The sequence below is a fragment of the Macrosteles quadrilineatus genome, unplaced genomic scaffold, assembly GCF_028750875.1.
Source record: "Macrosteles quadrilineatus isolate MER2022 unplaced genomic scaffold, UCM_ALF_1.0 Scaffold_11__1_contigs__length_5352618, whole genome shotgun sequence".
NCBI classification, from domain to species: Eukaryota; Metazoa; Arthropoda; class Insecta; order Hemiptera; family Cicadellidae; genus Macrosteles; species Macrosteles quadrilineatus.
Genome location: NW_026542604.1, coordinates 2,421,305 through 2,483,329, shown reverse-complemented (window position 1 = coordinate 2,483,329; position 62,025 = coordinate 2,421,305). Strand labels below are relative to the sequence as shown.

At 36.0% G+C, this 62,025-nt stretch overlaps 2 protein-coding genes across 2 annotated transcripts; both read right to left on the bottom strand.

Annotated features, from left to right (window-relative positions):
* Positions 1 to 2,921: 2,921 nt before the first annotated feature.
* Positions 2,922 to 7,112, bottom strand: LOC129004769 (uncharacterized protein K02A2.6-like). Its single transcript, XM_054433396.1, has one exon. It carries the CDS (start codon positions 7,110 to 7,112, stop codon positions 2,922 to 2,924), a length of 4,191 nt encoding a protein of 1,396 aa, XP_054289371.1.
* Positions 7,113 to 11,562: 4,450 nt separating this feature from the next.
* Positions 11,563 to 55,666, bottom strand: LOC129004743 (non-canonical poly(A) RNA polymerase protein Trf4-1-like). The gene is made up of 10 exons (XM_054433350.1): positions 55,205 to 55,666; positions 48,443 to 48,613; positions 41,113 to 41,233; positions 38,561 to 38,797; positions 31,435 to 31,581; positions 30,815 to 31,008; positions 19,550 to 19,709; positions 17,276 to 17,369; positions 16,155 to 16,425; positions 11,563 to 12,681 (listed from the first exon to the last, which is right to left on the bottom strand). The coding sequence occupies exons 1-10, from the start codon at positions 55,543 to 55,545 to the stop codon at positions 12,561 to 12,563; spliced, it is 1,857 nt and encodes a 618-aa protein (XP_054289325.1). The 5' UTR covers positions 55,546 to 55,666; the 3' UTR covers positions 11,563 to 12,560.
* Between the last annotated feature and the right edge of the window lie 6,359 nt (positions 55,667 to 62,025).

Below are 62,025 nucleotides of genomic sequence, written 5' to 3'. Positions count from 1 at the left end.
TGATTTTAAGGAATCTATAAATTCTTTGGAATTTTGACAGGTGTTATCAGATGTCATATCAAGTTTGGATTTAATCATATTTGCTAGGTATCGTAAGATGGAGCTGGGATGCAGTTGATGACAGGCCTGATAGGCATTCCGTCTTTATGGGTTTTAACTATAGGGCTAAGTTAAAAAGGGCTGCATAAGAAGCCTGCACGCGCTGTCTTTACCGACGCCCACACCTCATTAGTTTGTTTGGATGACTAACCAAATATATATTTATAAGCCTTAAGAAACATACTAAAATTTTCTTTTTGAAACATTTTGCGTATTTTATTTGGAAAAAGTATATAATGGGTAAAACAAAATTGTTTGCTCTAAAACATAAACATTATCAAAGTTAAAATGTTATATCTCTTTGAAAATAATTTTTAGAAAAATGCCTTTTGTACAAAAGATGTAGATAAACTAACTAATCCTATAATCTAATATGAGCAATGTTTGCTTGTATGCATGTACAAGCTGCTATACCCGTGCTTTGCAACGGGAAGAAAATGTGACCTAGAGAGCTATTAAAGTGGTGCTGATGTTTGTTTTAAAATACAGCAACTCTATGATTTAGTTTGAAAATATAAACTGATTTAAAGGCGTAAACAGCGTAAACCTACTTACTTTCAAACCCCTACTTTTGATGTTAAAAGATCCCTAAGAATATGGCAACATACCTTGTAGCAATACCATCAATTGCTTCATATTGATGCTTCATGAATAACATGTTTAACCATAATTCTTCAATTTTAGTCAAGCCTCTTGACATGTAGCTTACTCTTAAATTAAAAAATGAAACTTTGAGCAATACTTTACAAAACGTATACAACCTCACTTTAAAACCAAACATAACCCTCCTCAATCTACATAGCTCACAACACAAACATCTTTTTCGAGTAAATAAACAAACGCCAGTTAATTGTACTGGCCAGCTGTTTCATTAACTAAATTAAATTAAATCATTTAAACATTGAAAGCATGCCAGGCGTAGCTCTTTGGAAATCAGCCTGTGGGGCAGAGCCCTTAGGAAATTCGTCCATTTCAATACTTTTCGGCAAATCTACACACTCTAAGCTTCATTTTGATGTGCCATATGCCTATATTTTCATTTGGTAAATGACCTTAACCGTTTACATAAAATTGTATTGTATCACTTTAATAATATTATAGATGCTTGCTTGCTTGCAAAAAATCCTATAATCTAATATGAGCAATGTTTGCTTGCATGTATGTATGCTTTCTTGCTTGCAAAAAATATCTCAAAAACGGCTCCGATGATTTTCTTCAAATGTTGTAAATAGTTTATTTCTGGTCTAAAAACGAGTTTACTGCAGTTAGAACTGCCAACAAACGTAGAAAAATGAAACTGAAAATCACATTTTTTTAACATTAGTCTTATGGGTTGCTAAGTAACCATGTTGGTTGAATTAAATAACAAGGAAAAAGTAAACAAAAGGCTTAAAGTTGTATACTAGCAAATTACAAAATACAGTACAAAAGGAAAAACATCACTTGTTACTATTGATCAAAGATTATACTGAAGATTACTCGATACATTGTAATCCTAGTAAAGGCTAGCAGTGCGAAGTGTGGGATCTGTTTATGACGATTAGATTAAGGTATCTGGAATCCTAAAATGCTATGGGAAGGGAAGGAAACAGGTCCGCAACGTAGGAAGTGGTGAAGGAAGTAGTAAAGGCAATCATAAAATGCTAAGGGAAGGGAGGGAAACAGGTCCGTGACGTAGGAAGTGATGAAGGAAGTAGTAAAGGCGAGCAGTCCGTAGTGTGGGGACTGTTTATGACGATAAAATTAGAGTATCTGCAATCCTAAAATGCTATGGGAAGGGAGGGAGACAGGTCCGTGACGTAGGAAGTGGTGAAGGAAGTAGTCAATGCGAGTAGTCTGGAGTGTGGGAACTGTTTATGACGATTAGATTAAGGTATCTGCAATCCTAAAATGCTATGGGAAGGAAGAAAAACAGGTCCGCGACGTAGGAAGTGGTGAAGGAAGTAGTCAAGGCGAGTAGTCCGGAGTGTGGGAACTGTTTATGACGATTAGGTTAAGGTATTTGCAATCCTTAAATGCTATGGGCAGGGCCGGATTTCCTAATCCGCAATTTGTATGGGCGCAAGGTCCCAGAGGGCGCACGGCCGAGAGGAAATTTTTTATACCTACCTAGGCCGTCTAAAAATAAAAATAAATAGTCAAAGTTGATAAAAAAACTCCAAAGCATTGTGATTCTGAAGTTAATAAGAAGAAATAATATGTGAGGAAATTTAAACTATTTTTTCAGAATTACGCATAATTTTTTAAACAAAATTGGTCATACGGGAGTATAGGCTATAGGGATGTTGACGCCCAAGGGGTACGCATCGTATTGCCACTATGTTGGCTCGGACTCGGCACTACTGATCAGAGTGATTATGGGCGCATGAGTGCTAGACATTGTTACCACCCTAACCGCACAAAACAAAAGTTATTAACTAATATTTTGATTAGTTTACACCAATCTGCAGGATCAAGTTAAAATATATAATACGTTGTGTTGGATATTAAAACAACGATAAATTTACCTTTAAATTTAACAAAAAATATTAATTTCAGTTTGCATTAGATTTTAGAAAAATTCAATACCTTCCAAAACACCATTAATGCTGTCATTTTCTCCTCAGACCTAAGGATCGGTATGGTAAAATGACTCTTATTAATTACAAAATAATTAATAAATGCACGCATATTAACTCAACACAAAATCTATTTCATGAATGTTTACAAAACAAAAACAATAGAAAAACATATGATAGTAAAAAATATGTATAAATGAATTATAAACAGTCTTAGAGAAGACATAACAGTCTCCCCCACTATTTTGAACTTGCAGTGTATTATTATGAAAGCACAAAGTCCTTGTATCGGCCCGGCATTTGCCTTTGTCGCCTTGATCTTTCTTGATTCTCAGGAATATGGCTATTGTTCGTTTCTGTTCCCTGAACTACTGGAACCTCTGCATTGTTTGCTTTGGGAGTTGGTGGTCTTTCGGAAATTGACGGTCCTTCGGAAGTTGATGGTCCTTCGGAAGTTGATGGTCTTACGGAAGTTGATGGTCTTTCAGGAGTTGATGGTCTTAAGGGAGTTGATGGTCTTTCAGGAATTGACAGTCTTTCAGGATTAGAACAAGTAACAGCCTTAGAATTTTCTTTTGTGCTGTGTTTAGAAGCCCGTGGAACATCAAATATGTGGATTGGTCCCGTGGTAACAATTTTTGGTTTTGGTATCAAAGTAGACCGCAATTGATCAATGTGTCGTTTAACAAGTCGGCCTGACTTGTCAAGGGAAACTAGATAGTGTCGAGTTCCCAACTTTTTGCTTACTTCTCCAAACTCCCAAACGTTCTTGTTGTTTATGAAGAGACGAACCTGAACTCTCTCCCCCTCGTTGAATGAACGTGCAGATGGAGCATTTCTAGTTGAAGCTTTTTGTACGTTGGGAAAAATGGCATCCATTCGTATTCTTAACTTCCTGTGGAGGTAAAGTTCAGCCGGTGATTTGCCACATGCTAGAGGAGTTGCCCGGTACCGCATTAAGATCTTCTGGACCTTTATTGCCATTGGTATGTTTTCCGAAGCTGTGGACTTCAGGCGGTTCTTCAATGTTTGAACAGAGCGTTCTGCTAAGCCGTTTGTTGCTGGATGTCCTGGAGATATGAATTTCTGGAAAATGCCGTGCAATTTGCAATAAGCTTGGAATGTATCACTTTGAAAAATTGAGGCGTTGTCAGATACCATAACATTCGGGTAGCCGTGTGTTGCAAAAATCTGTTCAAGCAGATGTATGGTATTGGAGCTGGATGGTGCATCTTTGATTACTTTTATCTCCGCCCATTTTGATCTAGCATCAATACACACGAGGAAGTTGAAGCCTTGAAACGGTCCTGCGTAGTCAATGTGTATTCTTTCCCAGTTCTCTTTTGGGATTTCCCACGGGTGATTGGGAGCTTTGGGCGGATTTGACCGTGTTAGTGCACAATTTTCACATCCTTTCACAAGATGCTCAATGTCCTTGTCAATATTTGGCCAGTAAACATAGCGCCGTGCTAGCTGTTTCATTTTTGTGATTCCAAGATGACTTTCGTGAAGTTCATTTAGAATCTTGTTTCTAAGTAGTGATGGAATGTAAACTCTTTCTCCCCGGAAAATAATGTTTTCGACCAACGTAAAATCAGAATCAGTTGAATTGGTGAGTAGGTCTTTCAAAATCTTAGAGAGCACTGGATCTTTGGCTGTCTCGTTCTTAATGATTTCAGCTGTGATTTCATGGCTTGAAATTTGAAAAATAACTTGGCTGCAGATTTGGTGTACCTCTTTTCCGATTTTCTTGTCTTTAGTAGAGTGAGTCTGTGTAAGAGGAGCTCTTGAAAGACAATCCACGTTTTTATTTTCCATGCCCTTTTTGAACACCAACTTGTAATTGAAACCTGACAGATATGATGCATATCTGAGTAAACGAGCTGAAGTCATTTGTGGTAGAGCCTTGTCATGTCTGAAGATCCTAGATATTGGCTGATTATCTGTTACAAGTTGAAATTGAGTCCCGAATAGGTAATAATAGAAGTGGGAGACACCAAAAACTATGGCTAATGCTTCCCGGTCTAGTTGACTATAGTTACATTCGGCATCAGTGAGTGAACGTGAGGCGTAAGCAATTGGCCTCTCAGTACCATCTATTAAGTGGCTAAGAACTGCAGCTAGTCCAGTAGGTGAAGTGTCTGTGGTGAGGACCAACGGTAGTTTTGGATCGAAAGGTACGAGTATCCTGTTACTGCAGAGCTCAGTTTTGATTCGTTGAAAAGCCTTTTCACATTCTGGTGTCCATTCCCATTCCTTATTTTTGCGTAACAAACGTCGCAAAGGAAAAGTGACAGTTGAAGCATCTGGAAAGAAACAAGAGTAGTAAGAAACCATTCCTAAGAATCGTCGTAATTCTTCAACTTTTGATGGACGTGACATTTCTTTAACAGCTTGAACTTTGGTAGGAGATTTCTTTATTTTGTTTAACTCCACCACTCGTCCTAGATATTCTATTTGTTCTTGAAAAAATGAACACTTCTGTTTGTTTATGTGTAAGTCAAAATCTGAGAGTCGTTGAAGACAGGCCTGTAGATTTCTTTTGCACTCATCCATTGTTGAGCCATGGCAAATTATGTCATCAAAGTAGGCCTCGGTTTTAGGCAACCCCTTCAAAATTTGTGTAAGAATTCGGTTGAATTCAGAAGGTGCTGTCTTTATTCCGAAACTTAGACGATTGACACGATATGTTCCACGGTGTGTTGACATTGTCTGGATAATACTGGACTCTTCGTCGACCTTGAGGTGCAGATAAGCTTTGTACAGATCAAGTTTACAAAAGTAACGAGATCCTCTCAAACTATCGAGTACATCGTCAATTTTTCGAATAGGATGGTTTGCCTGGACTATTCGTTCATTCACACCACACTTGTAGTCGACACAGAGACGAACACTTCCATCTGCCTTAGGTATCACGACTAGTGGTGACCCCCAATCACTTGACGTAACAGGCGAAATGATTCCTTCATTTTCAAGTAAATCTAGTTCCTTGTTGACCTGATCAATAAGAGCATGAGGTACGTTCCGTTCACGATTGAAAATAGGCTTTGCTCCTGATCGAAGATGTAATGATACTGTAAAGTTTGGAACGCATCCAATTTTTGGCTCGAAAATTGGCGCAAATTTTTCAAACAGTTCCTCAACTGAATTTACTGGTTGTAATTGAAGGGTAGTAGCTGGTCGGTTCATTTCAGCGTCAATTTCACACAGTTCAATACCCAGTCCTCGGATCCATTGGCGCCCTAGAAGTGCATCATGACCTGAAGGGACGATGTGAAGGTCACCTTTGAACTGTTTACCCTTGTATGATACAGAAACTGATACCTTTCCCTCTGGTTTGATTATGTCTCCAGAGTAAGAACGGAAAGCTAGCCTTGATGGTTCTACAGGTACGTTCAGATGTAGACGTTCAAAGTCATTCTTTGCAAGGAGAGAAAATTTAGCCCCACTGTCAACTTCAAAACATTGCAATTTTCCATTTATAGTGACAGAAACAATGTACTTGTCTGAATCATATCCAACTTCAAATAAATCTACAACATCAAAGTTCTGGTAGATCGAATCAATTTTGTGCACTCCGTAATCAGAAGAGTCGTCACTAGAATAATCGTCATCATTTGATCCTGAATGTAGGTTGTTGGTTGAATTTAACTTTGATGTTGATTTCTTAGTCCTTGACATCAGTGTAGTTATGCAGACCGCAGAGACATGTCCTCGTTTTAAACACTCCCCATATTGGAGTTTATACTTGTGTCTGTTACAATTTGCAGCAATGTGTTTGTTACTTCCACATCTAAGACAGAGGCCTTCTATTCCGAGGGCATTGAAGTCAGGTCTTTTGTTATTTGAACGTTGTTTCCAGTTGAGAGATGTCTTGTTGGATGAGCAATTGTTAGAGAACTGGTGGGATCGTCTGGAAGACCTTGTAATTTTGTGCACTCCAGCCGAATCCATATTAAAGTTGTTAGAACATGCATGTTGGTGAAATTCTTTGCTTTCAACCTTTGATGCTTCAAGAGCAATAGCTTTCTCTAGAATGTCATCAAACTTTGTGTAAACGGATTGTAAAAGGTGTTCCCTAAGCCAATTGTCCTTCAATCCTCGTATGAACTGTGCCCGCAAGAAAACATCAGCAATTGACACAGATGTTCCACATTCATCGTTGGAGCATTCTACTGCAAATTCACATTCTTGAAGATCACGTCTGAGGTCGGCCACAAACTCTGAAATTGACTGGTTTTCTTTTTGAAAGATATTTAAGAAATAATGTTGAGCAACAACAACACTTTTCTTTGGAGTCAATAGTTTCTTGAAGTCATTCAACAGAGTTTCATAATCTAATGATTTGAGTGGCTTGTCTGGGCCCAAAAATGCAGATAGGTTGTTATAATGTTCACTACCTATAGAATTACACAAGAGCTGAGCAATTTTCTTCTTATCAGTCAAACCTTTCATTGTATAATAGTTTTCGAAACGTTCTAAATAGCTGGTAAACTTTTCTTGTTTGGCATTGAAGTTTTCGAATGTAGCAACATTTGACATTGTAGATTGACAGCTTTCTTCTCTGGGTTTTCCAATTGATGTAACAATTGTTTGAATTTGAGCTTGAAACATGTTTGACATCTCACGTACAAGTGCTTTTTGTTGTTCATTGAATGTGTTTAGAAGTAAGGTAAACAGTTGTGCATCCATTATAGTTTGAACTGTATAAAATATTAATGTATCTTGAAACTAGAAATTGAATGTAATTTTTAAAAGTAAATGTGTTGAATTTTTCAGTGGCTAGTTGATTTTCACACTCGTCGCCAATTAAAATGACTCTTATTAATTACAAAATAATTAATAAATGCACGCATATTAACTCAACACAAAATCTATTTCATGAATGTTTACAAAACAAAAACAATAGAAAAACATATGATAGTAAAAAATATGTATAAATGAATTATAAACAGTCTTAGAGAAGACATAACATATGGTTGGCCGGAATATTGCTCTGTTTTGCTTTGGAAATAACCTAGATGCAGTACGACCATAGATTAAATATAACTCCATGTCGACTTCTTATGACATTGTTAATTCAAACTTGTTTCATGTTTTGTTCATGTTGGTGACACTAGACATTAGTTTTGACGTAATTTTGTTTTATATTATTTTAGGGTTGGTTCTATTTCTATAATGTGTGTTTTAATTTCTTATAGTATAAACAGTAGGTAGACGAAATATTGTTGATGATTAGATCGTTTTATTTTGGAAAACTAGGTTTAAACATAGATAAAACCTATAAAACATGCTCCTTAAATAAAAAGAATTGTTTTCAGCTAATCCAAAATGATGACAAATCTACTTAAGGAGTATGTTTAATCTATGGTATCAGGTACTGTATGGAGTTCATGTTTTTTGACCAGGAATTAGAATCATTGGCCATGTTTTTTTTTTTTTTTTTGCAGGAATGCTTGGTGGGTTGAATTATTTTGTTTCAGTCCCACGGCCACAAACGTGAGCATTTATTAAAAGCATAAAATTGCTAAAGGTGTTTAAGACGGCATATTGTTAAGGCTAAACAAGTCAATTCTAAAAAAAACTTGCAATGATTCCAACGTGGAGTGGTATTCAAGCAATTAAATTAGGCCTTTGGGCATGATCATAGTTTTTAAAGAAGGAAAGTAACTGTGTAAGGGACGGAAAATTATTTGGGCCTAGGGGCGCAAAAATGCTAAATCCGGCCCTGGCTATGGGAAGGGAGGGAAACAGGTCCGTGATGTAGAAAGTGGTGAAGGAAGCAAAGGCGAGCTGTCCGGAGTGTGGGGACTGTTTATGATGATTAGATTAAGGTATCTGCAATCTTTAAATGCAATGGGAAGGGAGGGAAACAGGTTTGCGACGTAGGAAGTGGTGAAGGAAGTAGTAAAGGCGAGTAGTCTGGAGTGTGGTACTGTTTATGACGATTGGATTAAGGTGTCTGCAATCCTGAAATGCTATGGGAAGGGAGGAAAACAGGTCCTACGGAGGAAGTGGTGAAGGAAGTGGTCAGCAAGGCGAGCTGTCCGGAGTGTGGGAACTGTTAATAACGATTAGATTAAGGTATCTACATCTACAATCCTAAAGTGCCATGGGAAGGGAGGGAAACAGGTCCATGATGTAGAAAGTGGTGAAGGAAGCAAAGGCGAGCTGTCCGGAGTGTGGGAACTGTTTATGATGATTAGATTAAGGTATCTGCAATCTTTAAATGCAATGGGAAGGGAGGGAAACAGGTTTAAGACGTAGGAAGTGGTGAAGGAAGTAGTAAAGGCGAGTAGTCTGGAGTGTGGTACTGTTTATGACGATTGGATTAAGGTGTCTGCAATCCTGAAATGCTATGGGAAGGGAGGAAAACAGGTCCTACGTAGGAAGTGGTGAAGGAAGTGGTCAGCAAGGCGAGCTGTCCGGAGTGTGGGAACTGTTAATAACGATTAGATTAAGGTATCTACATCTACAATCCTAAAGTGCCATGGGAAGGGAGGGAAACAGGTCCATGACGTATGAAATGGTGTGGGACGTGAGTAAAGCTAGCAGTGCAGTGTGTGTAACTGTTCGTGGCAATTACATTAATGTCTGCAATCCTAACATGCAATGGGAAGGGAGAGAAACAGGTCCACGACGTAGGGAGTGGTGAAGGAAGTAGTAAAGGCGAGCAGTGTGGAGTTTGGGAATGGATTTATGTATCTGTAATACTAAGACTGCTTTCAGAGTAAAATAATGATTTTCCCGAGCAAAGCTCGGTCCCCAGGTACTTATAAATATAACAAATACAATTTCAATACGATAGCATGTGTATAATATGAACTACATCCAATAAAGTTAACGTCTGCAATTTCCAAGTTTGGTGGGGGGGCCCGGGGGAAGCTCAAGGTGGAAAATAGATTTTTCAAAAATATGTGTCTTAAGTGGTTATTTCACATATAACAATTCCAGCTTTCCATTATTTAGCTACGAAAAAAAGGCAGTGTGTGCGTTTATTTACTGGGCTAGATGCGACGACGCAGCGCAAAGGTATTCAACTAGCGCGCATGCGCTCACTTTGCCGACGCCCAGCCCTTCACCAGTTCACCTAGATGACTAACCGGTAATACGTTTGTAAACCTTGAAAGACGTACTAAAACATTTGTTTGAACCATATTTGCGTATTATTTCTATTTTAAAAAATATATAGAGGAAATACAAATTTTGTGCTCTGAAACAAAGACTTTAAGGAAGTTTAAATTTTATATCTCCTTAAGTATTGGTTTTAGAAAAATATTATATATATATACGTTGTAGGAAAACTAATCAGAAATAAAACAAAACGAATTTCAGCTTGATAGCTTACAAAGTATTCGACTTATGATCAATTAAGTAAAACACTGCAATTTATAGGTTTGGAGGGGGGTGGGGGGAAAGCTCAAGGGGTAGAAGTGGGGACTTTTGGGAAAATACACCTCTCATGTGGTTCTATCACATATAAAAAATCCAGCTTTCCACCATTTAGTTGTGAAAAAGGGTGTTTTATTGCATTCATTTACTGGACTATAGCAGGGGTGCCCACAGGAGGCAAATTTTTTTGGGGGGATTCAAGCCAGTGGTTGGTTAGAAACACATTAAAGAATATTCAGATAGTTTTTATGACCTCATTAATTTATTACTGGGGTAATTATGCAATCAAAATCCCCATTTGACATTTTATCTTGATAAATAAATCATTTTATAATGACTATAATTTCCACATTCTAAATCCTATCATGTTTGACAATAAGAACAACTCCCTGCCAATGGCTGTCAAAGGATTATGGTTGCCTTATTAAATTTTTCTGAAGTATGAGTTTGTTTTTATAGTCCAGTCATTAGTCAACCTGTGTTTTTAGGAGAAAAAAATTAGTAAAAACTGATTTTTTGCCCATCAACTACTACCATTTTGACTTATATAAAAAAAATATAAATCTTTACATTTTTATACATATAATGAACAAACAGTAACAGCTACAACAAAAGTTTACTAAACAGGATTGAAGAAAATGTTATAACAAGACAATAAAACTAATTTCAATTCAATATGTTGTTTAACAATTGAGAAAAACATGATTTACGAAATGTTTAGGGGGAAAGCAAGGGGGGTAGGGGCGGGGACTTTTGGCTGAACACTTGTCTAAATGGTAGTAGTCAATGGGCAAAAATTCAGCTTTTTTCTAATTTTTTCCTTCAAGCCGTGTTTTACGACATAGGTTGACTGGGCTATTACCGTTCATTATGAACTCATTCTCAAATAATCTTATTGCCTTTTACGACCTATTGATGGTTGTTTATTTTTATTATGATTCATAGGCTACTTAATTTGTACTATGACAATCATTTTGCGAATTTTACAACATGAACAACGAGCCTGTGATGTCCCTCAAGAGTATATTGGCTCTCATAAATAAGTATGCCTGGGTCATTTGATTCATTGGAAGAAATAGACATACTGTGACAATTTAATTAAGCTTTTTTATAGGGCCAGCAAAATGGTATAACCCTTATTGCTGCAAAAATTACAGTTCAAAAGTTATTGCAACGTTTGTGATTATCCCTTTTAAAAACCTATTAATTCGTGGAAAATCGGATCTTCAAAAAAAGACTTGGCCAATTTTGATTCAAATTGTCTGTATGTTTTCTTTTTTAACTAAAAAAAATTACACAAGCTCTATTGCTGTAAAAATTACGGTTTAAAAGTTATTGCATTTTTTGTGATCTTCCATCCAATCCAACCATTTCTGATCAACAAGGTTTCGGCATTCTTAATTGGGTTTGCCTTTTTCATTTTTTCTTCTGTTGTGCTTCAAGTTCAACACAAAATTCTATACGCATAAAGGTAAGCAATAAACTGCACATCAGCTTTATTTACAAAGGTTGTTGTATTTTTTTGTTGAGTTTTTCATTTTTTACCTTTTTTTAATATTATAAATAACAGTTATTTACAAGAAGAAACCAATTTTACAAAATAGTTAAGATTATTGACAATATGAAATACCGTGTGAAATTCATTGTAATAATAGAGTAATAAAGCCGTATTTTACATAGATATATAAAAGTAAAATCCATTATTGTACAATACCATGAGGATGAGACAAAATCAAAAGGTATTTAAATAATAGTTTCATAAATACCCCAATAACATGAATTTTTACATAATTCCTTTTGCGGTTGAAAATGAGCAAAAACAAATTAAAAGGAATTATTAAAATAAATTAGTATTTACAAACTTTAACACATATTTACATTTATTTACAAGTTATTTTCTTCCAGATGAATTGAATAAATGCAACTTAAAAGGTTTTAAGTACAGTAATATTGATTTGTGTGCCTACTCAGATGCGGTCAGATTTATTTCAACACCAAACAAAAAACTTACTTTGAAGTCTTTAAACTTTTGTTTATACTGAATTTACTATAAGCATCAATACCACAAATACAGATAAACAGACCAATGGACCAGTGATACAAAAATGTTGTATTTTCAGTATAATATATAAGAGAATGTATAAGTATACATTTGTCTGAAAGTCATAATACACTTATAGTAAAAATTTTGACTTAACCAGTTTAAAAAACAAAAATGCAGGTATAAAAATGAAACTATTCCCTACTCCGGAACAAAGAAAATAACAAAATAATTTGTACACAAGAAATTCTAATTACAATACAATAATTTGTACATAAATTCTCAAAATATGACTAGTTACATTTTTAACATCTATTTTGGAACATTTTCACTTGGCGTTGAAAATTGCAAGTTTATTGCCAAAGTCTATGAGTTCATATCACAATTTAATGTTTGTGAATATTGTGAAGAATAAAAATATTGTGTAAGAGATAGTGTAGAATAAAAAGAAACAAATAAATTTATGTTAGTCACCAAGCAGTGACCAAGAAGTCGTTAAAAAAATGGTTATTGGAAGGAATCGGCTTGAATGTAACAGGTCCTGCCAAGATAAACGGAGGAACTCTTGGATAGGGTAAGTGTGGAAAATATCTGAAATCAGAATAACTTAACTATTAAACCAAACATATTACAAACATCCGACATAAATAACTAACAGAGATTGCATCCATAAGCAAGCTGCAACTAATGTATAGGCCTATAGGCTACTCTTCCCGAGATACAGTACAACATTTGGGTTGTTATAATTGTGACTTGTGTGAAAAATTTAAGTACTGTTAACATTTCCATCTTAGGCTGCCATTCCAGATATATTTTTTTGCACATAATTTTTCAATTGGTTTCTATTTAGATGTGTTCATTAGTCCATAGAAAATGGCACTATCAAAAATTGTATTTTTATTTATTTATTTATTTTTTGTCAAAGGCAAGAAAATTTTCTGTAACTGTTGATGATTTCATCAGTTGCTGCCGAGGGATTTAATGTTTTCTCTTACCACATAACACTTACTTAACTATAAAATTAAATAACTTTGGTATGGTATGGGTATATCACAATCTGTACGGCCTGGGGTAACATATGAACCAGGAACTAAGCTTAGAAGTTAGTTTATAAATCCCATACACCAGTAAAGTATCTCTTCACACAATGTGATTTTTGTTTTTAAGTGCTACCAATAGAAATTTTACACTAAAAATTGATTCCCCTAAGCAAGGAGTAAACTTAAAAGATATATAAACTATTTTCACCTGATTAAAAAGCGTTAATAGGGGCTTCTAATTTTGAAAAATGTATACTAACTTGTTTTATTAAATATTTGAGAAGTTTATAGCCTACTTAAAAGGTAATACTATATTGAAAAGATGAAAATGTGAGATGGTGGTTACACCAAGATCGTATTACACAAAACTCTACGATAAAACAAGGTTAGGAATTTTGGTTGATTTATTTAATTCGACTCAGCATTACAGCGAGTATTTTCAACATGAAATTTCTATTTGTCAATATTGAAATTAGTTAAATCTATAATCTTTCTAAAAGTTAATCAGAGGATAATTAAGTCAAACAAAAATATTCCTGAATCTAGACTAATTATTTATAAATAGCATACCGTTTAATCTTGACTAGCTGGATTTAAAACGCAATTGTTGTATAAAATTTCAAATAAAATCCTACTGATTCCCATCATTATTTAAAGAGTGTGGATACAGTACTGAAAATAGTTTGAAGGTTTATTTTAACGTTTTTTTTTTTCCTTTTAAGATACTGAGGATTATTTAAAGCAGAATAATGTACACTTATGACTTAATTACATATCTTACTTTAACATTAACAAAGTTATTGGTACTTAAAATATAACTAATAGCAAACATACTAACGTTAACTACATCATTGACTATCTTAGTAATGGGTTGTCTTCAACAAGAATGATATAGACATAGGTTAGTAATAAAAACAACCTGGTTAGATTCAGATAGAATAAATTCAAACAGACATTGGTATTGTTTTTTCTCAATACAGATTGTTTTGCTTTTATTTTAAATTAACTAAAAGGTTATAAACAAGAAAACTATTATTTTACTGGATATTTAGTAGACATAAAATACATTACAAACATTGATAAGCCTCAAAAGTATAAGTAAATCATTTAAGAACAATACAATAATTAATTTATATTTTGGAATGGAAGAGAAGTCTTCATTTTTTGTATTTTGAAAAAAAAATATTCCTTAAAACTATATTGATAAAATTTCTGGTGGGGAGCTTAACTGAAGTTACTTAAGCTTACATAACATTTTCACTACCTGTTATTGTTTTACCACTTTCAAAATTGTACAAAATAATTCACACATAATTTAGTAAAATGTTTAACAAATTATATATTTAGAATTTCTTTAAACATACCGTTCATTATTACCCAAAGAAATGTATTAAAAATTAAATTCCAGTAGTTTGTAACTAGAAGTATGCTCTTAAAGAGTATCATGATAAACTTCTCATTATAAAACTATTTATCTCACACACTATAAGTAGTTAGTTAAGCTATATGTACAAGTCATTATCATTATAAAAAAAACTTTGCTAACAAAGATTCCAAGTTTAATCAACACATCTTTAAAACTTATTTTTTGTTTTTTTTTGTCTGTCTCCACTTTTGTGTATGGTGAATTTGGCATGATGAAAAATTTATGTTTCAGACACAGTTCATGTCACGTGTTAGTAAAAGTAAAGTATATCAATGCAAAGATTCTAATTTTTTACTTAACACATAACTTTTTTTGTAGGCCTATTAATAAAATTATACTTTTTGAAAATGTAACAAGATATTTAAATTTGAAAATTTAAGGTAACCTATCATATTACTCAAAAGATGCAATATCAAATATATAAAATAGTACTGTGGGAAAGAACTTTTCTTTGATACACAAAGGTTTTATCGGAAAAGAATGGTTTGTGTCCTCCATGATTCTAAAAAGTTGGTTTTATTGACTAGGCTATATGTCAAGTTATAGGCCTAAGCTTGAAATAAATTTGAATTAATACAAAGCATAACATGTTTTTGTATAAAAAAAAATATATTTTACTCTTGGAATCAACAAAACTTAAGTGCACATAGAAAAGAGGCGTTGTTTCTAGATTAAATCTCATGTAGGTCTACCCTACTTTTTTGCTTAGAACTACTGCAAGTTTAAGTACCCTACGGTGTCAAGTTTCAAAACTTTAAAAAAAAACTATTAGTTTTTGGGTCAAAATTATAACAGCAACATGGTTATTTTAATAATTACTTTGCAAAAATATAGTGTTTAAAATAGATTATTGTTTCAACAATATAACTATCCATATATCGCCATATTGCTATTTATTGTACATAAGTAGTTGTACCTGCAATAAAAAGGTTTAACTATACCTAAACAATGCAGACAAACGTGTTATTCAGGTTCAAATATCAGATGGAAAAGGGAAAAGAACAGACACATTAAAATTGCAATCAAATTTAAAACAAGAATTGAAAGACAGTAAAGTTTTGTTCTCAATTAACAAGGATAAAAATGTATGGGGAATACACACTTCTTTCTGATTTCAAACTTATTTAGATTAGCACACTTTCACAATAATAGTGGTATGACAACCAAATCGAAAGGCACTGACTTCTGCAAGGCGCTAATATGGTTTCATATTTGTGAGATTTTCCAAAAATAATAACATCAATATACAAACAACTGGGAACAGATTAATAAAACCATTTACACAAGTATAACCAGATATTATGACTGATATGTTCACTACCCGGGGATTCAGAGACGGAATGCATAACCAATAGCTGCAAAGTTTTTAGTTTCCCACCTACAATAAATTCACCATTATCAAAAGAACACGGTCAGTTAAATGCTGTAAGAAATCAGGAGTGACCAGATCTACAAACTACCTATATTAAGTAAAGTAACTAAATTAATACGTTATGGCACCAAAAATATATTCATTGGCATCTTCTAAACGCAGGGATGTCTGTAAAACTTGTGGATTTAAATAAAAACGTCTAAACCACTACAAAATCTAAGATTACCGTTGTTGGCTGATGATTTCGTTTTTGAGCCTCTGTTTGCTAAGGGTCCGTTTACGGTTGTTACTAAATGTCCGATGGAACCCATTTTGATTCGTAAAATGTTTACTGTTATTGTTGGTCTTTGACTGAGGCAAAGGTTGATGGGCTGGAGTGGTCGGGGTGGTGGGTGGCTGCGGTGGCGGTGGCACTTGGTTGCGCCGCTGCGGAGGGAAGTTGTGGTGGTGGTGGTTGTGGTGGTGGTGGTGTTGATGATGTTGATTCCGGTTGTGACCTAAACAAATTTTTACTTTTTATCAATGAAAGACAAATTCTAAAAATATAGACCGATAACTAAATTACTAAATACATAAATTATTAACAAACTCTGAGAACAACGACAACAAATTATTAACAAACACAAGACGTTGAACTGTAACAGTTTGTATTTCCACTACCAGTTGAATATTTGAATAAATGAATGAATGCTATTGGTCGATCGGGTCAAGCCATACCCCCAACCCATGAGTCCATGCTAACCGTCACCTTGAGACCTCAGTTATAGCCAGCTCCCAACTTGAGTAACTCTGTCCATTTGGTCGTTAGCAATTTTACAGTCAATCGTAGTTCTTATTAACTTCCTGATTCCCATATAGTGTAAGATGTCAGGGTGACGTAGAGCATTTAGTGACAACAATGATATCACAGTACCATTATTGTAATTTCCTTCATTCAAACTTACAACTTTTGACCAATGTTATGTCGATGGTTTTAGCAGGGTTCCTAATTTCCCCTTTAAGTGACGTATTTTACAAAAGTTGAAAGAGGAGTAAATGAGTATAAAAACAATTGAATCCAATTGTTGGAAACGGCCCCAGTTAGGGAAAATTTTCAGTCAAGATAATTTAACAGTGCCACATTTCTATTTACGATTTCCTTATCTATACCAAAATATGGTTTGTTTTAAAAGGGGCAAAACAAAATCAGTTGTGATTGTTGTTATGAGTTTTGTGTCTGTCAAAGTAAGTTGAATTTTGTTTACTTAACATTAGAAAAAACAGAGACAGCTAGCACATTCCATGTTAGTGGAACCAACTTGATATTTGCAATTATATGAAAGAGATTAGCAAGCTTGGCCTACTTACCCAATTGAGGAGACGTGTTTCGAGGTTGTTGTCTCCATGAGTTGGTCACCTGGTAGTTGACCATTTTCTGTTTTGCATCACCACATTCTGAGTCCTGTAAAATAAGCATACAACTCAAAATGTTGCTCCAACTAAACTTCTAGCAAAAGAAATAATAAGTTACTTGCGTATAAATTGTATTAGAAATGTTTACATTCCGAGAAAATTTACAACTACAATGGTAGGTAGACTCTTTGGGAATTCAATATGAAACCTGATTAATGGTGATGACCAGTAAGAAATATTCCACATACAGTAGTGTGCAAAAGTAGCAGACTGGATTTGAATATGAGATATGCAAGTACAGTATCAATAATGGAGACAAGAAATACCACAAGAAACGTTTAAACTTTAATTTCCATTTCAACAGCCGAAATCAATAATACTTCATGATGTATACTACAAATGAGTCAACACCACTGATAATTTTGACAATTTTGCTTCAAGATTTGATTGGCAAGTTTGAACACTAAAATGCCAACATTGTTTCTTTCACTACCATTTTTTTAAATATAAACACCTGTGTATCTTTTCAAAATGCAAAGGCCGCAACTCTTCTATCATCGGTCTTCTATATACTAGTGACATCTTTTACATACACTTCATTCATCTCCTTTTCCTTTCCCTCCTCCAAATAATTGGGTATTATTCATTAATCAAGACCCAACTAGTTAATTTTGCTTAATATTTTATATCTCTCAAACTATATAGATAAACTAACTTTTCTATATTTGAACCTGAGATAGATCTGAATAATTTATATTATATTTATAAATATAATATTATTAATATATATTATTTATAAATTATATTTATAATAATTTGATAATCCTGAGAGTAATTTAAAACATGCTAAATTTCTGTAAGGATAAAAAACATAGAAATCATATTATAATTAAAATTTTGATTAATGATGGGCCGATTCCTGAATTGGTCGATTCCAATACCAATTCCGATTCTAAAATTTTAAGTTTTGATTCTCAATTCCGCACTCGATACCGATATATGATAAAAATTAATTTAATAACACATACAACTTATGTGTGCTTCTCGCTATCTCTATAAATAAAGGAGCATGTTATTTTTTTTATTTAACCTTTACACAATAATACAACTTACATTGCTATTGATTAAGGTTACATAGATTAGGTTAGCCTATGAGGAAAATAAGATAGGCTTCAAGACATGCATTTTAGCATATTTTATTAAATTAAATTGAGACAACAATCACCGGTTTAGGTAGGCCTAAAATGTTAACTGTTTTTGTTTGTATACGAATTTGTACATCTAGGCCTACGATGACTGTTCCATATTGCTTGAGTTATAAACTCTCAAAGTCATCTTCAATATTGTCATCATCAATATCACTTAAATTACTTTAAAGTCATGTAGTTCATGGGGATCATAATCTATTTTGAACAACTCATGACGCACGCACAGCAAACAAACAACAAAAGAACAAACCAAAACATAAACATAGGTTAAACCATCAATTTCCCTTTTGCAAACTCACGACAGCTGTTTCAGTTCAGTCAGAGAGAAACAACATATAACGATAAAATACATCGCTAAACGGCATCTCCAATAGTCACCATAAAGCCCTGAATTAGAACCTGCCCAATATGAGGTGGGCGATACTTATCAAGCTCTTAAGCTCTTAATGAAATGTACATAAACCCATCACGAGTTAGAAAACGCGAGTTATACTGGTACCAATGACTATACACACTTTATGTGTATTATATTTATATTCAATGCTTGTACCATCTGGCAACATTGCCCTCGATCTGACAACATGGTGGCAACTAGAGTTCTGTTGTTCTGTTATACTAGTTGTCACTGTTGTCAGTCTCAGTCAATTGAACACAACACGTCATTCATTGTGAAATGCAATGGCACTCATGAAATGCAAAGGCAAGCTATTTTGGATTATAAAACTATTACGAATGTGAGATAATGAACTTGGAATCTATATATATTAGCTGACTTCAGAGTATTCCAAATAAACTATGATGTGCCACTCTACAACCTTCAATGTCAGTTGAGTTTAGTATCTAAATTAATCTCACTTTTCAGAATCGGTATCGAGTATCAGTGATTCTTCAATCGGCCCATCCCCACTTTTGATGTTTGATTTTTAACCCCAAGAACAAACCCAGGTTGTGTGACCCATATAAGTTTCAAAGTTTTATTACTCAAGTTCTAGTTTGGGTTTCGAGATTAGAAATCACTCACTGAGTCACTAGAAGCAAAAGAAGAAACAGATCCCTCACTGCTACCACTGGATATGCTCATAGTTATACGGTTGTTGGATTTGATCACTGGGTATTTCTCTTTGATCCACCTTCTGTAGTTGATCACTTCATCAGTCACCATGACAACTCTGGCCAAAATGCTGAAACATCCCAAAACTTGTTGATATCACTTCAAATAAAATATTTCAAATACATGTTGTACTGTCAGGTGATCTTGTTTTTCATCAGGCAACACCAGGTTGGTGTTGTGAAGTTGTCAAAAACGTAAGTACAAACCCAAAAACAATGACACACAAACATTACACACAAATTTGGCCAATTAAAAAAATTATTGTGGATGGGTGGTGTTACTGGCAGATAGTGAATCATAACTACATGTGTCGTTATCGGAGCGTGTATACTTATCAACCCTACTAATATGTCTTTGTACTTCTATTACTGTAGGGCATTGATTAAATGAAGTGTACCGATTTAAAATTCAAATAAAAACCTCCAGTTTCCTGCAAACAATGAGCAAATTCAAACCAGCCAATCACAGCCTTGACCGTTAAAAATCTGAGTGGAAGGGACAACAAGATGGTCAGGATAAAGTCAGCTAGTTGGTGGTCGAGATTGGTTAGATAAACACATACCAGTTGGATCAGCAAATTATTAAAAGTTTGTTGCGTTTTGATCGCTTATCAAAATTAGAATCTTAGGCTAGGATTATACTAGGACGCTGGCGTCCGGGATGCTGGCATCCAAGAGGCTAGCGTCCCACCTCGAGCCGAAAAAAGACGTGATTTGTGTTGGGATGCTAGCCTCTCGGAATGCCATTTTATTTCAATGTTTAGTCACTTTTTGTTTATATCTATTTAAATAACATTAGGTTTAACGAGTACCAAGGTTTGATGCTTTAAGGGGGCTAATAAAGTGTGTTTTTTTTTGTAAAATACTGTATTATTAGGTTAGTATAGAACAAATTGGTTAAGTTTAATAAAAATCTATCCATACACAAGCAAATTCCAACACTTAACAAAATCGAATATATAAAATTCTCGTGTCACAGTGTTTGTCTGCAAACTCCTCCGGAACGACTTCACCGATCGTTATGAAATTTGGTGTGTAAATTCTGTAGGTATGCGAATCGGACGTAAACTATTTCCTGTTTCGAAATTCTTAAAAGGGCTCCGCCCCAGTGGCTCTGGAGTTTCCCATGTTAACCTTATGAGAAATGGAATTAGTGAATCTTAACAGCTGTTTCAATTAAACAAGTTGGTTCTGTTCTATGATGTTCAATAGCATTAAAGTTACAAGGATTACCAACAGGGTGCAGCACTATTATTTCTTTTACATTTATGACAACAGCTAATTTGCAACCAAAAGGTGAGTGAGCGTAGCGAACGAACTTCAACCTGGAGGCGAGTTAGCGTAGCGAACGAGCTAACCTGAAGGCAAGTGAGCGCAGCGAACGAGCTCCAACCTAAAGGTGAGTGAGCGTAGCGAACGAGCTCCAACCCAAAGGTGAGTGAGCGTAGCGAACGAACTTCAACCTGGAGGTGAGTTAGCGTAGCGAACGAGCTAACCTGAAGGCAAGTGAGCGCAGCGAACGAGCTCCAACCTAAAGGTGAGTGAGCGTAGCGAACGAGCTCCAACCCAAAGGTGAGTGAGCGTAGCGAACGAACTTCAACCAGGACGTGATTGAGCGATGCGAACGAGATCATCGTGAAAATTAAACGTAACGGTACTTTCTTTCCATCGGTCTGTCTTAGGGGAAACCTATAACTTAGGCGATACGAAGTTCGCCGGGTCAGCTAGTTTTCTATAAGAATAACATGGCAATTTTTAATATATACTCTTTTTTTAATTTTCTCCATAACTAATAACAGTACAAAAACACTCAAATATACTAAGTTATTTGTTTTTAAGCTCATTAAAATTGTCTAGAGAGAAATTATGATTTTTTTAGTTTTATGGGTCAAAAATTACAAACCCCCTTTTTTTAGCACATAAAACCCCGTTCCCAAGGTATGTTAATGCTGGTTCGCGAACTCATTCAAATTTATCCCACCCTTCACCTTAAAACCAAATTTCTTCAAAATAGAACAAAAGTTACTCCAGTTATCGCGTTTACAGACATATATATATATTTAATATTTAAATCTGTACGAACGGATGGTGTTTTTGGCCTCTGGGGACATCAAAATGAAAAAGTAAATCGGTCCCGGGCCTAGGTCTTACCATGCCACCTACGGTAATAACTTCGAGCTTTCGGTGGCTTTTTTTAGCATCCGACGCTAGCATCTATAGTATAATCGCCCCCATTTGATTTAATGCCCCGCTAGCGTCCCGGACGCTGACCTCTCGGACGCCAGCGTCCTAGTATAATCCTAGCCTTAACTTTGCAGGCCTGTATCTTTTAGAAAGTACAATTCTCGCAAAACAAGTTCTAAATAATTGATTGTATTATTTGAAATTCAATTTTGTCTAATTTTAAAACCGCAGTACCCGACCAAGGGAACGTGACAATTGCTTGATCCGGACGAAAAAAAAAATTTGTCGGCAAAACTTAGTACGGACGTGTAAACTTGCCACCGACTACAGTATTATTAAAAATAAGTTTATTGGGGTCAACCCAAAATGTAAGTAATTTCATTAATTTATATTAGTTATTAGTTCAATAGTTATGCACTATTGTTGAGACATTTTGCTGAGTTTAATTAATATTTAATATATGTTGCATTGATGTAAAATGTGTTGCAAAAGGCTGGCTTTGTATTGGCCACTCTGTGTAAATATATTAGACATTTATCAGCAAATAAATTATCTGTCGTATTCTGTTAATCTCAAGATTAAGTAACTAGAGTTTTAAATTTAATTTCTGATCATTGCATTGTATTATAACATTTGCCAACAAAGTTTATCACTCCAAATCAAATTCAGTGTCTGAACAATTTGGGGTTTATTAATATATTATGGGGCCTAAATATAATTATTAAGGCTAATAAAATTTTGGAGGAAGGCAAAGCAGGAGTAAATTCAAAATAATTCAGATTTATAGGCTGTCAGGTCGAGTACCGTTAAATTCAATAATTCTCACAAAGTTATAGTAGTTTACACAACAATTGCGTAAAGATAGTGTTAACGACGTGAGTAGAAAATTTAAGGTGCGAGCCTTGGCGAGTGCCTTCAAAACTTCTACGAGTGTCGTTAACACTATTTACGCGAGTTGCGTACACTACTTTACCTCCGACGGTGTTTTAATTACTAAAATCACTACTCATAACTTATAAGAGAGGTTATGTTTTTGTTTATAACCTCTAATTGCCACTGACAGTGATGCAACGAAACATTGTATCAAATACTAATTGCACCAATTAACAATTAAATTGGCCTGAACAGCTGATTAGTTGAATTTTGAATCATTACAATTTTGCTTCTCCTCTCTCAATCCTTGAACCTCATTGGTCCGTTACCCGTGTTGTTATGAGTAAAACTATGCTGTTATGAAAGTAAACAATGCTGTTATGAGATACTTTTCAATTCTAAGAACTGTACTGAAACGGCTACTTTAAAAAACAGTCGTAGGTAATAACCCTATGAGCTTAGCTCAGAGCTAGTCTGTCTTAACTGCACATGACAACAATGGTGTGATTTATTCCACCTAAAATCCCCACTTGCCGAATTAAACAACTGGTCAGTTCAGTTGTCTTATCCTTTTGGGTAGGCCTACTCTACAGCCTCAAACATAATTACTTTAAATAAACAAGAAATCGGTTATAAAACTCCAGGTCCCGTGCCAATCCTCATGTGTCAGCAACTGTTTTATTAAATTCCAATATCAACATAATCTGTTCAGGCACCCTTTTGCCATAGCATTTAATTTGTTTGGAGGATGGAAGTATGTTTATACTTAAGTAGATATTATCCGTTTGATAGCTTTGGGTTGAATTATTCCAGGCATATTTTGTTATATCAATCTTGTTCATTAAATTAGACACAAACAAAATAAACACTGGATATTTTGAGACAATAGACAATGATCTTTATTTACATCTTCGTTGAGAAAAGTACATGCGTCAGAATAATAATTAAAATTTGTTGATTTAATATGTTGTTAAAGCTGGTTGTCAAGGAATTCTTTTTCTGAGTAGAATGGCCTTTCTTGCAGCCATGTTGTTAATTGGTTCTTGAAACGGTGAGTTGGTTCATTTCTAAGTTGTTCTGGTAGGTTGTTGAAATACAGGGCCCCAAAGAGACTTAGATGGTGAGGTGGTATTGCAAAGCTTGAGGCGTTCCGTGTATTGTGATGGTGAATGTCTCTGTTTCTTGTTTGATTTGTGGAGATGGCATGGAGAATTGCCTCACGGATGTAAAGTGATGTCAGTGTGAGGATTTTTAGTTCCTTAAATGCATCATGACTGTTTTCTTGATATTGAAGGCCTGCTAGTCATCTTATAGCTCTTTTTTGTTGGATAAGGACTCTTTTTAGGTAGTTGTTGGATGTACTTCCCCAGACCACCAGACCATACCTGAGGTGTGACTCGACCAGGGCATGGTAGGCTGTTTTTGCAGTGTCCAGACCACCAACCTGCTTCATTTGCCTGATGACATGAATGCCAGAGCGTAGCTTCTTGCAGAGTTGGTCAATGTGCTGTTTCCATGTCAGTTTTGAATCCATGATAATGCCGAGATATTTGGTACTATTTTGTGCTTCTATCCCAGGGATTAATACGTTTAAAGTCTTTATTTTTAGTAGAGTAGTTCAGCTGAACGGTTTTCTTTTCATTTAGAGCCAATTCGTTTACTGTACAATATAGTTTAGTCATGTTGAAGGTTATATTGATGTTTCGGTTTAAAGTTTCCGTTGATTTGTCAGTTAGTGTGATGACAGTGTCATCTGCATACATTGTGGTTTGGCAGTATTCTTGTAGCCGGTCTGGTAGGTCATTTGTGAGGAGGAGGAACAGGACTGGTCCGAGAACTGATCCCTGTGGTACTCCTCTCCGTATAGGGTCAGTTTTGGAATGTATTTTATGGCGAGTGTTTTTTTCTACATACTGTATCTCAACTAGTTGCTGTCTGCCATTAAGATAGCTGTGGAACCATTGTTTAGACTTTCCCTCAATACCCAGAGCTCCCAATTTTCTAAGAAGTGTCTTGTGGTTAAGGCAGTCAAAGGCCTTGCTAAAGTCCAGAAACAGACTTGTGACTGAGGAGCCGTCTTCTAGTTGTTCATTATGTGCTCGGTGAGCTATATTAACGCAGTGGAAGTGGATCTTCCTTTAAGGCAGCCATGTTGCTGGCTGGTGAGCAGCAGGTTTTGGTCTAGATGGGATATTAGTCTGTTAAGGACGATTTTTTCAAAGATTTCAGAGAAATGTGGTCGGTATAAGTAAAATTGGTCTGTAACTTTTAGCATCTGTGTTTGGTCCACTTTTATATTTAGGGTATACCTTGGCAGTTTTCAGCTGTGTTGGGAAGACCCCTTGTTTGAGAGACTTATTTATGAGTGCTGTTAGTGGGTTAATCAGTTCATTTTTGCATGTTTTGACCAGTTTGGCTGATATTTCATCAGTGCCAGATGAAGTTTTTGGTTTAAGTGAGTCTATTGCTTTTAGTACTTCGTTACGTGTTGCAAGCTGAAAAGTTAGTTTGTTAGCTGTTAAAGGAGGAATTTCGGGGGTTCTGGTGTGTGTGTTGGTGTTGTTTGCCTGAAGTGTCCTTTCCGCGGCTGTAGCAAAAAAACTGTTGAGGTGGTTTGCTATTTTGATTGGGTCCTGTAATGTCTCCCCATCTACTAGGAGTTCCCACTCATTTGCTATACTGGTACTTGATTTTCTCTCATTATTTATAACCTGCCAGAGTGCCTTGGACTTGTTGTCGGCATTGCTTATATAGTCGGATGTTTGAGTTTTCCTCAAAGTCTTTAGTCTTAGGTCATAATCCCTTTTTCTTGCTGCGGTTTCTGCTTTATCTTCAGGTAGACCTGTGCATTTTTCTTTTTCCAGGGCATTTATATATAGATTTTTTAGTCTAGAGCATTCAGCATCACAGCAGTTTTTTTGATTGTGTTGTTTTCTCCATGTCATTTTTACTGGACAGGTCTCATTTAGTATTCCTTGGATAGCCCTGTGAAAGTTGTTATAAGATTCATCGACATCTTCTATGTGGTAGACACAATCCCAGGATTGTTCATGGAGCCTGGTTTTAAATAGATTTATGGTGTTTTTGTTGAGAGTTCTTCCTTTCTCCTTAATTGACTTTGTGATTTTTTCTGATGGTAGTTGGAGAGTGGCAATTTGGGCAGTGTGGTCTGAGAGTCCAGACAGGATAATGGATGTCTGGATATGTTTTGGGTCTATGTTTGTCCAGATCCAGTCTATTGAGGTTTTAGTTTCATGTGTAATTCTAGTAGGCGGCAGATTTAGTCTAACAATGTCAAAAGAGGATAGAAGATCTTCAACTTGGATGTTATCTGTGTTGTTTGCACGTTAACCAAGGTTGTTTACATTTATGTCCCCCATGATGACAGTTTTCTTCTTTGTGCGGAGAGCATATTCCAGCTGGATTGCTAGGATATCTAGCGCTTGTTCCAAATTGTCCCTTGGAGGCCTGTAGACTCCCATGACCTGGACTATTTCCTTTTTCAGTTTTATTTCGAAAAGAACAGTTTCACATACTAGTTCTGAGTCGTCATCACTTATCTTAAGTACTTTCATATAACACACTGCTTCCTTACCAGTGAAAGACTAAAATGTGACTCTCCATGTTGAGAAAGGGGCCAGTGGCCTCGAAATATCCAGTGTTTATTTTGTTTGTGTTTTCTTCTGTGTTCTGTAGTGAATGAAGTGGGATGCCTACATTTCTTAAGGTAAGCCTGCTTATCCCATCCTTTCTCACACCTATTCTCAGGCAATTAGCCCTTTCTCTCTAAACCTTGTTCATTAAATTTGGTTAAAATACTCTTGCAGTTGCTATTACAATAGACTCCCTCTTATCCGGACATCTTGTACATCGGTTTAACCAGACTACACTCGACGGATATGACACCTCTTTAACTGTACAATTTTTATCAGTACATTGGTTTAAACGGACTATCCCCAACTGTTTTGGATAATCAACTCTATTGTATTTCAACTGTTGGGTTATAAATTAAATTTAGATAATTTGTCCTAAATTTATAGGGTTTGTTTTTAAAAATGATTATGTAATAGGATGTAATAGGATTATGTAAAACATAATGCTGGTAATAGTGTTTGAAACTTTTAGCTTAAGTACTAATTTAAAAAGGCTTGAGAAAGTTCAAATTAATGTTAGATTGTGCTGTGTTGTCAGCAAATAAGTGTGGCCTTAATGTTAGGATATTCCTTTGAATAATACACTAGTGACGATAGAAAATATCAGTCTCCAAATATATAAGGTGAGATTTTAACAGGACAGTTATGCAAAAAAAGGCCCTAACCTAGAACAAATTAGTTCAAAGGTAAACTCTTCTGGAATGTGTTTGGGACACACTCCTTAACATTTCCTGAGAATTCCCAAAAAATCCCACTTCAGCAAAATCCGCCATCTTGGAAAATGGTGGCAAAACAAATCAAACTTGCAAGGTTTTACGGAAAATGTTATAACTACAGATTTATTCGACTTATAATAGTCGCATGAAGCTCAAACTACTCTAAAGAAAGTTTACTTCAAGAAAATAACACATTTATTGGTATTTCATAGTTTTAATATATAATAATTGTAGCTTAACACGTTCGCTGCTGAGCGCTAGATGCCGGGACGGCGCCAGTTGCTGAACTAACGCTCGGCCGCTGCGTGACATTGCCACCGATACACTGAATTACAGTAAAAACAACAGTAGTTATACTGGATGGCAATGTTCTGCAATAAAACTGGCTTTGGATATAGTACTAAGTGATTCTGATAGATAGCAGCACTACCCAGGTTACAGTCAGTAAAGTAGTGTCGCTATCTAGCAGGAAAGAGGTAAAACAAAGCCCTGTTCCAAACGACCCTGGTGGTGATTTGGGAAACTATATTTTTTATTGTCAGAAAAGTACGTCCGTACGAGCTGCAAAGAAATAAAGAACGCTTGTGACGTGCTGGCTTATCCATAGCAACGTTAAACAACAATGAACGGTGACGTTCTGGAACGTTCTTAGCTCCTGGCGCCGTGGCCCGGCTGACGTTCCGGAACGTCCGTAGCAGCGAACGTGTTAAATGCGATTTTTGTAATTTTAAATGTGTCTAGTTCATTCTTTTTCTGATTTTACGCCGTTAATACATAAATTAGGTATATACCACCCAGTTAGTTAAATGTAGAGCTTTAAATTTCAAACAATATGCATATGACTTTTGTGATATTAAGCCAACAATCACGCCAATAATAAGAGTTTGAATGCACCACCAGTATGCACAGCGTGTAGTGCCGTGGCGGCTCGGCACCGCGGCCGACCTACAACAATCATCCGCTAACCACTGCCGAATTCGCAGTCAAATATGTGGAAAACGTTGTATGATGTGTAATTTTATACAACAATGCATTTTTAATGAACGAAAATATTTGACCACATTCACTAAATACTTCTATATACAATTAATGATACACTAAATACAATTAATGATCAATTATGGTTTTCAAAAGACTTGATGCTAGTGATGGCAATCATACCTTATTACTTGGAATTTTGCAGACATTTATCATTACTTGGTTTGTAATAATTGGCTATGGCAAATGTCCGCAAAATTCCTACTATAATAATTAATTAACCTATAATAAGATATTTTAATTGAACAGGGTAATTTTGTTTTATCTTTTCATTGTTAAAAATTTTCATTGTGTCTTGCCGTTAAAAACTGCCCTAAAATCCTGCAATAATAACGATACCAATACACTAGGCTAAGAATAAATGCTCTTTACAGTACTTTAATCTTTTATTTTTATTTTGGATTAATAAAAAAATCTATTAAAAAATTTAAATCTGAATTTAACATAAATTTACGTTATTTGTATAAATACAAGAATAGGCCCTAGTCATGTTAAATCTTTTGATATCTGATACAATAATTACTTTATGGTGAATAATGTGAATTTTATACAATAATGCGTTTAAAAAGAATACGACATAGATTAATTTCATCAGATAAGACTAGGACGCATCACTGGCTGTGTATTCTAACCGGAATATGAATGAAAAATGACAGTGGGATTGGTTATATGATATGTTTTTTTTAATAGATGTATTAATACGACAACTGCCTTGATTAAACTACACACAGAATAAATATCATTTATGTAATCAATAAAGTTTAGTATTTTAAATTGTCTTTCTACTTTATTATTCCGGTTTCGATCTATGTTTTAATGTTTGTCATAAATATCCTTTATAGCTGTAATAAAATTATACGTTTATTTTCATTAGTAAATATTGCTTAATGTGTCTAATAATTGTTATTAAAATTAAACTTATGCACATTTAAAATGTTTATTCATATTTGAATTTTTTATTCGTGATTTTTTACACTTATTAAAAATCAAAGGACAATTGTTAAATTTTAAATAATTTAGGACCCACGTTAAACTTTGACTCTTAATTTCTCAACTACGTCGCTTGGTTCCCTCATGCATCAAGACATGCAATTAAAAGTAAAGAAAATGATATATTCTCAGCATAGTGGATAGGTAACGTTATTGTTACAGGTTACTGAAAAATAACTAATAAGCAACATGAAGCCAAGTGATTAACATTATTTGTAAAAGCAAGACAAGTTTTGAAAATTAAATAAAAAATGAGAAGATACTTTGAATCATTGTACACTAGAGGTTGTCCAGTTGTCGAAAACTCTATCAAAAATACGTAGGCCTACAGTTGGATTTGTTATCTAGAATCGGTTAAGGTATGAATGTTCACATGTCAATTTTTGAGGTTAAATCAAAACAAACAAACTGGCATGTTGTCAATTAGGGAAAATTTTGTATTACTTACGAAAGAATATTAATTTAAGATCAAATAAATTAATTTAGTATATACCATTGTCTGATTTATAACATTAAGTATTTTGGCTACTGCATTTTATAACAACCCAAACTGGAATCTTGCTTTAATTCATCCAAAATTCAACAACATTTGTATGTAAAGAACATTGATTCTCAGCCTAATGGATTAGTACCGTTATTATTGCAGGACTTTGGGGCAATTAAGACTATTAAAATTACCCTGTTCAATTGTAAATGTGTAAATAAAATCTAAATTCTTTGTCAAAAATATATCATAACAAAAGTTACAGGTAAATATTAAATATCTTATTATCCCTTTATTAATTATTATAGTGGTATTTTTGCGGACATTTGCCATAACTTGTTAGTAAAACAAAGTAATGATAAATGTCTGCAAAATTCCAAGTAATAAGGTATGATTGCCATCACTAGCATCAAGTCTTTTGAAAACCATAATTGATCATTAATTGGTTCCTGCAGATCAAAAACCAATAAAATTAGCATTGATCACATAAGAAGTATTTAGTGAATGTGATCAAATATTTTCGTTCATAATAAAATGCATTGTTGTATAAAATTACACATCATACAACGTTTTCCACATATTTGACTGCGAATTCGGCAGTGTTTAGCGGATGATTGTTGTAGGTCGGCCGCGGTGCCGAGCCGCCACGGCACTACGCGCTGTGCATACTGGTGCATTCAAACTCTTATTATTGGCGTGATTGTTGGCTTAATATCACAAAAGTCATATGCATATTGTTTGAAATTTAAAGCTCTACATTTAACTAACTGGGTGGTATATTTACCTAATTTATGTATCAACGGCGTAAAATCAGAAAAAGAATGAACTAGAGACATTTAAAATTACAAAAATCGTATTTGAGCTACAATTATTATATATTAAAACTATGAAATACCAATAAATGTGTTATTTTCTTGAAGTAAACTTTCTTTAGATAAGTTTGAGCTTCATGCGACTATTATAAGTCGAATAAATCTGTAGTTATAACATTTTCTGTAAAACCTTGCAAGTTTGATTTGTTTTGCCGCCATTTTCCAAGATGGCGGATTTTGCTGAAGTGGGATTTTTTGGGAATTCTCAGGAAATGTTAAGGAGTGTGTCCCAAACATATTCCAGAAGAGTTTACCTTTGAACTAATTTGTTCTAGGTTAATCGCTATCTGTCCTGTACTATATTTAGGCTTTCTAAAAATGATATTGACAAACAATGTGACAATGATATCACATCTAGCAACTCACCTTGTTACGTTTGCATCACCCGCCGTAGGATTTGAAGGATTTACAGCTGTTTGAAGAGCGAGGTAAGCATACTCAAAAGCGTTCTTAACCTGCAAAGCTCCATATGATCCACGGCCGATGTCATTGCCAGGAGTGAGGGGGTCTTCTATACACAACATTGATGGGCGGTGTCCATCAATCATGTCTTTTTGGACCTAAAATACAAAATTACATTGTTCAAGTAAGGTGATAAAAGGATCCGGGAAAATTTCAATGACAAGTAAAAAATAAACACAGTTCTAAAAAAAAATCGCCTAATATCAATGTTATTTGCTATACTCAAAAATATCACAGATCCTTGATAACAGGGAACATTGAAGGGCATTTTGAAATGGTGTATTTTTGTGTTGTAATAGTGTAACTAGAAAGATTCATTGTTGAGCCGACATTACCATAAAGAATGAAAAATGGGTGCGACATGGGTGTCACTCCACAGCTAACTAATAATCAGTTTCCCAACCACAATATCTAAAAAAGCAGCAGCTCAACTACAAAGTTTTTAAAATGACTAATTGGTAGTTGATTGTTAACCAAAGATATGAAGCATTTAAAAATTACAAGGGGAAAAGCATACAAATTACCTCTTCTTTGGCAATATAGGTTCCTCCGTCTTTCACTCTAATGGCTGTATTCATGTAATTGAATTTTCGGCCATAAAGTTCAAAGAACTCTATCAGCAGGACTCCCAGATTGGCTCCATATGATTCAGTTCCTTGTCGCGGATGTAACTAGAAAAAAAAACAGCAAATATGCTACTAAACTAAGATAATCAAAACTATCTTAAACTGAACATTAAACTACAATATAAATCTGGAGCTTTAGGAATGTTGCTATAAAATAGCATGAATTGCTAATAAAAAAGTGTTGAGTATCCTAAAGGTAAATGTTATAATATTTGTTGTTTCATATAGGTTGTTTAGTATGATTATACTAAATAATTAAGAACATTAGTACACTATCAGCAAGTTGGTTGTTCTCTTTTAACCCTTTGAGTGCCAACGTCCGGGGAACCGGACGTTTTTAAAACGAGCCAAAAGTGCCGACGTACGGCCGACCGGACGTTTTTAGAACGAGCCAAAGTGCCAACGTCTGGCTGACCGGACGTTTCGTAATGATCGAACAGTTGTCATAACAACCGAATGGATACTCGGATTCTTTTAACCCATATATTAACATTGAGTCGAAAGTTACTAGATGCGATACATCGATTTTCGTTGGTCGAAATATCGAAAATTCTATTTTTACGAAATTTTAACCTAAAAATCGCCAAATCGCGCTCGGCATTTTTAGCGCGACTTTCGGGAAAAATCATCGGCATTTTTTGAGCGTTACTTTTATTTCTCGCCTGGCACTCTAAGGGTTAAACTACAAAACACCAAAGGTAGGCTAACTATTAACAATAAAATACTCTCGCTGTAGCAAACCTGCAGACTAAGCGGTTACATTTGCCTGATGATTATATTTTCACTAAAATATCTCCTTTAAAATGACATATTTATTTCCCATCTGAATAATATTAGTTTATCGAATGTTTTGTTTACTTTTTAGTTTAGTCTGATTTGTGAGTTCAATAAATTCAGTTTTGTTAATTATGTTTCAATTTACTAAACTGGCGACGAGGATAATTGGATAGGTAATGGATCTCAATAAGCCTGATCGTTTTGACCCCCATACGAATCCTGCAAGTGTCGCACAGCGTTGGGGTACGTGGATTAAGCAATTTGAGAGGTATGCTTTAGCTGCAGACATTACCAATGATGTAAGTAAAACTGCACTACTACTTAATCTAGCTAATGAGGATGTGGCTTACATTTTTGACAGTTTACCACAACCTAATGAAATAACGTACAAAAATGTTATAAAACTATTAACTGACTATTTCGCTCCTACCAAAAATGTCCTTTTTGAAATATTCAATTTTAGGAATTGTCATCAAGCAGAATCAGAGTCGTTTAACTCTTTCTATTCTCGACTAAGAACATTAGCTGTGAACTGTGAATTCAAAGACTTGGATAGGGAATTAATTATGCAAATTTTGATTGGATCTAGAAGTGATGAGTTAAGGAATAAAATTTTGAAAGAACCTACTATAAAACTTCAGGATGTTGTTATTGCAGCTAAGTCAAATGAATTATTTCAAACTCAAAGTAAGGAACTTTCTTTCAGTAGCTCAAGTTTTGCTAATGCACATAAAATTGACCATTCAAACAGGAAATTTGTTGCATTTTACAACAATCCAGCTCACTCTGTTACACCTAATGTTTGTCTTGGTTGTGGACTAAGACATTTTAGAAGGGATTGTCCCCATCTTCAGACTACTTGTAATATTTGTAAGAAAATTGGGCATCTAGCACGAGTTTGTAAAGGAGGGAAACCACGCCCCAAAGAATATTTTAGCCAAAAACACGGATCAAAGGGACAGCGGGCTCATGAAGTTTTGTCAGAGGAAACCAATTGTGAACAAGAAGAAACGTTTCCACCTCAATCAAATAACGAAACAACTGAATACGTCCAGGAAGTTAACTGCACTAAAGTACCGGAACTGTATAGGCTACAACTAACTGTCAACATAAATAATCACAAAGTTCTAATGGAAGTTGATACTGGTGCAGGTGTTTCTATCATAGGAGGAGAACTATGGAATTCAATTTCTCATAAAAACTGTAAACTGCAACCTTCTCCTTGGAAACTCAAGGATTACAGTGGTAAACCTGTAAGTGTTTTAGGTCAGACTAAATGTTTATGTGAAATACGGTAAGTTCAATGGTTTCCTTCCGTTAGTCATAACTGAAGGTAATAGAAATAGTTTATTCGGGCGTAATTGGCTAAAAAGTCTTAAAATTGAAGTAAACGGAGTACTTTCAATCAACTGTCATGAATCTGAAGTTCTTAGTAAAGCCCAGCTGGATGTTCAACATCTGAAAAGTGAATTTTCCGATGTATTTTCAAATTCTTAGCGTGCTATAAAGGACCTCCAATCGAACTGAAAATTGACCAGAATTATAACCCAATTCACTTAAGAGCGCGCCCTTTACCTTATGCATTGCAGGCCTCAGTAGAAGAAGAGCTGAATAAGTTAGTTAATCAGGGAGTGTTAGAACCTGTTCAGGTATTGGATTGGGCCACACCAATTGTTGTTTCCGTAAAAAGCAATAGTAAAATACGAATTTGCGGTGATTATAAGGCAACGTTAAACAAAGCTATCCAAGATCATCTGTACCCTATTCCACCAATCTCTCAGCTCTTAGCAAAATTAAACCAAGGGAAATATTTTGCTAAGTTAGATTTAGCCCAAGCTTATCAACAACTGGTTGTTGACGAGAAGTCGGCACTAGCCCAGACACTAATTACACACAAGGGTGCTTTTAAACCAAAAAGACTACAATTCGGTATTAGCTCAGCTCCATCTATATTTCAACATTTTATTGAGGGTTTGGTTTCGGGCTTGGACAATGTAATCCCTTACTTTGATGATATTTTGGTTAAAGCAGGAACAATACATGAATTGATTACCACATTAAGACAAGTATTCACTTGTTTTAGAGATGCAGGGATTACACTCCAAAGCGAAAAGTGTTCTTTGTTATCTACATCAGTTGACTTCTTGGGATTTATTGTGAGCTCTGACGGAATTCGTCCTAACCCGGACAAAGTCAAATCCATTCAAGATGCTCCTGAGCCGACTAACAAGGAACAACTGCAGGCATTTTTAGGTTTACTTAATTTCTATCACTGTTTTTTACCCAACAAAGCCAATGTTGCAGAACCTTTACATCGCTTATTGGACAAAAATGTTAAATGGCGGTGGGAGGAAAAACATAAACTTGCTTTCAATGCTTCAAAGAAGCTCCTTTCTTCCGATAGTATACTGGCTCATTACAATCCCTCCAGCCATCTTATACTAACTTGTGATGCATCTCCTTATGGTATTGGTTATGTGCTTAGTCAGGTTCGAGGGGAAAAGGAAGTTCCAATTGCGTTTTATTCCAGGACAATGAGTCAGCCAGAACGAAGATATGCTCAAGTAGATAGGGAAGCACTTTCCATCATTAGAGGGGTTAAAAAATTCCACAATTACTTATATGAGAGGCATTTTGAAATTAGAACAGATCATAAGCCACTTCTGGGTCTTTTCACTGTGGATAAACAAACACCAAACACACTGTCACCTTGAATGATTCGCTGGAGTATCCTTTTAAATGGATATGACTTTGATCTTGTATACAAACCGGGGATTTCTATTCCGAATGCTGATGGTTTGAGTCGTCTTCCATGTTCCTCCAATGTTGTTGATCAAGAGATAAATGAAGTCTTGAATGACGTGCTATACATTGAATCCGATGAGGTTAAACCAATCACCGCTAATATAATAGCAAAAGAAACAGAAAAGATCCACTTCTATCTAAAGTACTATTATGGACTCAACGTGGTTGGCCAACTCATAACTCAGATCTCAACCTTTCATTTCTCGTCAAAATTCAATTTCTCAATACAAACAATGTTTACTTTGGGGAACTAGGGTGATCATTCCATCCACTCTCAGGCAACAAGCTCTGAAGGTTCTACACATGGGACATGAGGGCATTGTTCGAACAAAGGTGTTGGCTCGAAGCTATTTCTGGTGGCCAAAACTTGATCAAGACATAGAAAACATAGTGAATTCTTGTCAAGCATGTCAACAAAGTCGTCACAACCCTCCAAGAGCAACAGTTCTTCCCTGGGAGAAAACGAAACAACCCTGGTCTCGTCTCCACATAGATTTCGCTGGGCCCTTCCAAAACAAGTTGTTTTTGATTGTTGTCGATTCTTTCAGCAAATGGTTAGAAGTAGTTTAGGTGCCTTCTACAGATTCAAGATCAACTATAAAGGTCCTCAGAAGCTTTTTCGCAACACATGGTGTTCCAGACACAATAGTATCTGATAACGGGTCGGCTTTCACTTCACTAGAATTTCCATCGTTTAATGAAAGCAATGGCATCCGCCATGTCGTGGTTGTACCATACCATCCGTCATCGAATGGTCAGGCAGAAAGGATGGTCCAAACGACAAAAAATTCTTTGCGACGAATACTTCAAGATTGGCAAAAAAGATTGGCTCAGTTCCTAATATCATCTCATATAACGCCAAATTGTTCTACTAATATGTCACCGAGTGAACTGCTGTTCGGAAGGCGTATTAGAACCATCTTAGACAGAGTTCAACCAGATTATTCTTCAAGTGACAAAGAAGAGAAAATCTTGGATAAAGCACTTCACGATTACCAACAGTCACCTCAGAGGAAATTTAAAGAAAATGACTCCGTATTTGCAAGAAACTATAATCAGCGAGGACCAAAGTGGATTCCTGTTAGTCACTAGAATAACCGGGCCGCTGAGCTACCATTTGATAACAAAAGAAAGCATTGAAATACGACGTCATATCGACCAATTGAGACCTCGCTCAGAAACATCAAAAGCATCTACTAACTCACACTTGGATAATCCTGAGAATCTCCAGTAAACCCACCGTTCCACCCACTACTCCAGAATCCTATTCAAATGAGAACACCAGAAGCACATTATATTACTCCAGTGCAACCACCATCAATGGTTCACAATCCTATTATGATGATAACACCAGACGTACAACCAATGCGACCATCAGTGATGCAACAATCTCGCAATTCCTTTAGTGGTATAGAAGGTTCAATTAACCCTCTTTAAGAAGATGCTGTTTTCAACGTTTCTGGTTTAATTCAAGACTCCACTAGCATGAGCACGAGTCCACAACCTGTTCGGACTCGTGTCTTTAGATCAAACTCCCAAAACACTTCAATGAGCATGAGTCCTCGACCTGTTCGTATCCGTCGACCACCGGCATATCTGAAGGACTACTTAACGGGGGGAGGAGTGTTATGTATCAAGAAATAAGTCCATATGTTTTATTTATAACATCTGTCAGATGACTGTTTATATTATTATGTTTTGTTTACTTTTCAGTCTAGTCTGATTTGTGAGTTCAATAAATTCAGTTTTGTTAATTATGTTTCAATTTACTAAATAAGGTTTGCTCCTAATAGGTAGGGGAAAGGTGCTTTCCAATCAAATGTCAAAAGAATAGAGTGAAATAAATCAATTTGCCTTATTTGGTCAAAATATATCCATAAACAAGCAAACTACAATAGTTTACTTATTCCCCACAAGAATAACATGGGAATTTTCTCCTTAACCATTAAGCGCATAACAACGCTTCAATAAACAAAATTATTAATTTTCAAGCTCTACAAAATGTTTTAGAAATTAATTACAAAATTTTAAACTTTTAGGGTAAAAAATGGAAAACCCTATTTTTACTGCATTATTTTTACTGTATACAGTACCCCATTAACCCCCGGTCCCAAGGTCCGATCATGCTGGTTCGCAAACAACTAGTTTGAATAAATGTATGTTTACTTTACTTGTATTTACCAAATTTCATCAAATTAGATCACTTTTGCTCGAGTTATTGTCTTAACTGACACACACATATAGGCCTACATTTATGAATTTGAACATATGGTTGTTTTTGGCCTCTGGGGATCTCAAAACAAAAAATTAAATCAGTCCCACCTCCAGGTCTTAACATGAGACCTACGGTAATAGCTTATTCCCTTTATGGGAAATTTGCTAAAAAAAGTTAGTAGGCAGCGAAAACTTACAACAGATTTTCTATACAAGTTGTAGCTGTCACCTTGTACATTTTATACAGCAAGACTCTAGCTCATTCAGATCAGTTTGGTTCGGACTGCCAAAAATATACAACTCAATACCTTGTACTCATGAAAATGCTTTCTTTAGTTTAGACCATTGTAAACAACAAATTAGCTACATGTGTTTCACACATAAAGAATATTCTATTATTGTTTGGTGTTGCCAAAGAAGTTTTCATACTTCGCACAAATTTGTTACTTGGCATAAATCCTCTGGAGAGGGAGTCTATTGTAGGCCTACACTTTAGTAAGGTTATTTTATCTTATATATTTAAAAAATTTGGTTTTTCTTTGCTGAGTTCGTTTGGCTCTTCTACCCGACCGATTTTCATGATTGAGGTCTCAAATTGAAGGTATGCACGTACAGATTTGCCATCAAGCATCGGCATAAATGTATCTATAATCCCACTCGGTGTATACGTAAACGAAATTTGCTCCCCACGTATTTCTTATGGGAGTTAAATTTGGCTTTTCTTTGCCAAGTTCGTTTGGCTCTTCTACCGACCGATTTTCATGATTGAAGTCTGGAATTGAAGGTATGCATGTACAGATTTGCCATCAAGCATCGGCATAAATGTATCTATAATCCCACTCGGTGTATACGTAAACGGAATTTGCTCCCCACGTATTTCTTATGGGAGTTAAATTTGGCTTTTCTTTGCCAAGTTCGTTTGGCTCTTCTACCGACCAATTTTCATGATTGAGGTCTCGAATTGAAGGTATGCACGTACAGATTTGCCATCAAGCATTGGCATATATTACATCATCGTCTCCCACAGTCACTAAAATGTGATCGTCGTCTTGTGCGATCGCAGCATCAATTCTTGTCCCAAATGCTATTTGATATTGGGCTACAAATTAATCCAACAAAAGGTTTATGTTTAGTCCAAGACCAGCGTTGGGTCTGTTCCCTTCAAAAGAGGTAAGGATTTTCATTACCGTAAAAATACACACTTAAGAAATAATTATGTTTATTGTACCTGTAAGAAACTGATAGTCATCAGTATTAGACTGTATGAGGAGATGCCACCAGTGAAGACCTCGTTGAGGTTACGCTGCAAGAGGAACTGTTTTAGCACTAGCACCAGCTTGGCCAGGACTGGGTATCTGTTGCGGTACTCCTTTATCAGCTGAGCAGACTTAACACCATTATTCATGTTAAAACTAATGTCCACCTTGACATCACACACCTGGTCCGTCAGCTTGATAATAGGAACCTGCAGATTACATGTCGTATTAGAGGAAAGTGGAATATGCTCCACTGCTCAAAACAGATTTTGGATAATTTGTTTCTACTATTTCTTTTCATAATAATTGTTTGGACTAATTTTTCATGGAATTAAACAACAAATTTACTAACACTACTGTCGGGGAAAAAAGTTTAGACACTCGAGTTTGGAGCTCTACAGAAAAGTAACCTACTAACTTAGAAAAACATGTAGTATATATAAATTTTCGTTGTTTTATTCTACGTATTCCTGTGAAAACAAAAATTTTTTAGCTCGTTTAAGAAATTTTTTATGACAGTCGGAAGGTAAAAACTGCCTGTTTTTAGAGTACCAAAAACCATCTTATGACTTTGAAAATTCGCACAATGTAAACTAAACGTCAGAACTTTATCAAACTTTAATACAATATGGACACATATATAATGAATTAATATGTGTAGTTTCAGAATTTTTACTCTACCCAAAAAGTTTTTGTTGTAACTTTTGTAAATCAACTTTTTCTCAAAAACGGCAAACGCTAGAAAAAAAATTAAAAGCTTGTTTCGAGGGTGATTGTTTTTGTATTTGAAGTATTTATACTGCTGAACCAAATTGTTACGCATGTTATTTATATAAGTTAACATTTAATTTGGATAGTGCAGAGGCCGAATACGGCACTTCCAGACCGCCACCGGCTCTGACTGGGCGCATACCCCGTACAGTGTTGCCAAATTGAACACCTGGACACTGAGCAGCGATGGGCTGCGAACTGTTGAGTCAAAACTGAACAGCAGTTATTATTAATTATTAACCATTTCCCATCACCTTTTCTAATGAGGGCTTTGGACCTCCAACGTCACTCCCACACTTCTAAAAAAAACATATAACACTGACAATCATTGCATATTCCGAATCTGACAATTTAGATTTAGCACCTATATTTGGGGTGGTAATACTTTCGACCCTTTGGAAGAATGCAAAACATGATATTTCCTGTGAGTCAGTCGGTGACAACACTGCGTGAATCACCTTACGCTCGGTCAAGGTCCATCGTGGCAACACTGCACTGGATTCCTGAGCGGGCGATGGCGTCTGCACCCCTTGCAGGCGCGAGATCATCCAGTTTTTTGTTAATTTATATAAATAACATGCGTAACAATTTGGTCGAGCAGTATAAATATTTCAAATACAAAAACAATCACCTTCGAAACAAGCTTTTAAATTTTTTTCTAGCGATTGCCGTTTTTGAGAAAAAGTTGATTTACAAAAGTTACAACAACAACTTTTTGGGTAGAGTAAAAATTCTGAAACTACACATATTAATTCATTATATATGTGTCCATATTGTATTAAAGTTTGATAAAGTTCTGAAGTTTAGTTTACATTGTGCGAATTTTCAAAGTCACAAGATGGTTTTTGGTACTCTAAAAACAGGCAGTTTTTACCTTCCGACTGCCATAAAAAATTTCTTAAACGAACTAAAAAAAATTTGTTTTCATAGGGATACGTAGAATAAAACAACGAAAATTTATATATGCTACGTGTTTTTCTAACTTAGTTGGTTACTTTTCTGTAGAGCTCCAAACTCGAGTGTCTAAACTTTTTTCCCCGACAGTAAGCATTTTACTGTATATCTAACTTAAAATGATTTGCGATTTTGAGGTATCATACAACATATTTTATATTTCTAGGTAGTGAAGGGGATCGGGGCTTTTAGGCAATTAGGGTGATAGTGAGTGTGCGTGTGTGAGTCGGGTCTCTCGCAGGTAGGGCCGAGCTCCAGCCGCTTTCAGTTAAAAATCACAGAGTATAAAATGTTAAAGGAAAGTCCTGTGGTGAATAGTTCAAACATTATTTGAAAAGGAATAGACCATAGGTTCTTTAATACTTTTCATTGAAATGGCGACCATACAAAGTAGGTATTTTAAGCCAAGTATGAATGGAGATGAGTGTAGAATGAGTCATAACTAGATTACCTTGTTTAACTTGAGTCCAGGGGCTATAATTGATTAAATGTTTTGACCTTATATGAGACTCTAATAAAGCCGTTTTAAATTTAAAAATAAATCGATAATTATTCAACTATAAAGCTTTGTTTTCAAACCAGTATCACAAATTGTAAAAAATAAGTACAATTTTAAAACACCACTGGTAAACTTAAAAGTAAAGAATGTGATGTGTCCACCCAACTACAGGTCTCTGTTTGCACTAAGACTTGAGAAGGGTACCAGAGAGGTATACAGGTAGCCTATAAGGAAGTGATAAAACTTTTGGTATTTTCAATATATTTCCTGAAATAGATTATTATACATTTATATACTTACAGATGCCTTGTCAAGGACTCTGACTTGGCCTGTTTTGCTTATTTTCGAGTCCAGTAAAGCGTTCTCCAGTGTATGAAGAGGCAGCTGGGTCCAAGAACCGATCACAACAAGGTCAATATCACTGAAAATTGAATGAAGCGTCAAGCTTAAAAATAGGTTAGACAAAATTACAACACAGTTAAAATTAATTTGTGGCACTAGTCAATTTGCAATTTTAAAAACACAGCAGCATGTTTTTACAGGATAAAATAAATAGAACTCTGACGGCAACGCCAATAACTTTAAGGATACCAGAGTAGACATCTTAATTACTAAGTGCTAGAGCGCTGTAAGCTGTAGCAAAACTTCCATGCAAATGGAAAGTAGGCCACACAAAGTTTAATGAACCATTCACAATGTGGTAATTTCAAAATTAGGCATTTAGACTATTTCCGCTCCAAGGTTTTTATACTAGGTTACTATAGTTTATATGACTAAAAACTGAAAGCAATTTATTTTATCAATGACTTGATCAATTTACATTTCCTTTCATTGTAAACCTGGCGACAATTTTTTTTTTTTTTTTTTTCAAGTAATCAAGTACTTTATTGGTCATTAAATAATCATTGATTACAATAGACCTCGTCAGAGACACATATATAAAACAATAGCGATACATTATCACAGTCACATTTTAGCATACTAAATAGAAAGGCTTGCATATCACAGACGCTACAATAAATAAATAGCTGTACAGTTAAATAGATAGAAAAAAACATGCATAGAGTTATAAGATTAATACTAAATAAATATAATGACAGTCAGAATAAATATAATGACTAGAATATCATGTTGGCACTTTCTACAAAAAACTCATTCAAGTCATAACAGGGATGGTCCATAAGCCATTCTAACAACTTATGTTTGATTTGTTTGCTTGATAGGCCTAGCCAGGTGTTAGGAAGGGCGTTTACAATTTTAATAGATACACTGCAGAAACTCCTCTGAACAGTTGCTAATCTAGTATAGGGCCTATCAAGTGCCATCCTGCCTCTTGTCTGATGAGTATGAAAAACACCTCTTTATGCAAACAGATTTGGGTTGCTCGTTACAAACATTACACATTCAAGTATGTACAGATTTACAACTGTAAGGATTTGTTTTGACCTAAAAAGAGGTTTACAATGTGCGTGCCGCCTAGAGTTAGTTAAAAGCCTAATTGCCTTCTTCTGAATCTTTAATACACTATTAATATGAGTTGAATTTCCCCACAGCAATATTCCATACAGCAAATGGCTTTGAAAAAATGCAAAATAGGCACATCTTACATACTGCGGTGGTACAAAATCTCTTAGCCTCCTAATCAGAAACAATACTCTGGACAACTTACGACTGACACTTTTTATGTGATTCTCCCAAGTTAAACCACAATCTAGATCTATACCTAAAAGGTTGACGCTTACAGACATTGGTTTCTCATTGTCGGGAATTGCACCTAGCCTAAAAACAATTGACTGTGTTTTGTCTGAGTTCATGTTAAACCCATTTACATTAAACCAGTGCTTTGCGTCATTCAAAACTAATGAAGATAATTGAGTGAGTTCCTTTATACTACAATGACTAGTTATGAAAGTTGAATCATCAGCATACATCAGGGATCTACAGCTCAAGTTATCGTCCAGATCATTTATCATTATTAGGAAGAGCACAGGTCCCAGGACCGAGCCCTGAGGAACTCCTGAGGTGACATTCCTCACAGAGGACTTCATCCCTCCAATCTCAACGAACTGTCTGCGCTCTGACATATATGACCTGAAAAATTCCAGCTCTGCGCCACGAATACCGTAGTAGTCAAGCTTGTTGAAGAGTAAGGAGTGTGGAACACAATCAAATGCCTTACTCAAGTCAACTAAGGTCGCCTGAGTAAGGGCTCCTCCTTCAAATGAGTTTAAGACAGACTGTACTAGACACCTAACGGCATCCGTGGCGCATCTGCCGGCTCTAAACCCAAATTGCCAATTTGAAAGTAACCCAAACGATTCTAAATAATTCATTAATTTGTGAGGTACCAAATTTTAAGGGGTAAATACACACTGCTAATCAACAAACATCATAACTTACCAGTTTTCATCCACAATAGCCTACTCCTCTGAGGCCTATGTGTTGGCCATTAGTGATGTGTCAAAACTGAATCTCAAATCTCAAAACCATCAAAACTTAGGAAAAACTTCGGTTTTGAGATTTGTTAACCAAGTTTCGAGATTCATAAGTTTCGAAATTGAAGATTTTGGCAGTTTTATTTTTGAAACGTCTGACATTTTTTTGGGCCATTGTTATTGTTTTTATAACTGTTTACAAACAAGCTGGTACTAACAGAGCAAACATCACCATTAACAGTAATGAAACAAGTAAATTTGATTCTGAACTTCAAAAGGTATCTTAAATACTATAACTGGTACAATTCAGTTTCACATCAATATTTACTAAATGCAAATAAATATTGACCACTAAATGTACTAATTAATTTAATATTCATGTTTATGTTGGTGTTAGAAGTTTAATTAATATTTTTGTTGGTTGCTTATGAAAAATTATGTTGTGTTGGGTTTTAAGATTATCAGTCACATTCACATATTTACGTTATGTCATGGTCAGGAGTCAATCTCTTTCAGTTTTGATTGCATACTTAACATTTTATGATAATGTGTATTTTTTGTAACCTTGACCTTTGTAACCAGCTAAGTAAAAAAGTTTCGCGTTTAGGTTTTGGGATTTGAGATTCGGGATTCAATTTTTTTAAGTTTCGGTTTCGGTTTTGAGATTCAAAATTTCTGGTTTTGATCATCACTATTGGCCATAGCTTTGGCTATGGGCCTATTTTTAATCACAGAAAAGCACATACACACCCTCAAACGACGTATTCATCAATATTAGCACTCCATTTTCACCAAATAAAGTTAAACCGACCGATTCTAAAAGTATTTGACGCCGACAACGACAAAACCCCAAACTGGTGATTGTTTGTTGACAGACGACAGACGAATCTAGGCCAGCACAACAGTTGAATATTCGATCAGCTGTTGTCTAGTAGTACTTAAGTTCGCCGCTTAAACGCGCAAGCCTCGACCGGACTGGTATTAAGGATTTACAGGAAGACAGAATTATTCGTTCGCACGCTTTCAACTAGTTAACAAGGTCGTTATGTTACACCCTACAGTATGTTCATCGTATTCCATACGCCGATTGCCGATATTACAAAGGGTCACAGCTATTCTAATAGTTAGACCATTTCTACGTTTTACTTTTTATTTTAATTCAATTTAGTTTCAGAATTCGATTAGACAGATCTAAATTTAATAGCTTAGATTTTACCGACTTGAGTCTAGACCCGCCAGTTCCTGCCTGCCAGTGACTAGCGGTGGTTATCGTTTGGTTTGATTTAAACCCATTAGGTCCAAAATTACGATTTATCCGAATAATGCTACGCGCAACTGTTAATTAATTTGTTGTTTATACAAGTAATCACATCACATTGGCTATAAGTAAGATTGAATACTCGTCGGTCCTACAGAGTCCATCAACAGTTGTTTTGGCAAAATTATCCAAAACACTTAAGCGAAGGTGAGGACCAATAACATAAGGTATAAGGTAGGGGATTGATATAGCTCCTACTGAGCGTCTGCAGGATTTCCTGAGCGCTTCTAGAGCTCTGAGCCTTCGATTAAATTTAAATAAATTGAACAGTCAAAGCCGTCACAAGTTTGTATCGACCCCTGGATTTTTCTCGGCTCCTTCTGAGCACTCCAGGGAAGAAATTTGAGTGTATCTGGTTCTAGGGGTAGGCCTAGCCTGATTTTGGTGAATACCAGTTTATTCCCCCCCTAGAATTCTGCGTCACAACTTTATCATGGGAATGGAATAGGCCTATATATAATTTGGGATGTTCTAGGGGCGGAATTGTTTCAACTCCTCAATAGTCTTCGCAATCAGAGGAAACATCCTGATTTCACCGCTATTGCAGGAAAAGATCGATTTGTCTCTGCAATTGCAATAGATGTTCACGATTATGCCGTAATGACGGGTTTTATGATGTCTCAAACACTGGAGATAGGATGAATAGTGATTGTACCATGATCATTGATTTTTAATGATTACAAAACCCCTGGCAATGAAAACTAAAAAAATATTTGGTTAGCCTACTCATTTGTTACCTATTTACAAGATTTATAAACCAAACTTGAGGAAAAGGTCCTTGTTGCTGGGAAAGAAAAATCCCAACTCCCTTTCATCCCTAATATCAGGAGGGGAATAATAATACAGTTCTGTCCTGAATTGGAAATAGAATCCCATCAATCCTTTTAATAATTGTTATGTATTTGATTGAATCAAGCTTAAATAAAACTTTCTCTAGTCTATTTATTAATAATCGGAATGATCGATCGGATCCGAAAAATTCCGGATCTTGGGCTGGATCCGGTTTAGATGGATCCGATTTTTTCCAATTTTATTCTAACACAAAGCTGTCTGTATCCATGTACAAGACCGATTTTTTCCCGATTTCTTTACTAACACAAAGCTGTAACACAAAAATTAATGTCAAAGAATTTATAAGGCAAGGCCATGTCTCGGTGTTTGTCTCTTGATGCAAATAACTGATATGGCAAGGCCATGTCTCAGTGTTTGTCTCTTGATGCAAATAACTTATATGGCAAGGCAATGTCTCAAGTGTATGCCTTACATCTTGGTGATAACAATTTATATGGCAAAGCCATATTTCAGTGTTTGTCTCTTGATGCAAATAACTTATAAGGCAAGGGCATGTCACAGTGTTTGTCTTTTGATGCAAATAACATATATGGCAAGGCAATGTCTCAGTGTATACTTTATATTTTGATGCAAACAATTTATATGGCTAGGCCAGTTGTCTTCCTATTTATATGTTGATGCAAACAATTCATATGGTTAGGCAATGTCAATTTATATGGCAAGGCCATGTCTCAGTGTCGACTTTTTTGCAAATAACTTATATGGCAGGGCAGTGTCTCAGTGTATACCTTATATATCTTGGTGCAAACAATTTATGTGGCTAGGCAATGTCTTTGTATTTGTATCTTGATGCAAACAATTTATATGGCTAGGCCATGTCTTCGTATTTGTATCTTGATGGAAACAATTTATATGGCTAGGCCATGTCTTTGAATTTGTATCTTGATGGAAACAATTTATATGGCAAGGCCATGTCTTTGTATTTGTATCTTGATGCAAACAATTTATATGGCTAGGCCATGCATTTGTATTTGTATCTTGATGCAAACAATTTATATGGCTAGGCCATGCCTTTGTATTTGTATCTTGATGCAAACAATTTATATGGCTAGGCCATGCCTTTGTATTTGTATCTTGATGCAAACAATTTATATGGCTAGGCCATGTCTTTGTATTTGTATCATGATGCAAACAATTTATATGGCAAGGCAATGTCTTTTTATATGGTAAGGCCTAGTCTCAGTGTTTGTCTCTTGATGCAAATAACTTATATGGCAAGGCAGTGTCTCAGTGTATACCTTATATCTTGGTGCAAACAATTTATATGGCTAGGCCATGTCTTTGTATTTGTATCTTGATGCAAACAATTTATATGGCTAGACCATGTCTTTGTATTTGTATCTTGATGCAAACAATTCATATGGCAAGGCAATGTCAATTTATATTGTAAGGCCATGTCTCAGTGTTTGTCTTTTTATGCAAATAACTTGTATGGCAATGGCAAAGCCATGTCTCAGTGTTTGTCTCTTGATGCAAATAACTTATATGGCAATGCCATGTCTCAGTGTTTGTCTCTTGATGTTGCAATAACTTATGTGGCAAGCCAATGTCTCAGTGTATGCCTTACATCTTGGCACAAACAATTTATATGGCTAGGCCATGTCTTCGTATTTGTATGTTAATGCAAACAGTTTATATGGCTAGGCCATGCCTTCGTATTTATATCTTGATGCAAACAATTTATATGGCAAGGCCATGTCTTCGTATTTGTATGTTAATGCAAACAATTTATATGGCTAGGCCATGCCTTCGTATTTATATCTTGCCATGTCTCAGTGTTTGTCTCTTGATGCAAATACCTTATATGGCAAGGCAATGTCTCAGTGTATACCTTATATCTTGGTGCAAACAATTTATATGGCTAGGTCATGTCTTTGTACTTGTATGTTAATGCAAACAATTTATATGGCTAGGCCATGCCTTCGTATTTATATCTTGCCATGTCTCAGTGTTTGTCTCTTGATGCAAATAACTTATAGGGCAAGGCCATGTCTCAGTGTTTGTTTTTTTGATGCAAATAGCTTATATGGCAAGGCCATGTCTCAGTGTTTGTTTCTTGATGCAAAAAAACTTATATGGCAAGGCCATGTCTCAGTGTTTGTCTCTTGAAGCAAATAACTAATATGGCAAGGGCATGTATCTTTCCGTATCTTTCCGAATCTTTCCGGATATCTGCACACCTCTAGTTTTTAGTTTTGTACCTGGATGATTAGCTAACGGCCTATAATCTCGTCTCGAAAATATCCCATTAGTATTTTAATCCCGCCCGATGCTTTGAGATAAAAAAAATCTCGAAGTTTGCGGTCTTGTCCATCACTATAAAATACCCTGTGTCTGTGTACAAGAAGATAATCTGTGTACATACAGGGTGAATAAAAAGTCAAGACTCCCCATAAAAAATTTTTCTAAGTTAGAACACAGTATAGTCTTCTTGTACACAGACAAAGGGTATTTTACCTGTAGAACTTCATATACCCACCTATCAGTACTGTGGACCTGGAATGAATTTAAAGAAGAGATCAACAAGAGGTGATCCAGGTATAAATAAATTGGATGCTGCGTGAAAAAACCACGATATAGCATACTCAAGACCGAACTATAGTAAAATATACACAGATACCCTTTTGGTAGTCGTGCAAACTTAGCACAAAGTTTCATTTTATTATTTTGAAAACTTTTAGTGTCCCCAAAAAATGAGGTATTATGGACTCAACTGGAGATTACTCTATATATAAGATATATAAACCTTTATACATTACCAATTTAATTTTAAACAGTATGATTTAAATTGGCATTCTGTTAATTACGTTTTTTTTAACCCGCCCTTATGACAGTGTGTATCTGGATCCGGTACCGACATTTTCTTGGATCCGCCCATCACTAATTAATAACAATGTTAAAGGATCTTGAACACTAATTAACTTGCTGGAGGTTAGTTCTAAGATTTGGGGGCCAACACCTTTGAATAGGCCAACTGTTCAGTAAACAGCATAGCCTATCTCATTAGCACAAAAATGTGACTCACCTTGTAGGTAGATAAAGGCCGGTAGCAAAACTACCAAAGACTTCTACTACTGCTTTCGGCCAAAGCTGATGAATTATATCTTTAATTTTTTTCACAACACCGAGGCGCATTTGGTGTTCCTCTTCAGTTGGGGTCATGTATTGATAAAACTCTTCTATTTCTTGATGGAGTCTGTGGAAAAAATTAAAAGTTAGTTCTTTTTTGCGGAGTCTAAAATAAAATTACAGTTTTGTCTGTACTCGTACAGACAAAATTAACACATCAATTAACACAAAATTTAACACGTCAATATACTCAGAATTATATATTTTTAAGTTATTTTTACGTTTTATACATTAAAGAAGCAGAAATGAGTCTTATCTCTATTTCTGTCCGTCTGTCTGTCTTTCTGTCTGTCTGTAACATTCAAAATGGCATGTTATGCTATTTTCTCCAGGAAAACGAGAGTACCTATCAAGATCCAATTCATTTTAATGTATTCACTGGATTGGCGAGAGTGTCTTTAGTCTTTTAAAATATGGCCTCACTACTGTACTTTGTAAATAAAATTACGGATGTTCAAAAATGTAGTTTTGTGCGATTTTTGTCAAGTTTTCGTTTAGTTTTCATAACAAAATCATCTTTAAAATAACGAACAGCTGTTCGGATGAAGATTATTTTTTCTAGCTATCACTGATATGTTTACAAATACCGTGCAACCATTTTCGATCACGTTTTGAAAGCGAATCCCAACCAAATGAGATTAAAAACGTGTTTCTTACATAACAGATTTATTAATTGCAAAGTGCAATAATATAGCGTAATAGTGTAACCGTAAATGAAATTAAATAACTAGACATCATCCAGATCAGGAACAAGAGATTCTTTGTGTAAAAAAGTTTTCTTGAGTTTTGATAACCAGAAAGAAGACCTTGAATCAGTGTTGTATACGGCTGGGAAACTTAAATAATAATGATCGTCGCCAATAGCTTAGAAACGAGGTTTCCACTCATTGACGGCTCTTCAATGGCGGTTGTGTAAAGTGTGGTGGAATCAAGAATCAAGAATTTATTGCAACAAATTACAAAAGAACATTTTGTATACTTGAGGTTAATATGAGAGTAATACTTGGTAATAATCTGCAAGGATAAAATGTCCAGTGGATAGCATATTAACTGTGGGTGATTGTAACAGAGGTTTACGGATGATGCTAAACTCGCTTTTCCAATGTGTCACTTTCTGTTCCTACCATTAACTATACATATTTATTTGGTGTTGCACCTTATTTATTACAGGCGTATTCAATTTAATTCATGTTTTGACGGTATAAGTTTTGCTTTTTCTGTCTGGATTCCAAAATGTTAGTTTTTGCTAAGAAAACGATAGCACATTTAAAAACATTTATTCAGCAAACCATCACGAATTGTTTAAACGCTTTAAGTTGTTTATGTATCAATAGTTCGTGGCCTATTTTGGTAATTTTTACTATAAATTGCCAATCTAAATTGTCTATAGTACTTCATTTCATATAGTAAGCAGTCATTTCTACAGCATTTCGGGACATCTTCGGTCCAGGCAAATATAAACTGTTATGATAAAGTTTGATGACATTAACAAAGATTTCAAATACTAATTTTATATGTACTTTGTTATGCTTAAAACGTAGCAAATTCCCTAATTAAGTTCTGTATTTTTGTGCGTAGCCTATGTCTCAGAGAGCACAGGTTAGAAATACAGAGGGCTTCGGGCGAGTGAAGTGAATCCACCTGAAAATCGGCGTAGCCCGTATAAGTGGTGGGGAGAGCGATGAGTCATCCTAGTTCCGAGCGTCTCTGCGAGTTGCTACTATGCAACACTCATAGACTGAGAGATAATAACTGGAGTCAAGAACGGTACAAAAAAACATTTTTATAATATTAACAAGTGTTGGAAAACAAGCATGTAGTTTATTTTCCAAATTATTTACGTGAACGTGTTTATGTTGTAAAAATACTTGTAAAATATCCAATTTACCGTGGTTAATGGGTTTTCTTAATGTGTAATTGTTTCATTGGCATCTTAACACGATTTTTAATTCATATAGATTGAATACTGTACAGAAAAAAACATTCATAAGCATGCAGTTTATTTATATTCGAACATGTGTTATATTTGAAATATAATCCCGTGCGGTACCGGGTTAGAATAGCACCGCAGCCTTCTCAGGCTTGTCGTGAGAGGCGACTAAAAGGGTGACCGACGAACTCACTGGGAGTGCCTGGGAGTGCCCCTGTTGTGTTGCAGGGGTTGACACGTCGTCATGGGTGGGGATTTTAATGCTAGGGCTGTCGAGTGGGGAATGACCCTCACCAATTCCCAGGGCAAGTACATTCTGGACTTTGCTGCCAGAGCGGGACTCGTTGTCGTCAACGAGGGAAACACGCCAACTCTCCGGCACCCTGGGATGCGGGGAACGATCCCAGACACAACCCTTGCATCTGAGTCCCTTTTGCCAAGGATCAGAGCCTGGAGAGTTCTGGAGGATTACACGGGCAGTGACCACCAGTACATTATTTTTGATGTCCTGGATGGTCATCAGAGACAAGTAGCTGCGTTTCGTCAAGTGCCCGTTCGATGAAATATTAAAAAATTGGACGTGGCAAAATTCAATGAAGCCATCTTACGAGGAACACCGGTGGTTCCCCCCGCAACTAGCGTGGCTCATGCAGAGGTGTTAGTTCAATTCAATTCAATTCAATTCAAATTATCTTTATTCATCAAGTACATTAGAAATATATACATGAATAGTGTCACATTTCTTATAAGTTATAATAAAACATACATGCTTATAGTAAATGGGAAAAATTGTAAAAGAACATAAAACTAACAGTTAAAACATACTTTGATTATTAGGGAAAGAAAAGTCAATTACAGTTCATCAAATGAATAAATAGCCCTGCTAATGAGAAATTTCTTAAGTTTATTTTTAAATTTTTTTATATTTACTTCTGCTTGTATGTCCTTTGGAAGTTTATTATAGAATTTTGTTCCGGCGTATTTGGGTTTTTTTTCGAAAAGGCGCAATTTATGAGGACTTAATGCTAACTTGCCTCGATTTCTTGTAAGATAATCATGTTTCCTTCCAACCAGCTCTATTTCATGAAATCTGTTTTTAACAGATACCACTGTTTCAAAAACATACATACCGAAAACTGTCATTATATTTTCTGTTTTAAACATTCTCTTAACAGAAGTTCTAGGTGGAAGGTTGTAAATTATTCTTATAGCTTTTTTTTGCATTCTTAATATAGATTTTAAGTTTCTCTTATTGGTTGAGCCATAAAGGGAAATCCCAAATGAAATCACTGAATGTATGTATGAAAAGTAAACCAACTTCAAAGTTTCTATTTCGCAATAGTTTTTTAATCTGGTTAAGGCATATAATCCAGAAGAAACTTTTGAAAGTACTTTTTCAACATGACAGTTCCAATTGAGTCTTTTATCTATTACTAATCCTAAAAATTTAGTACTATCCTTAACTTCAATGGTTTTATTATTAAATTTAATAATCGGTCGACGTTGATTTCTGGTAGTTCGAGTTTGAAAATTTATGATACTTGTTTTATCCACATTGAGATTTAGATTTTGGGAGTTAAAAAAATCATTTAAAACGCATATGTCTGATTTTGCCTTGCTTTCTAATTCTTCATTTGTTGAGGCTATGATTTTCAAATTGGTATCATCAGCATACAAGCAGAGTTTACTTAAATTGCTAAGTTGCGGAAAATCTCTTAAATAAATAATGAATAAAAGAGGCCCCAGAATGGATCCCTGTGGAACCCCATATTTTAAGTCAGTGGTATAAGATTGATATGGAATTTTATAGTTTTTACGGTTATGATAGATAATTTCAACAAACTGTTTTCTGTGAGAGAGATAAGATTTAAGCAAATTTAAAGCAGTCCCCTCTATACCCAAGGTACTAAGCCTTGAAATTAATAAATCATGGGATATTGAATCAAATGCTTTTTGCAGGTCTAAGAACAAACCCGCTACCTTAAATTTACCATCCAGACTATCAATGACCGATTCTATAAAATCAGTGGCAGCAGTTATAACTGATTTACCTCTGCGAAACCCGTGTTGAAAGTTGTCAAACAGATTGTTATTTTCAAAAAATGTTACCAATTGATTATAAATTACTTTTTCATAAATCTTAGATATAGAGGGTAACAAAGCTATCGGTCGGTAATTTGACACCATTTGCCTGTCCCCCTTTTTTTAAGTGGTTTTAATTTTGTAATTTTTAGCTTATCAGGAAATATACCGGATATCAAAGAAGAATTAACTAGGTGGGTGATTGGTTTTAGTAAAAATGTCTTGTTACATCCATGATGGGACTAATCGTCTCCGCTTGCGATGAGTCTATGCCTCGCAAGAGATCCTGGTGCAATAAGCGACCTGTGTACTGGTGGACTGCCGAGATTGCGGAATTGCGTCGGTCAGCATTGAGAGCCAGAAGACTTGCTACCAGGGCCAGAGAACCTGTAGACAGACGTCGTAAGTCGGATGCTTACAGAGTGGCTAGGAGGTCTCTTTGTCGAGCCATCAACCGGAGTAAACGCAGTTGCTGGGAGACATTAAGGGACGATATCGATTCCAATCCGTGGGGCTTGGGTTACAAACTGGTAACCAAGAAACTTGGCACCCGCTCTCCACCTTCCGTCATGGATGGGGCCACTATAGAGAGGATAGTCGAGTCCCTTTTCCCGGCTCACACGTTGCGCCCACTGCGGGATTTCGGAAGGGTGGATGACGTACCACTTTTCAGTCTTGGAGAGGTGGAGGCGGCCGTCCTATCCCTGAAGAAAAATAAGGCTCCTGGACCCGATGGGGTACCCGGCGAAGTTCTCAAAAAGGTTTTGACTATTAACCCCTTGATCCTTATGTGCATGTACAACGCCTGCCTAGTCGAAGGAGTTTTCCCCTCGTGCTGGAAAGCAGCTGGGCTTGTGCTTGTTGGGAAGGGGAAGGGAGACCCAGACCTGCCATCCTCTTACAGACCTCTGAGTATGTTGGATACGGCTGGAAAAGTCCTCGAGAAGTTGATACGTTCCCGACTGAATTCAGCCGTGGTCGCTGGAGGGGACCTATGGATTCAGGATGGGGCGATCTAAGGTTGACGCTGTTGAAGAGGTGAAGCAAGCCGTGATGAGAGCTGAGGATTTTAACCACTACTCTCGAAGGGTTGTGCTGCTCGTCACTCTCGATGTGCGAAACACATTTAATTCGGCGAGGTGATGCGATATGCTGGATGCTCTGGAGAACACCTTCCACGTCCCGGCATACCTCATGCGTATCATAGAGTATTCTCTCCGGTTCCGCCTCCTCTAGTATGACACTACAGAGGGCCCACGGACGATGAGTGTCACTTCTGGTGCTGCCCAAGGTTCCATACTCGGCCCGGACCTCTGGAATGTCGCGTATAACAGCCTCCTGAGGTCTGAAATGCCTGAGGAAACTGTTTTGGTTGGGTACGCGGACGACGATGCAGTTTTGGTTGGGTACGCGGACGACGTTGCAGTTTTGATAGCTGCACGTAGCGTTGAGCTGGCTCAGCTAAAGCTGAACCGAGTTATGCGTACTATTAACACATGGATGAAAGACCACGGTCTCTCGCTTGCTTTGAGCAAAACTGAGATCGTGATATTAACAAAAAACGGATTGACACCATCAACAAAACATAACCTCTACAGTTGGACGTACAGAACAAACAATAAAATTGGCTTCAGCTGTTCCATAAGGATGACAAATCTACTAAGGGAGTATGATTTATCTATGATAGCGTTTAGCTAAGAATGCATAGCCTAACCATAGCTAGGAATCTGGCTGATAATTTATATCAATATCACTACCTAGGCTACTTCTTCAGGAACCAGCCCTTCAAAATCACTTAAATCTTCTTATAATGCACCACGTATATCACTACTTTTGATTTTTAACACTAAAACAATGATAATTTAAACGTAATAAAACACATCCAAGCTGTTTACAAAAACGCACGTCAGCTGTCTGCTGCTACAATTATGATCGGCTCGAGAAAAAAAAGCGCTTAGAGACAGACCTCGGGAGAAAGCTTAGAATCTGCCAAATAAAACGATAGCCTACCTAACTCGATCCAGTTCAATTCGATTTTGTCAGTCATAGAGCCTTCGACGTAAACAGTGTTTGAGTCGAAAAATCTACACAAAACACTACCTACACAAAGTGTGTTACCGGTAGCCTATGTGTCGGTTTTTCGACACATAACACTCGGAGGGTTAATACCCCGACGGGATAATAAGAGACAGTGGGGTAAGCCAAAAATTCAATAGGACATAAAAAATGAAGGTTAATATTATTGAATACCTATGTTATCAGAATTTTCCGTTTTTTAGTACCTAGGTACAACAACTTATAATTATTTTTTGTCTCTTATTACCCCTCATGTCTCTTATTACCCCGGCTTCCAAAACAATAACTTAGCCTACCTACCCTAAGCATCCCAAAAGAGGGTCTAATCTAAGCAGGGTGACACAATAATTAGGATTCTCAGATGCAGTAACTTAGGCCTATTATGAATAAGCGTAGGACTAGGCCTACTAGTCATAGGCCAAAGCCTAACTTAGGCTTCCAACAGATTTAGGCCTATTGTAAGCTAGGGCCTATATCCGGATCCAAATGTTCCTTAATTAAACTTAAATCTTGAGAGTAAGTTACCATCTGAAACTAAATAGTAGTAAAAATGACGTAAATATAAATTACCCGATGATCCCTCTGCAGTCGTAGACACGGTTGGGCGTCCGCCAAGGGTTACCACCATGAACTCCTATCAAGGTAGCTCGATTCTTATTCATGGCGTAAGTGCTTGCCCTGTTGACTGAGACAGAATTATTGTTATTCAAATTGTTTGTCTGCGCACGTTTCACTCCACAATCATTACTTCCTACATTATCAAATGTAATTAAATCCTGACCTCTACTAACTTCGTTCCCACTCCCTATTTTTAAATTATCTAGCCCTGTATGGGCGTCCCAAATTCTGGACCAAAGATCTTTGGCAGGTCCTTCTTGTTCTGGCTGAAACCAGCCCAGAATGGGATCCATAAAAGTTTAATAACACAACACACTGCTAAAAATGCATTAGTAATCAACAACAATCAGCCGTAAAATTCGAATTGTATTCACTGGTAGAATTTTAACAACTAACCAACTAACAGAATTGAAAATGGCGTCTATTCAATATCACTAAAATCAGTCAGTGCGGCGAGGTGAGTTAGGATGGTTTTTGGTTTTTGGTTGGTTGGGTTCAGTGTTGCCAATCCCTTTTTGGCAAATTACCCTCAGTCCTACCCAAAATTACCCTCGAATACCCTCGAAAACCACCAACGTCGCGAAACTAGAAGTTTTTACATTATTGGGCCCTGTTTCGAATATAAATTATATTGATTTTGTATTGGAAAATCGAATAGTTAAACAATTTATTAAATTTAAGTGTTGAAAATAAACAAATTACAAGAAATTAATGGAATATTAGTTTACACTCGAGTTCTGCACCGCACCCATGGGCACCTCAGCTTGTGCATGCGCAGTAAGCTTTTGCTGCTCTTGGAGCACTTTCCGAGGTAACTGTGACTTGCACTTCTGCTTCTGATGTGTATTAGCTTCTCACAGCTTTCCTGTGAGTGAAACTGTAATCTAAAATTTTCACACAGCTCAACCTAACCTAGGCCTTTATTAACAATTTCACTCTTTCTTGAGGAATCCGGAAAAATAGATTAAGTAAACAGTTAAAACTTCACTTGGTAAATAATTCATGCATACACATCAATTTGTCAATACTTATTTTAGCTTCAGAACACTCAATGCTCGCAGCAATTTCATTTTCATTAATCATAATATTGACTTTCATTCAAGCAGCTCAGGTCAATTAACTTAAATAAACAAACACCGGAACACCTTCACATTTATTACAATGCACAGTTCGCAACTGCAACTGTTGAAAACTACTATCTGACCTGGTTCAAGAAAGATATAGATTGAAGCTATTAAACAAATAGCTGTTATCCCAGGAACTGTTCTAAGTTCCAAGGCTTTGTGTGTAAGTGGAAGCATATAGATGCCCTTGGGTACGGAACGTCGAGTATATAATTAATTTACTAATAGATCGTACAAACACTCATAAATCATGTATCAGGCGACTGTGCAACACATTCCATAGAGAAATAACAATTATGAACATAAATTAATTATTATTACTGTATTAATATATGTTACACTCGGGTTGTTCAAAATACCCTTTTTTACCCTCAAAAATTAATTACCCTCGAAAATACCCTCGAAGACCCAAATTACCCTCGAAAAGGGTAATTACCCTCGAATTGGCAACGCTGGTTGGGTTGCTTAAATTAGTTTGGCTTTGAAATATTTACAAAAAAACTTGGTACAAAATCCTGGCCTATGGACTAATTAATTTACGAATAAAACGTACTGTAATTTGTGTCATGTTTGCGTTTTTCAAAGTCTTGTTCGTTCAAAAATAATAAATTAATGTATTGGGTTTATTCAACATAAAAGATTATAGATGTCACCACAACACATTTTTGTCAGCCTACATATTTACGAATCTTACCTCGTCCGACGTCCTTGCATACGCATAGAAAATAAATATTTACAATTCAATCTTTCAATTATTATAATTGTTATGAGCATAGATAACTAACGTACCCCCAACACAGCAAACCTGCCGACTAAGCAAATTTCCATTTGCCTGAATTGATTTTATGAATTTATTGATTCAATTTAATTAACAGTACCTGGGGACCGAGCTTTGCTCGGGGAAATCATTAGTTTGCTCTGAAAGCAGTCTTATAGTATTGCAGATACATAAATCCATTCCCAAACTCCACACTGCTCGCCTTTACTACTTCCTTCAGCACTCCAACGTCGTGGACCTGTTTCCCTCCCTTCCCATTGCATGTTTTGATTGCAGACACATTAATGTAATTGCCACAGACAGTTCCCACGCTCAGCACTGCTAGCCTTACTACTTCCTTCACCACTTCCTACGAAGCGGACCTGTATTCCTCCCTTCCCATTGCATTTAAAAATTGCAGATACCTTAATCTAATCGTCATAAACAGTTCCCACACTCTAGACAGCTCGGCTTGACTACTTCCTTCACCACATCCTACGTTGCGAGCCTGTTTTTCTCCCTTCCCATAGCATTTTAGGATTGAAAATACCATAATCTAATCGTCAAAAAGAGTTCCCACACTCCGGACTACTCGCCTTGACTACTTCCTTCACCACTTCCCACGTCGCGGACCTGTTTTCCTCCCTTCCTGTAGCATTTTAGTATTGCCAATATCCTTATCTAATCGTCATAAACAGTTCCCACACTCCGGACTACTCACCTTGACTACTTCCTTCACCACTTCCTACGTCTCGGACCTGTTTTCCTCCCTTCCCATAGGATTTTAGTATTTCCAATATCCATATCTAATCGTCATAAACAGTTCCCACACTCCAGACAGCTCGCCTTGACTACTTCCTTCGCCACTTCCCACGTCGCGGACCTGTTTTCCTCGACCCTTCCCATAGCATTTTAGTATTGCCAATATCCTTATCTAATCGTCATAAACAGTTCCCACACTCCAGACAGCTCACCTTGACTACTTCCTTCACCACTTCCTACGTCGTGGACCTGTTTTCCTACCTTCCCATAGCATTTTAGGATTGCAAATACCATCATCTAATCATCATTAACAGTTCCCACACTCCGCACTACTCGCCTTGACTACTTCCTTCACCACTTCCCACGTCACGGACCTGTTTTCCTCCCTTCCCATAGCATTTTAGTATTGCCAATATCCTTATCTAATCGTCATAAACAGTTCCCACACTCCAGACAGCTCGCCTTGACTACTTCCTTCACCACTTCCTACGTCGCGGACCTGTTTTCCTCCCTTCCCATAGCATTTTAGGATTGCAAATACCATAATCTAATCGTCATTATCAGTTCCCACCCCACACTACAGACTGCTCGCTTTTACTACTTCCTTTATCACTTCCTATGTCACGGACCTGTTTTCCTCCCTTCCCATAGCATTTTTTGATTGCAAATACCTTAATCTAATTGTCATAAACAGATCCCACACTTCGTACTGCTTGCTATCGAGTAGTCTTCAGTATAATCTTTGCTCAATAGTAGCAAGTGATGCTTTCCCTTTTGTACTGTATTTGTAATTTGCCAGTATATTGTGGGTAGTTGGCTTATTAAGCCCCCCACACACTACCAGACCAGACCTCCAGACCAGACCGTCTGGCTGCAACCAGACTGTCTTGGACGGCTCTACACACTCCCAGACCAGACGGTCAAACATTCGTAATCGAGAGACCGTGGTGAGAACTCAAACAAATGGATGAAGACTGTCACGATGGTCGGCCGTCTGACAGACAGCGCTACACACTCACAGACCAGACAAAAATAGTGGTGGGGGAACCTCAGACCGTCTGTGGTCTGAGGGTTCAACCATCAGACACGCAGACCGTCTGGTCCGAGAAAATCGGTCTGCAGACAGCCCCACACACGATAAGACAAGTGCCAGACGCCAGACCAGACGGTCTGGTCTGTAGGTCTGGTCTGGTAGTGTGTGGGGGGCTTTATGAACACGTGCTACGGCTACAACTTCTAAGTCTTTTGTTTTCTTTTTCCTTGTTATTTAATTCAACCAACATGGTTACTTAACAACTCATAAGACTAATGTTAAAAAAATGTAACTTTCAGTTTCGTTTTTCTACGTAATTAGATTTTTGTTGGGAGTTCTATATAACTGCATGAAGCTCGTTTTTAGGCCAAAAATAAACTATTTACCAGATTATTTGAAGAAAATCGTCGGAGCCGTTTTCGGGATCTTTTTGCAAGCAAGCATACATACAAGCAGACATTGCTCGTTTTAGAGTATAGGATTATGTAGTAGGTTTGCTGCTACAGGGAGTGTAAAACTCTAAATCAGCAATTTCCTTTTGAATGATGTTGAGCTCAAGACAACAGGGGCCCTATTTTTGAAATGGTTGACAGCTGAGTCAATCATCAACACTCAACTCAACCAACAACAGGATTTGGTATTTTTGAAACCCAACAGTTGAGAAGTGAGTAAGGAATCGGAATCACTAGTTGAGTGACTCGTTTATGAAATGTAGGGCATACGACCGCACGAAATTCAGATGACGTCATTTTGAACCAATCACCATGCAGCGTTCTTGCGATCTTCAATTTAACCTCTTCTTAAAAATCTGGATCAGCTAATCTCAATCTACCTCTGTCCTCTACCATATTTCGAGACACTGAGGTAAACTGCGGGGTAAACTGTCAACTCCATTCTTGAGAGATTGAGGTCATTTCTTGCTTAATCTTAGTGATTGCAAAAGTACCTTAACTTATATAAACTTAAGTATTAAAAATAACATTTACTATGGATGTTTGTTTTAGGGTGTAGCTAATTATGAGTTTAGGCATATCCTAAATTCATTATTATTTGCTTTCTTCGTCTCTATTTCAGATTACATCGCCTTAACTTAGTTTCATTCATCGTTTTGTTTCATGTTATTTTTAATTGTGTTTTTATTTAGGTTAAAGCGGCTATTTCCATTTGCACTGAAAGCATATCGTAACTTAAATTAATTTGATTCCTTTATTAGATTAGGTGAATGGTATTGAAACAAACTATGATATTGTTTCTCTCTACACCACAATCTTTAATACCTTAAATCATAAATCATAGGTCTAATAACAATAATTATCTTATAATAAGTTGAATTAGTATGCCTAGTCTATTTCAAACATACCAACAAGGATAAAACCCTTGATTAAATATTCTAGTATTGACACAGTAAATAAAATTAAAAAATGCAATTATTCTACAGAAAACAATCGCATAAAGTATTGGGTGCTAAGAGATTGACAACAAATACATAACCTCTAAATCGCAATTAATAAATTAAATCAATAACAACAATATGGAGTCGACTCAAAAAGAGCAATTTTTTACCGAAAGAGGAAGAAGAAAGTGCAGTCAACCGTCCGCTCAACAGCTCGATAGGTGGTGAGTAGTTTTGGTTGGATAAGTCCACCGTCAATCGTTTGAAAAATACGAAACGATTGGAAATAGAGTGACTCAACACTCAACTCAACAGTCAACCATTTCAAAAATAGGGCCCCCAGGTCATGTCAAGTTCTTGGGATTTGTGCTTGACAAAAACCTGCGCTTTCATACCCATATTCACACTGTGTGTACAGAAGGATTTCTTCACGAATCTTTCTCCTCCGCCAACTTTCTGAGTTTTCAAAATGTGATATATTAATTACAGCATATTAGAGTAATTTTTCCATGGGGCCCTATTTTTGAAATGGTTGTCAGTTGAGTCAATCGTCAACACACAACTCAACCAACAACAGGATTTGGTATTTTTGAAATCCAACAGTTGAGAAGTGAGTTGGGAATCACTAGTTGAGTGATTTGTTTTGGAAACGAAGTTTAGAAGTGAGTTGGGAATCACTAGCCTAGTTGAGTGCCTCGTTTGGGAAATGTAGGCGTACGACCGTCGACCGCACGGAATTCAGATTACGTAATTTTGAACCAATCACAATGCAGAGTTCTTGCGATCCTCGATCTCTTAAAATTCTGGATGGTGACTGGTGAACAGCTACTACCATATTTCGAGACACTGAGGTAAACTATCAACTCCGTTCGTGAGAGATTGAGGTTATGTCTTGCTTATTCTTGGTGATTGCAAAAGTACCGTACCTTGTACAATTATTCAACATCAAATTAACTATGGATACTTGTTTTAGGCTGTAGCTTATTATAGGTACACCCGAAATAATTTGTTTGCTTTTTCGTCTCTATTTCAGAACACATCTTTTTATTTTAGTTCCCTTCATGGTGTAATCAACCTTAAAATTAAGAAAACAATGGAAACTCCATGTACAATTTCGAAACTTAAATTTATTTAATTAAAATACAAAATTGATAGTAAAAGAAAATAAGGGGTTCACAATAAAGTTTACAATCAGTGGGGAATGAATTTAATAATGAAAGCTTTAAGCTAAGCCTATTACAATAGTTCTAAAGGTTCAGGTGTTATAATTTATTGCAAGGATCTTTATCTCAGGTGGGGTGATCGAGCGGCATTTGAATTTAATCTTGTGATTTTAACTTATATAGCCTAATTAAAATTTTGTTTGGAATATAAAATAGGTTCAAATTATAGATTGGTTGAATTAATTAAAGTTCTGAATATTAAGCTTCTATTAGTTTCTTGACTTTGAATTTGAGTACAAATGTCCAAAGAGGTTAGGCCTAAAAATGTTTTAATGGCTTCCAAAGGGGAAATGTCTATTGGAGTGATCTCACCAAATTGATATCTTCTTCGCAGCAAAATTTCTTGATGTTGTAACTTAATTATTAATGTTTGTAATCAGGACGGTTCTTTTTCAATCGAATTTCACTAATTTAGGTTCAAATATAGACACTTTTTTTATAAATTTTTATATTAAAATAGGTAGTATCCAATTTACATCTT

Bases quoted from the DNA above. Each gene is read 5' to 3' on its own strand.
- LOC129004769 (XM_054433396.1), bottom strand. From the start codon at position 7,112: ATGAAAGGTTTGACTGATAAGAAGAAAATTGCTCAGCTCTTGTGTAAT.
- LOC129004743 (XM_054433350.1), bottom strand. From the start codon at position 55,545: ATGGATCCCATTCTGGGCTGGTTTCAGCCAGAACAAGAAGGACCTGCC. The intron at 19,710-30,814 runs GTGAGTTGCTAG...GGGATGTTTCAG, and splicing joins GGTGATGCAAACGTAACAAG to CATTTTGGCCAGAGTTGTCA. The intron at 16,426-17,275 runs GTAAGTAGGCCA...AAATTTGTTTAG, and splicing joins AAACACGTCTCCTCAATTGG to GTCACAACCGGAATCAACAT.